This window comes from Oncorhynchus keta, chromosome 27 (assembly GCF_023373465.1).
Source record: "Oncorhynchus keta strain PuntledgeMale-10-30-2019 chromosome 27, Oket_V2, whole genome shotgun sequence".
NCBI lineage: Eukaryota > Metazoa > Chordata > Actinopteri > Salmoniformes > Salmonidae > Oncorhynchus > Oncorhynchus keta.
This window is the reverse complement of record NC_068447.1, coordinates 19,090,289-19,161,885: the sequence shown is the minus strand read 5'-3', so window position 1 is coordinate 19,161,885 and position 71,597 is coordinate 19,090,289. Positions and strand designations below refer to the sequence as shown.

The window sequence follows — 71,597 nt, the reverse complement described above, 5'->3', positions numbered from 1 at the left end:
TATTTTTACTATTTTGTACATTGCAGAATAATAGTGAAGACGTAATAAAATATAATTAAAAAACACATGAAATCATGCAGTAACAAAAAAGGTGTTAAACAAACAAAAATATACTTTAGAATTTAGATTCTTCAAAGTAGCCACCCTTTGCCTTGATGAAAGCTTTGCACACTCTTGGAATTCTCTCAACCAGCTTCATGAGGTAGTCAGCTAGAATGCATTTCAATTAACAGTCTTGACGACACAGTCAGTGATTTATTTAAAATTCAAGGCACATTTAACCAGCATGGATATCGCATCATTCTGCAGCGATATGCCATTTCATCTGGTTTGCACTTAGTGGGACTATCATTTGTTTTTGAAGAGGACAATGACCCAAAATACACCTCCAGGCTGTGTAAGGGCTTTTTGACCAAGAAGGAGGGTGATGGAGTGCTGCATCAGATGACCTGGCCTCCACAATCACCCAACCTCAAACCAATGAGATGGTTTGGGATGGGTTGGACTGCAGAGTGAAGGAAAAGCAGCCAACAAATGCTCAGCATATGTGGGAACTCCTTCAAGCCTGTTGGAAAAGCATTCATGAAGATGGTTGAGAGAATGCTAAGAGTGTGCAATGTTGCCATCAAGGCAACGGGTGGCTACTTTGAAGAATCTCAAATATGAAATATATTTTGATTTGTTTAACACTTTTTTGGTTATAGGACTAACACTTCAAAACCTTGTTTCTTATGTCACGAACCGGCTCTTATCCCATAATCACAAGGGAGACAACACAAAGATAAAGGAATAACAAAACATTTTATATATTAATTAAAGTAAACTGTATACAATTAACAATGGTGTGTTGTCAGTAATCAGTAGTGTAACTGAGTGGTTGTGTGCATAGATTGTGATAATGAGGGGTGTTGAGAGGTGCCAAAACAAACAAGCCACAAAATGCCACAACCAAAAACAACAGTGTGTCTACATGGAGAGAGTCTCCTCAATATATGGGGGAAAGGTGTATTTATCCTCGGGACACCCAAGCCTAGGTGTGTCCCATTTGGCTGACAACCCTTTCGGCTCCACCAATACCCTATTAAGAAAAACAAGAGCAAAGAGAAAGAATTTGGCAAACAGAGTGGGAGGGTCGTTTTTGCCATCACTCATGCACTGGACTCGTGTGAACAAGAACACACATGAACAAACATGCATTACTGTAACGTACACACACACACACACACACACACACACACACACACACACACACACACACACACACACACACACACACACACACACACACACACACACACACACACACACACACACACACACACACACACACACACACACACACACACACACACACATACACACACACACACAGGACCTGTTTCAAGAGGTGACAGTTTGGACATCCTGTCCTGTAAAGAGTTCAACCAATCTATCTTTAACTGTCCAGTAAATAATGAATCAGATGGAACATCATGTGCTGAGATCATCAGTGTCTGGTCCAAACTGTTACCCCAGTGTGTCTCTCCACAAGATGGTGAACTGCATCCTGTAACTAGTTTAGTTTCCAGACCGGTAGCTTGGCAGGCAGGGCTATCCTGTGAGCTAACTAACAGACGACAGATTAAACTTTCATCATGTCTTGTTCAGTCATATGGCCGGCCATCGTCATGCCAACACATCTCTGCTCCGTTACCCTGACAACGTCAAACCCTACCAAGGGAGAGAGTGGGGATCACCCGCGGCAAGAACAGGCATAGTGAGGTCATTGATAAGACAGTTGTGTCTCTCTTCCAACGATGGTGGCAAGTAGCCTGGTCACAGTTCTTTTTGTGCTTTAGCCAATTCCTCAGTTGTGCTTTTTTTCATACTTATCTGGCGACCAGGCTAAGTGGAACGGTGAATTAGAGGAGAGGAGAAAGGAGGAGTGTTGAGGAGAAGAGAGAGGAGATACTTGCCTTGTCTGATCTCAGTTTCAGGAAAGACTGTGTTTTCCTTAATTCCACACACAGAGCCCAAACCCTCTCCTTAAAGAGTTGTGCTCTCAGTCTCTATGTATTCAGGGAGTGCAGCGGAAGATGACAGAACACATTTGAGAGATATATTCCTATACCCCACACTCTCCTACTGTGTGTGTGTGTGTGTGTGTGTGTGTGTGTGTGTGTGTGTGTGTGTGTGTGTGTGTGTGTGTGTGTGTGTGTGTGTGTGTGTGTGTGTGTGTGTGTGTGTGTGTGTGTGTGTGTGTGTGTGTGTGTGTACGTGCGTGCGTGTGTCATTCACATTCCACTCACACCCCGGTCCCAAGCCTTACTCTTATGCAAATTCTTAGGCTTAACAGGCGGCGAATTCGCTATTTTCTCCACGCACGCACGCACACACACACATACGCACACACACTATCTCTCTGTATCTGTCATGATTCATTTCAGTGGACAAAGCCGAGGAATTGTGCTCCCCCTATAGCGAAAGCTCCTCTCCTGCACGGTAAAGGCCTGTCTAGCCATGGAGAGAGAAGCCAAGGCATTCTGACAACACTACCTTTGATTCCGCCGATAACATGAAGAGTGATGCAATATTTCAGAGATAGTGTAGCAGGAATACCACATATCTCTCTCTGTAAGGTCGCAGTGATAATAAACAGTAACCCGTGCAGCAGAACAGAACAGTTCAAACACTACATAAAGACTACAATAGATATGTACATACAGTGCATTCGCAAAGTATTCAAACCCCTTGACTTTTTCCACATTTTTTTACATTACAACCTTATTCTAAAATAGTTTTTCCCTCATCAATGTACGCACAATACCCCCTAATGACAAAGCTAACACTAGATTTGAGACATTTTTGCAAAAAAAAAGAAAAATGCAATATCACATTTACATAAGTATTCTGACCCTTTACTCAGTACTTTGATAAAGCACCTTTTGCAGAGATTACAGAAGTATTCTTAGATGGGGAGTGTCCCTGCACAACTATTTTCAGGACTCTCCAGAGATGTTTGTCTCAATGCTTATGTAAATAAATTATTTCTGTTTCTTATTTTAAATATATGTGCAAAAATGTAGAAAAATCTGTTTTCGCTTTGTTGTTATGGGGTATTGTGTGTAGATTGATGAGTATTTATTTTTATTCAATCAATTTATGGAATAAGGCTGTAACATTAAAAAAAATGAAAAAGTCCAGGGGCCTTAATACTTTCCAAATGCACTGTATACTCTAAAATACAATTTCATTGGATAATTCTGTTTCGTTGTTTTCGTTCAAATACTTGAATCTGTCTGTTTTCATGTTAATCTTATGGACAGCAGAGCTAGACATCCCATTCTCCCATTCTGGTCCCATTCTCCCTGTGACATCCAACAAAGATATGGCTGTAAATCAAATTCTACACATCTACAGTATTATTGAAACTGGGATGGGGGTACTAATCAGAGAGAGAGAGGGAGAGAGAAAATGAGAGCGCAAAAGAGAGAGAGAGAGAGAGAGAGAGAGAGAGAGAGAGAGAGAGAGAGAGAGAGAGAGAGAGAGAGAGAGAGAGAGAGAGAGAAAGAGGGAGGGAGGAAGACAGATGGCAGACAACTGCAGTGTCTTATTCATCCCTCTTTTAAAGTAGAAAATGAGCTATTTCATTGTGTCCTGCTCCTCCTCAGGGATGAAGTCTGCTTGCTCAGTACAGAGGGATGACATTTCAATCTTTCTATCTCTTTCACTCTCTCAGAATCTCTCCATCTTACCAACTCTCATCCTCAACCACTCCCTCCCTCCCTCTCATTCTCCCTCCTTCTCGCTCTTTTTCCTCCTCTCTCCCTTTCTCCACCTCTCTCTTATGCCCCTCTCTTCTTCCTTCTCTCTCCCGTCTGTCCAGTTAGGGCCAGTGTTGTGCCGTACCTGTCACAATTCATCAGAAGCAGGAAGTATTCTCCTCTTCACTCTCCACTTCTCCCCACTGAGGAAAATAAGAATACAGACTCCATCTTCACCAGATCCATCCCCTCAGAATAATTCTGGCCAGCACTGGGCTCCTGTAGACTCCTCAGTACAAGATAACCACTTCCAGTCAATAAACTCTATCTGCTTGGTTGTCTCCCTGAATAAAAAGCAGAGGAGGAAAAATAAACTTAATCTTGGAAGTAAATTAGTTTTGAAACTTAGAATCCATTATATAACCTTTATATAACCTTATATAAGTGTTACAAAGTCCAATGGTTGAATGTACTGAGGAGATGCTGTGTAAATTATTACACATCTTACATTCCACCTCAAGTTAACAGTAAAGTATGTACAGTGTCATGATGTAGGAAAGTCATATTTGTCCAAACAGTCAAGGTGACCTAGTACCAACAGAGACACAAAGAGAAAAAGAGAGAGAGAGACAGACAGAGAGGAGAGAGAGAGAGAGAGAGAGAGAGAGAGAGAGAGAGAGAGAGAGAGAGAGAGAGAGAGAGAGAGAGAGAGAGAGATGGACACAGAGAGGAGAGAGGAGAGAGATGGACACAGAGAAGGAGAGAGAGAGAGAGAGAGAGAGAGAGAGAGAGAGAGAGAGAGAGAGAGAGAGACGGACAGAGAGAAGGAGAGAGAGTGAGATGGACAGAGAGAAGGAGAGAGAGATGGACAGAGAGAGAGAGAGAGAGAGAGAGAGAGAGAGAGAGAGAGAGACGGACAGAGAGAAGGAGAGAGAGTGAGATGGACAGAGAGAGAGAGAGAGAGAGAGAGAGAGAGAGAGAGAGAGAGAGAGAGAAGATGACGTGCTTGGAGTAAAGTCCTAGTGTAGGCAGGCAGTGCAATTAGCAATATGAATGATGTTCAATATTGACCCTTTTATATCCCTGTCATGTAAGATAACATATTGGCATTGAAAACAGAAGATCGATTACCCCTTTCTCCTCTGTCGCGTTTCAATGTCATACAGACAAATTATTAGTGTCCTTACTGAAAGCTTTGTTATCGCACCAAGCTCAGTGGATCAATGAAGCTGACGTTCCCTGGCTATTTGTTACCTTAGTAGACTCTCCCTGACTATCCTAATTAGGAAGACGCTAACAGAAGAGAGAAGTGTTATGTCTTCCAAGGACACTCTTTGTTTCAGAATTACACTCGCTAATCATTGCTAAATAAATCATTTATCCTCACAGGACTTCCTTTGTGTGTGTTTGCGTGTGTGTTTGTGTGTGAGAGTGTGTGTGCACGTGCGCGTGTGAGCGTGCGTGTGTGCATGAGTGGGTGTGTCTGTAATCTTTATGGAAGGGCACGCACAGAGACCACGTTGAACTGAGAGACCATAATTGAGTTCAGCGTGTGTGGATAAAATAAAAAAATGATGATGTCCATGGCCTATTTTGAGACTTTTTCTTTCCTTGCACTGTTACGTCACTAACTTCAGTCATTCATTTGTACATGAAATGAAATGGACAAAATGAGTTCACAATAAGGTTCACACTGAAGCATGAAAACACACATCAAAAAAACTATTAACTCTGTATGTCTCTACAGTACATACTGTACCAATATGTGTATACAGTATGTTTGTGAATTCTTGTGTTTGTGTACAGATGTAGGATCTTAATTTGACCACCTTTGATCAGGAGAACTTTCCCGCAATGCAGGACCTTTCTTACTTTTAGTGTATTTGAGGTCTAAAAAGGCATCTGAAGTTGGCAATTTCCACTTTGAAATGTCAGACTTGATTTTCCCTGATGAAAAATGTATCAACCCCTATAAAAATGTCCATTAATTATACTCCACTTTATAATTCCTATTTCCTGTTGCTGCAGGATTATTAAGACCCTGTAGCTGTATGTGGGTGTGCATTCATGTATGTACTTGTGAGGGTGCATGTGTGTATGTGTGTCTGCCTGCATGTGTGTGTTTGTGTGATCCATGAAATGGATCTGATTTGTGTGACCCATTTGTAATGCGGAACATTGCATTGGCCGTTCCTCTCTCTCATGCCCTCTGCTTGTGTATAGACTATAGAGTGTACCGACAGCACTCTCAATCAATAAATCTTAAATTGAATACGTGATTGGTTTGGGACTGAGTGGCCATCTTTTTCCTTAACCTTCCACAGTGAGTCCCACACACCACATTCACCCAACAACAGACACAGTCTGCATCTCAAATGAAGTGAACCCTATTCCCTATCTAGAGTGGCCTACGTCTGACCAGGGCCCTACGTAGCTGGAGCCCAAGACAGTCCATAGTCCACCCACCTAGGAATAGGTTTTTACATTGTGATCTTCTCTGACCGTGTGAAAAAGTGTCTAGTGCGGGTTTGATTGAATTGCACTTCTCAGTTCATTGTGCCAGTAGAGAGGGCAGATTGTGTGATGAACCAGAGGACTGTGGGACTTTTCATTCCTGAACATACTGTAAGTGTTAATAAATAGGTCAAAAGCACTCATGCACTGGACTCGTGAGAACAAGAACACACATGAATGGACATGCATTACTGTAACATGCACACACACACACACACACACACACACACACACACACACACACACACACACACACACACACACACACACACACACACACACACACACACACACACACACACACACACACACACACACACACACATACACTATAACGCTGTCCGTTGTTATCATTCTTCATTTTTCTACACTATCATTTCCTACTATGTTTTCTAATAAGTAAGTAATCAGAAACGTCAGACAGAAACTCCTGAAAGTTATAGCAGGATTTGTTGTCATCTTTATTGAAATAAGTACAAATCAACATAATGCCTCATGAAGATTACCTAGAAAATGACACTCCTCCTCGAGTGTGTTTACATATATTGCTTGATAAGTATCAATCTCCTAACAGAAGATGCTTCCGGGTGATGACCTCTCTGCTGTACGTTGCTAAATATAAAACATCAGCCAGAAAATGTCCACTGAAAATCAGTTTGTGTGTGTGTGTGTGTGTGTGTGTGTGTGTGTGTGTGTGTGTGTGTGTGTGTGTGTGTGTGTGTGTGTGTGTGTGTGTGTGTGTGTGTGTGTGTGTGTGTGTGTGTGCGTGTTTGTGTGTGTGTGTGTGTGTGTGTGTGTGTGTGTGTGTGTGAGTTGCCTTGTCTCGACTAAACTCTGCACCATCGAAACAACATCAGAGATCATCCACTTGCCTAAACCTCTGTGTTTTGACGCTCAAGTCATTCCAGGTTAAAGGTTTACATAATCTATGAGACAACAAACTACTGTCTCTCCTTCTGTCTCTCTCTCTCTTTTTCTCTCTCTCTCGCTCTCTCTTTCTCTCTCTCTGATCTTAATGTTTTTCCTCATAATCCTGGACTTTCGGAACACCATTTTATTACGTTTGCAATCGCAACAAATAATCTGCTCAGACCCCAACCAAGGAGCATCAAAAGTCGTGCTATAAATTCTCAGACAACACAAAGATTCCTTGATGCCCTTCCAGACTCCCTCTGCCTACCCAAGGACGTCAAAGGACAAAAATCAGTTAACCACCTAACTGAGGAACTCAATTTAACCTTGCGCTATACCCTAGATGCAGTTGTACCCCAAAAACTAAAAATATTTGTCATAAGAAACTAGCTCCCTGGTATACAGAAAATACCCGAGCTCTGAAGCAAGCTTCCAGAAAATTGGAATGGAAATGGCTCCACACCAAACTGGAAGTCTTCCGACTAGCTTGCAAAGACAGGGCAGATTGTGTGATTGTCAACAAAGTTCCGGGTTGGAGCGAGTGGTCGCATCCGCACTTCGGTCCGCAGGTAGTATAACTTTTCATTACATTTCATTACATTTCATTATAGTACAACGGTTTGATTTGTCTAATCTTAGCAATTTCTTGTTAGCTAGCTACATAGCCGTCTTTGTATCAAAGATAATTGCGTAATTATCGTATTTCGTCGTCCTAACATAGTCTACACTGCTATCTGCCCAGCAGCTAGCCAGCTAGCAAACGTCCACCGTCTACCGAATAGCAGCACTGTAGAAACTATTACACTCAACTGAACGACTTGATTAGTGTAGTGTTAGCTAGCTACATAGTTGTCTTTGCTGTCTTCGTATCCAAGATAATTGTGTAGTTTAGAGTGTGTAGTCTTAGAGTGATTATCTTAATTTACCGAGGTTAGCTAGCCAGCTATTTGTCGTCCTTAACGTAGGAGACACTGCTAGCTAGCCAACAGCTAGCCAACGTCTACCGAATAGAACTTCCGCACTCAACAACCCGGTCGCATTCCGCTTCGCTCCACAGGTAGTATCACATTTTCATTTCATTTCATTACAGCACAACGGTTTGATTTGTTTGATCGTAGCTAGCTACATAGCTAGCTACATAGCCGTCTTTGTATCAAAGATAATTGTGTAGTCTAGAGCGATTTTCTAGGTTAGCTAGCCAGCTATTGTCGTTCTTTTAACGCAACGTAACGTAATCAACACTGCTAGCTAGCCAGCTAGCCCCGAATAGCAGCACTGTAGAAACTATTACACTCAACGGAACGACTTGATTAGTGTAGTGTCAACAACGCAGCCACTGCCAGCTAGCCTACAAAGTCAACAACGCAGCCACTGCCAGCTAGCCTACTTCAGCAGTACTGTATCATTTTAATCATTTTAGTCAATAAGATTCTTGCTACGTAAGCTTAACTTTCTGAACATTCGAGACGTGTAGTCCACTTGTCATTCCAATCTCCTTGCATTAGCGTAGCCTCTTCTGTAGCCTGTCAACTATGTGTCTGTCCATCCCTGTTCTCTCCTCTCTGCACAGACCATACAAACGCTCCACACCGCGTGGCCGCGGCCACCCTAATCTGGTGGTCCCAGCGCGCACGACCCACGTGGAGTTCCAGGTCTCCGGTAGCCTCTGGAACTGCCGATCTGCGGCCAACAAGGCAGAGTTCATCTCAGCCTATGCCTCCCTCCAGTCCCTCGACTTCTTGGCACTGACGGAAACATGGATCACCACAGATCAACACTGCTACTCCTACTGCTCTCTCTTCGTCCGCCCACGTGTTCTCGCACACCCCGAGAGCTTCTGGTCAGCGGGGTGGTGGCACCGGGATCCTCATCTCTCCCAAGTGGTCATTCTCTCTTTCTCCCCTTACCCATCTGTCTATCGCCTCCTTTGAATTCCATGCTGTCACAGTTACCAGCCCTTTCAAGCTTAACATCCTTATCATTTATCGCCCTCCAGGTTCCTCGGAGAGTTCATCAATGAGCTTGATGCCTTGATAAGCTCCTTTGCTGAGGACGGCTCACCTCTCACAGTTCTGGGCGACTTTAACCTCCCCACGTCTACCTTTGACTCATTCCTCTCTGCCTCCTTCTTTCCACTCCTCTCCTCTTTTGACCTCACCCTCTCACCTTCCCCCTATTCACAAGGCAGGCAATACGCTCGACCTCATCTTTACTAGATGCTGTTCTTCCACTAACCTCATTGCAACTCCCCTCCAAGTCTCCGACCACTACCTTGTATCCTTTTCCCTCTCGCTCTCATCCAACACTTCCCACACTGCCCCTACTCGGATGGTATCGCGCCGTCCCAACCTTCGCTCTCTCTCCCCCGCTACTCTCTCCTCTTCCATCCTATCATCTCTTCCCTCTGCTCAAACCTTCTCCAACCAATCTCCTGATTCTGCCTCCTCAACCCTCCTCTCCTCCCTTTCTGCATCCTTTGACTCTCTATGTCCCCTATCCTCCAGGCCGGCTCGGTCCTCCCCTCCCGCTCCGTGGCTCGACGACTCATTGCGAGCTCACAGAACAGGGCTCCGGGCAGCCGAGCGGAAATGGAGGAAAACTCGCCTCCCTGCGGACCTGGCATCCTTTCACTCCCTCCTCTCTACATTTTTCTCCTCTGTCTCTGCTGCTAAAATCACTTTCTACCACTCTAAATTCCAAGCATCTGCCTCTAACCCTAGGAAGCTCTTTGCCACCTTTTCCTCCCTCCTGAATCCTCCTCCCCCCTCCTCCCTCTCTGCAGATGACTTCGTCAACCATTTTGAAAAGAAGGTCGACGACATCCGATCCTCGTTTGCTAAGTCAAACGACACCGCTGGTTCTGCTCACACTGCCCTACCCTGTGCTCTGACCTCTTTCTCCCCTCTCTCTCCAGATGAAATCTCGCGTCTTGTGACGGCCGGCCGCCCAACAACCTGCCCGCTCGACCCTATCCCCTCCTCTCTTCTCCAGACCATTTCCGGAGACCTTCTCCCTTACCTCACCTCGCTCATCAACTCATCCCTGACCGCTGGCTACGTCCCTTCCGTCTTCAAGAGAGCGAGAGTTGCACCCCTTCTGAAAAAACCTACACTCGATCCCTCCGATGTCAACAACTACAGACCAGTATCCCTTCTTTCTTTGCTCTCCAAAACTCTTGAACGTGCCGTCCTTGGCCAGCTCTCCCGCTATCTCTCTCAGAATGACCTTCTTGATCCAAATCAGTCAGGTTTCAAGACTAGTCATTCAACTGAGACTGCTCTTCTCTGTATCACGGAGGCGCTCCGCACTGCTAAAGCTAACTCTCTCTCCTCTGCTCTCATCCTTCTAGACCTATCGGCTGCCTTCAATACTGTGAACCATCAGATCCTCCTCTCCACCCTCTCCGAGCTGGGCATCTCCGGCGCGGCCCACGCTTGGATTGCGTCCTACCTGACAGGTCGCTCCTACCAGGTGGAGTGGCGAGAATCTGTCTCCTCACCACGCGCTCTCACCACTGGTGTCCCCCAGGGCTCTGTTCTAGGCCCTCTCCTATTCTCGCTATACACCAAGTCACTTGGCTCTGTCATAACCTCATATGGTCTCTCCTATCATTGCTATGCAGACGACACACAATTAATCTTCTCCTTTCCCCCTTCTGATGACCAGGTGGCGAATCGCATCTCTGCATGACTGGCAGACATATCAGTGTGGATGACGGATCACCACCTCAAGCTGAACCTCGGCAAGACGGAGCTGCTCTTCCTCCCGGGGAAGGACTGCCCGTTCCATGATCTCGCCATCACGGTTGACAACTCCATTGTGTCCTCCTCCCAGAGCGCTAAGAACCTTGGCGTGATCCTGGACAACACCCTGTCGTTCTCAACTAACATCAAGGCGGTGGCCCGTTCCTGTAGGTTCATGCTCTACAACATCCGCAGAGTACGACCCTGCCTCACACAGGAAGCGGCGCAGGTCCTAATCCAGGCACTTGTCATCTCCCGTCTGGATTACTGCAACTCGCTGTTGGCTGGGCTCCCTGCCTGTGCCATTAAACCCCTACAACTCATCCAGAACGCCGCAGCCCGTCTGGTGTTCAACCTTCCCAAGTTCTCTCACGTCACCCCGCTCCTCCGCTCTCTCCACTGGCTTCCAGTTGAAGCTCGCATCCGCTACAAGACCATGGTGCTTGCCTACGGAGCTGTGAGGGGAACGGCACCTCAGTACCTCCAGGCTCTGATCAGGCCCTACACCCAAACAAGGGCACTGCGTTCATCCACCTCTGGCCTGCTCGCCTCCCTACCACTGAGGAAGTACAGTTCCCGCTCAGCCCAGTCAAAACTGTTCGCTGCTCTGGCCCCCAATGGTGGAACAAACTCCCTCAAGATGCCAGGACAGCGGAGTCAATCACCACCTTCCGGAGACACCTGAAACCCCACCTCTTTAAGGAATACCTAGGATAGGATAAAGTAATCCTTCTCACCCCCCTCCTTAAAAGATTTAGATGCACTATTGTAAAGTGGCTGTTCCACTGGATGTCATAAGGTGAATGCACCAATTTGTAAGTCGCTCTGGATAAGAGCGTCTTCTAAATGACTTAAATGTCAGTATCGAAAAGCCCTCACTGCTGCTCGATGATCCTATTTTTCCAACTTAATTGAGGAAAATAAGAACAATCTGAAATGTATTTGTGATACTGTCGCAAAGCTAACTAAAAAGCAACACTCCCCAAGAGAGGATGGCTTTCACTTAATTTCACTTCATGAAATCACTTCATCAAATACATTAACTGAATTGAGGAAAAGATCATGATCATTAGAAAGCAAATTACGGACTCCTCTTTAAATCTGCGTATTCCTCCAAAGTTAAGCTGTCCTGAGACTGCACAACTCTGCCAGGACCTAGGATCAAGAGAGACACTCAAGTGTTTTAGTACTATATCTCTTGACACAATGATGAAAATTATCATGGCCTATTAACCTTCAAGCTGCATACTGGACCCTATTCCAACTAAACTACTGAAAGAGCTGCTTCCTGTGCTTGGCCCTCATATGTTGAACATAATAAACATCTATCTATGCACTGGATGTGAACCAAACTCACTAAAATTGGCAGTAATAAAGCCTCTCTTGAAAAAGCCAAACCTTGACCCAGAAAATATTTTTAAAACTATCGGCCTATATCGAATCTTCCATTCCTCTCAAAAATGTTTGAAAAAGCTGTTGCGCAGCAACTCACTGCCTTTCTGAAGACAAACAATGTATACGAAATGATTCAGTCTGGTTTTAAACCCCATCATAGCACTGAGACTGCACTTGTGAAGGTGGTAAATTACCTTTTAATGGCGTCAGATCGAGGCTCTGCATCTGTCCTCGTGCTTCTAGACCTTAGTGCTGCTTTTGATACCATGGATCACCACATTCTTTTGGAGAGATTGGAAACTAAAATTGGTCTACACGGACAAGTTAGATCTTATCTGTCGGAAAGATATCAGTTTGTCTCTGTGAATGGTTTGTCCTCTGATTGTTGTGACTTAGATGAAGATAACATTTGATGACCAATTTACGCAGAAATCCAGGTAATTCGAAAAGGTTCACATACTTTTTCTCTTATCCAGAGCGACTTACAAATTGGTACCAGATCAATGTGCAGCTATATACAGGGAGCACCAGTACCAGATCAATGTGCAGAGGTACTATTTTATTTTACCTTTATTTACAAAAGTATTTAAGCTAGATATTGTAACATCCAGTTGTTTAGATTGATTCTGTTTATTAGAACTGAGGTCGGGCATTTGTATACTTTAATTTAACTTTACTCAGAAGTATGCTGGCATTACATAGTTCACATGGCATACCCTTCCTGCTGTCTGGCTTCTGTAAAACATGGAACTGGAATCCCACACTAGCAATACACGGACTGGATTATGGCATAATGTTCACTACATTACAGATATGTACATAATGGCAGGGTAAGGTGAATAGTCATCTGGATAGATAATAATAGGAGTAAAAAACTAAAAGAAACAGTATAGAAGCAGCACATGTGTGTTTATGTATGTATGTGTGTGTATGTGTGTGTGTGTGTGTGTGTGTGTGTGTGTGTGTGTGTGTGTGTGTGTGTGTGTGTGTGTGTGTGTGTGTGTGTGTGTGTGTGTGTGTGTGTGTGTGTGTGTGTGTGTGAGTGTATGTGGGCGCGTGTCGGTTTGCGTGTCTGTGTGAAAAAAGGATTCCAAAAGGGTTCTTCGGTTGTCCCATTGGAGAACTCTTTTTGGTTACAGGTAGAACCATTTTTGGTCCAGGTAGAACTCTTTTGGGTTCTGTGTAGAACCCTCAGCGGAAAGGGTTTTTACATAGAACTCAAAGGGTTTAACCTGGAACCAAAAAGCCTGTTGGTCCGAGAGCCAATGCCCTGGTACCGTTTGCCGGATGGTAGCAGAGTGAACAGTCTATGGCTTGGTCAGCTGGAGACTTTGGCAATTTTTTGGGCCTTCCTCTGACACTAACTGATATAGAGGTCCTGGATGGCAGGGAGCTCGGCCCCAGTGATGTACTGGTCTGTCCGCACTACCTTCTGTTGGCATTTTGCCATACCAAGGCGCATGTGACAAATAACAATTGATTGGATTTTATTAGACTTGAAGGCTATCTCATCGCTGTGGTGATCAGGCCGAACACCGTTGTGTCGTCAGCAAACTTGATGATGGTGTTGGAGTCCCTCGTGGCCACGCAGTCGTGGGTGAAGAGGGAGTACAGTCAGGGACGAATCCCCTTGGGGCCCCCGTGTTGATGGTCAGCAAGCAGGTGTTGTTGCTTACCTTCACCACATGGGGTCGGGCCCGGCCAGGAAGTCGCAGAGGGAGGTGTTCAGTCCCAGGGTCCCCAGCTTGGTGATGAGCTTGGAGGAGACTATTATGTAGAACACTGAGCTGTAGTCTATGAACAGAATTCTCACATAGTTATCTCCCCTCCTGTCCAGGTGGGAGAAGGCAGTGTGGAGTGCAATTGAGATTACAGCATCTTTGGATTTGTTGGGATGGTTTGTGAATTAGAGTGGGTCCAGAATGTCTGGGATGATGGTCTTGATGTGTGTCATGACCAGCCTTTCACTTAATAATTACAGATGTGAATGTTACAAGGCAATAGTCAGCGGGACAATGGTGGTCAGGTTGAAACATGTTGGGATTACAGACTGGGACAAGGAGAGATTGAAGATGTCTGTGAAGCCACCTGCCAGCTGGTCTGCGCATATATTGAGAACGCATCCTGGTATTCCATCTGGCCAGGTGGCCCGTTCGACTGTTAACCTGGGTGAGTCAGTGTTAAGACTGTGTGATCACTGAGATCCCACAGTCATCTGGAACAAAGGGGCTTTCACGCAAGACTCAGTGTTGTATTCCTCGAAGCAAGCATAAAAGGCATTTAGTTTGTTTGGAAGTTATGCATCACTGGGCATTTTATGGCTAGGTTTCCCTCCGTAATACATTGTCGTCTGCAAGCCCTGCCACAGGCGTCGAGCGTCAGAGCCGGTGTAATAGGTTTCCACCATTCTCCTACACTGACTGTACAAAACATTAGGAACACCTGCTCTTTCCATGACAAACTGAACAGGTATGGTAGTAGGTACCAGGTGCACCGGTTTGTGTCAAGAACTACACCGCTGGTGGTTTTCCACGCTCAACAGTTTCCTGTGTGTATCAAGAAGGGTTCACCACCCAAACATTGTAGTTAACATGAGCCAGCATCCCTTTTGAACACTTTGGACACCTTGTAGACTCCATGCCCCAGTAAATTGAGGCTGTTCTGAGGGCAAAAGAGGGTGCAACTCAATATTAGGAAGGTGTTCCTAATGTTTTGTCAACTCAGTGTATATTGTCATTTTGCGTGTTTGATGTCTTGTCGGAGGTCGTACAGGCTTTCTTTCGTCCATGTCACTGTCCTGTTCCTTGTAAGCGGTAGGTTTACCATTTAGCCCAGTGTGAATATTGCCTGTAATCCATCAAAGGGAGACAACATCCATTAACTCTGCTGGCTACCAGGACCACCGCCATGCTAGCTAGACTCTCTGTGTGTGTGAGACAGACATGGTGTTCTCGTCCCCCATGCATGTTTGTGTCTGTGCGTGTCAACTGAGAGATGTAGCTTGTTCACCACAAATACCCTGCAACACGAATAGAGAAAACAAGGTGTTGCAAGTTCCAAAAATACCTTTTATTGCGACTCACTGCTCATCCACTGATTTCTTCTGGTATTGACCCATATCTGTATCTGCCAAGGCTGACCTCAAACAAAGGTGATTGAATGTATTACATTTACATTTAAGTCATTTAGCAGATATTCAGAACAGTAACCAGGGGATTAGACGTGGACATGGGTTTGACATGCAGGGTTTTCTTGATCATTAACCTCAATCAGCATTACTGATGGGTGGTTTCCCTCTAATGACACGGACCCGGATCGCTGGATCACAGACAGACAGACAGACAGACAGACAGACAGACAGACAGACAGACAGACAAAGTTTGGACACACCTACTCATTCAAGGATTTTTCTTTATTTTTACTATTTTCTACATTGTAGAATAATAGTGAAGACATCAAAACTATGAAATAAGTTAAACATGTTCAGTTAGTGGCACAGCGGTCAAAGTCACTGCATCTCAGTGCTAGAGACTACAGACACCGTGGTACAAATCCAGGCTGTATCACAATCGGCCATGATTGGGAGTCCCATAGGGCGGCGCACAAGTGGCCCGGATTTGGCCGGTGTAGGCTGTCATTGTAAGTAAGAATTTGCTCTTAACTGACTTTTCTAGTTAAAACAAAGGTTCAATACAAAAATGAAACAAGGTCTGTGAATATTTGCAGCTCTTTGGATCTATGAAATGGTTCTGGGCTGTTAAACCATACATCCTCTAATGCAGCTGACAGGACATTTTCCTCACAGTGAAATAATGTCTGCCCTGGAGGCAAATTAAATGAAGAGAAATTAACATGCTGAGGCCTTGGCTGTAGATGGCTAAAGTTAAAGGTGATGGAATCAAATTGATGCATAGGCGGAGGTACTTCATCACAAGACAGAGAGCACAGAAACGTCATATTAGGTTGTAATTACATTTATCGCAGTGAGCCCATCCTGTGATTGACAATGGACCGCCCAAGAAGGCTTTAGTGTCCATGTTAGACTGGTTTGATATATATTAGATAATGCATCGCTGTCAAAATGTATGCCAATTAATTTTAAAACACTTTTAAAAATGTGTCGGCCAATAAGCTGTGTTTTTAAATTGGTTCTCTCAAGAAATAGGACAGTGTCGACTTTCATTACGTCAATAATGGTGAAATGCAGACTCAAAATGACCTGGCTGTCAAACCAGATAGGCTGAGGTAGCCTAATGAGCTTCTGTTGATGAGGGCTAGCAGATTCACTCAACTATGTGCTGATCAAATACATGACCCGAAACCAATGCATATTTATTCCCTATAGTTACAGGTAGACTTAATAAACCATTTTGACTCCAAATTCCAGTTGCCATGTCTGGGATATGTGCAATGGGCCTAAAGTTGGCTATTCTCCTAGCCTGCACATTTTCCTGTAGTCTGCTGCACTCTGCTGGTAGAGTATGGCAGTAGTTGTTGGGGAGCGCCACAGGGGGCGCTGTTGCAGACCAATGCCATGATTGTAAAAGGAAGTGCGTATGTTATTATTTCCAAAAGTTACAGTCTGCCGGAAGCTCATACGAAGAAGATTATTCCGGAAGTGAACCCGTTCTTATTATACCTTATTGAGTGAACCGCGTTGTCGGTATAACTAGCCACGATGTCTGGCAGAGATGGAAACTATAACAACAGAAATCAAAATGATGGTAGAGGCTCTAGGGGCGGTGGACAGAATTTCGGTCGAGGCTCCGGTGGCCGCGGGCAGAATGATGGTAGAGGCTTTGGGGGCGGCGGGCAGAATTCTGGTAGAGGCTCTGGAGGTGGCCGGGGTGGCGGGCGTAATGCCGAGCCCCCGCCAATGCCCATGTCCTCCCCGCTCATGGGCAAGAAGAAAAAGCCCTTCCTAGGGATGGCCGCGCCGCTAGGCTATGTGCCTGGACTCGGCAGAGGGTAAGCAGGCATGATGTTAGCTTAGCCACATAGCTAGCTACAGTCACTAAGCCACCTTTGTCTGGAAAACAATCTTGAATTTGGCTGGCAATCAAGTACTTGTACCTAAATCTTGCTAATAGTGTTAGGATGCAATACGTCTAAAAAATTCATTCTTTCTTGTTATTAAGTAACGTAGTAACTACTTGTGTACCAATGCAATTTTTGGCTCGCTATCTACCTATGTAAACACTCCAGAACCAGACTGAAACAAAAACTAGAGGCTGTAGTCTCCAGGAGCAGGATTGAAGATAGCCAGCAGATCTGACCAGCTTGCTAACAACTGCACTAGAGTCAGACAGACTTCCAGTGTAGATTAAGACACCGCTGAGCCAACCCGAGATATGGCTTGGAATATGTATCTCGATACAGGGATGAGAAATGAGTTATACTCCGAATTACCCCATTATCCCAACTTAACTGTTACAACAACTTAGTTTTCTTGCTAGTTTTTTAGCAGTCCTTTGATCTTCTTGGTGTACCAGTTGGGATAATGGGACAATTTGAAGAACACCACATTTCTCATCCCTGGATTGAGGTATGTTTTCCAAGCCATCTCTCGCGCTTGCTCTGCTGTGTAATAATCTACACAGGAAGCCTGTCTGACCCTAGTGCAGCTGTAAGCAAGTTGGTTGGATCTGCTGGCTAGATTGAAGAATAATGTTCTCGTCTGTTGTTGAATCTCTCCATCTAACTCCACCTCTTCTGTCTCCAGAGCCACAGGTTTCACCACCCGTTCTGATATCGGACCCGCTCGAGATGCCAACGACCCGGTGGATGACCGCCATGCTCCCCCGGGCCAGAGGACGGTGGGGGACAAGATGAAGAAGAACCAGGAAGACGACGAAGAGGATCTGAATGACACCAACTATGATGAGGTGCTTGTTTACACATGACACCCAAGAACAAGTTCAGGCAAAGCTCAGCTCACAACATATTGTAACACCTACCTCTGTCCACTTTGTCTCAGTTTAACGGCTATGCTGGCAGTCTGTTCTCCAGTGGACCCTATGAGAAAGACGACGAGGAGGCAGATGCCATCTACGCAGCTCTGGACAAGAGGATGGACGAACGACGCAAGGAGAGGAGGTGAGAGAAGATAATTCCATGTGTTTATTGGTGTGGGTTACTGCTCCTAAGGGTGTGTGTGTGTGTTACTGCTCTGTTGTGTTAACCCAGTCTGTCCTGTGTGGTCCCCAGGGAGCTGAGGGAGAAGGATGAGATAGAGAAGTACCGTATGGAGCGCCCCAAGATCCAGCAGCAGTTCTCTGACCTCAAGGTTGGTCACTGTTCTCATGGCAACAGAGTCAACTCTCATGTACTGTCTCCAAGCAGTTCTACCTTTAAATCTGCCAAAGACACAATTTCCATCTCTTAATGGATAATGACACTGAAAGCAATACATCTATTCTACTCTTCATTCTCTCTCCCTTTCTCTCTCTCTGGCTCTTGGTCTCTGTGTGTAGAGGAAGCTGTCAGGAATGTCAGATGAGGAGTGGCTGAGTATCCCGGAGGTTGGCGATGCCAGGAACAAGCGTCAGAGGAACCCGCGCTATGAGAAACTCACCCCTGTACCAGACAGCTTCTTCTCCAAACACCTGACCACAGGAGACAAGCACACCACTGTGGACCCATTGCAGGGGGTTAGTAACGTTACATGCACAGAAGCAGACACACACTTAAGCATACTCACCAACTTCTAAGGGTCATGCATTGCCATACTCTCATACCACACTCTCTGTTTTGTCACATGTTGCAGTTTCATTATGTGCCTGTAGGAGTCAACTTCTGCCACTGAAACATTCTCCAAATCCTACCTAGGGCTGTTGGATTGACTGTATTACCGCTACACCGGCAGTCATGAGTCATGACTGCAGTAAAATTCCATGTGACTGTTGAGTCGCGGTAATCTCCTCTTATGCGTTGGACATACTTTGAGAGTACCCAATTTGTTAACGATCATCTAGTCCTGGTGGCCTGGGTCTCAGGGCTCTATTGTCCCTCCAACAGGTCCTAACGGCCTGGTGCTCAGGGCTCTATTGTCCCTCCATCAGGTCCTAACGGCCTGGTGCTCAGGGCTCTACTGTCCCTCCAACAGGTCCTATAATGGCCTGGTGCTCAGGGCTCTATTGTCCCTCTATCAGGTCCTAACGGCCTGGTGCTCAGGGCTCTATTGTCCCTCCATTAGGTCCTAACGGCCTGGTGCTCAGGGCTCTATTGTCCCTCCATCAGGTCCTAACGGCCTGGTGCTCAGGGCTCTATTGTCCCTCCATCAGGTCCTAACGGCCTGGTGCTCAGGGCTCTATTGTCCCTCCATCAGGTCCTAACGACCTGGTGCTCAGGGCTCTATTGTCCCTCCATCAGGTGCATAGTCACTTCACCCCCCACATGTACAAATGACCTCAACTAACCTGTAGCCCCGCACACTGACTGTGTTGTTGCCCCTGTATATAGCCTCGTTATTCTTATTGTGTTGCTTTTTGTTACTACTTTTTATTTTAGTCGACTTGGTAAATATTTTCTTAACTCTTCTTGAACTGCGCTGTTGGTTAAGGGCTTGTAAGTAAGCATTTCACGGTAAAGTCTACATGTGACACAAAGTTTGATTTGAAATCCACAGATGAAACAATAACAAAACGGTTGCCCCGCCTCTGTTTTGGTAAAAAGCAAAGGGATGGGCTTGGAAAAATGTAACCACTCTCAGATTAATAGACAGAACTATGGATGCAAGGACTGACCATCCATGATATCAAAATGATTGTTTTAACCATGTTATGAGGCTATACAGTGTTTGTTTATATTTACAATGTTTACAAACATTGGTGTAAAACAAGCTTCTCTTTTGGGTTCTCATGGAGTGTGACAATTGATCTATGCTCATGAGACATAAGTTATATTCTTCAGCAATCAATGGATATATACATATATATATAAGTCCCAAAAGTGATATAGCAACTACAGATTGACCCTTTTTAGTCTATCAAAAGTGTGCCAGTTTGTCCATTAGGCTTATGGACTTTTTATCAGCATGAATTAGATTTGAGCAATAAAAGCCCCACGCTTATTCCATAGGCTGGGATCCGTACTATGCAGCTCTTGCAAAAGGGCATTTTTCACTGGCTGTCCACTGGTTTCAAAATTGATGCTTGATAGGCAGCTTACATTTCTTGAATTAAACCATTATTGAGTTTGAGAACACATTTAGATTTGTGAACATTCATCCACAGCAACCACAATCCGTGAGGCGCAAATAGCTAAATGAGAGCGCAGCATTGTGAATCACAGAGGCTTTCGACTCAATCACTGCATTCTTATCGGCAGACTCAAAAGCCTTGGTTTCTCAAATGACAGCCTCACCTGGTTCACCAACGACTTCTCAGATAGAGTTCAGTCTGTCAAATCGGAGGGCCTGTTGTCTGGACCTCTGGCAGTCTCTATGGGGGTGCCGCAGGGTTCAATTCTCGGCCAACTCGCTGCTCTGTATATATCAATGATGTTGCTCTTGCTGCTGGTGATTCTCTGATCCACCTCTACTCAGACGACACCATTCTGTATACTTCTTGCCCTTCTTTGGACACTGTGTTAACAAACTTCCAGACGAGCCTCAATGCCATACAACACTCCTTCCATGGCCTCCAACTGCTCTTAAATGCTAGTGAAACTAAATGCATGCTTTTCAACCAATCACTGCCTGCACCCGCCCGACTAGCTTCACAACTCTGGACGGTTGACTTAGAATATGTGGACAACTACAAAAACCTAGGTGTCTGGTTAGACTGCAAACTCTCCTTCCAGACTCCCATGAAGCATCTCCAATCCAAAATTACATCTAGAATCAGCTTCCTATTTTGCAACAAAGCCTCTTTCACTCATGCTGCTAAACACCCTCGTAAAACTGATTATCCTGCCGATCCTTGACTTGTCATTTACAAAATAGCCTCCAACACTCTACTCTGCAAATTAGATGTAGTCTTATCACAGTGTCATCCGTTTTGATGCCAAAGCCCCATATACTACCCACCACTGTGACTTATATGGTCTCGTTGACTGGCCCTTGCTTCATATCTATCTCCAGGTCATCTATAAGTCTTTTCTAGGTAAAGCCCCCCCCTTATCTCAACTTACTCGTCACCATAGCAACACCCACCCGTAGCACGTGCTCCAGCAGGTTTATTTCACTGGTCATCCCCAAAGCCAACTCCTTTGGCCGCCTTTCCTTCCAGTTGCTAGCTGCCAAAGACTGGAACGAATTGCAAAAATCGCTGGAGACTTATCTCCCTCACAAACTTTAAGTATCAGCTGTCAGACCACTGCACCTGTACATAGCCCATCTGTACATAGCCCACCCAACTACCTCATCCCCATATTGTTATTTATTTTTGCTCTTTTGCACCCCATTATCTCTACTTGCACATCTTTCACTCCAGTGTTAATGCTAAAATGTAATTATTTCGCCACTATGGCCATTTTATTGCCTTACCTCTCCAATCTTACTACATTTGCACACACTGTGTATACATTTTTCTATTTTTCTATTGTGTTATTTTCTATTTTTCTATTGTGTTATTGACTACGTTTGTTAATCCTTCTGGTCCTTCTGTAGCTCAGTTGGTAGAGCATCGCTTTAACGCCAGGGTAGTGGGTTCGATTGGGACCACCCATTAGAATGTATGCACACATGACTGTAAGTCTTTGGATAAAAGCGTTGCTAAATGGCATATATTATTATTTATTAATCCCATGTGGTTGTTTGTGACGCTCTGCTTACCTTGGCCAGGTCGCAGTTGTAAATGAGAACTTGTTCTCAACTGGCCTACCTGGTTAAATAAAGGTGTTCTCAACTGGCCTACCTGGTTAAATAAAGGTGTTCTCAACTGGCCTACCTGGTTAAATAAAGGTGTTCTCAACTGGCCTACCTGGTTAAATAAAGGTGTTCTCAACTGGCCTACCTGGTTAAATAAAGGTGTTCTCAACTGGCCTAACTGGTTAAATAAAGGTGTTCTCAACTGGCCTAACTGGTTAAATAAAGGTGTTCTCAACTGGCCTAACTGGTTAAATAAAGGTGTTCTCAACTGGCCTACCTGGTTTAATAAAGGTGTTCTCAACTGGCCTACCTGGTTAAATAAAGGTGTTCTCAACTGGCCTAACTGGTTAAATAAAGGTGTTCTCAACTGGCCTACCTGGTTAAATAAAGGTGTTCTCAACTGGCCTACACTATTGCGAAACTTGTTTGTTAATTAAAGGTCAGTTACCTTGAGACCGGCAGTCTTCTGCATGACAATAACCAGCTGACAAAATGTCATGACTGCCACAGACCTAATCCTACCCATGCCAAAATGTCATGACTGCCACAGACCTAATCCTACCCATGCCAAAATGTCATGACTGCCACAGACCTAATCCTACCCATGCCAAAATGTCATGACTGCCACAGACCTAATCCTACCCATGCCAAAATGTAATGACTGCCACAGACCTAATCCTACCCATGCCAAAATGTCATGACTGCCACAGACCTAATCCTACCCATGCCAAAATGTCATGACTGCCACAGACCTAATCCTACCCATGCCAAAATGTCATGACTGCCACAGACCTAATCCTACCCATGCCAAAATGTCATGACTGCCACAGACCTAATCCTACCCATGCCAAAATGTCATGACTGCCACAGACCTAATCCTACCCATGCCAAAATGTCATGACTGCCACAGACCTAATCCTACCCATGCCAAAATGTCATGACTGCCACAGACCTAATCCTACCCATGCCAAAATGTCATGACTGCCACAGACCTAATCCTACCCATGCCAAAATGTCATGACTGCCACAGACCTAATCCTACCCATGCCAAAATATCATGACTGCCACAGACCTAATCCTACCCATGACAAAATGTCATGACTGCCACAGACCTAATCCTACCCTTGCCAAAATGTCATGACTGCCACAGACCTAATCCTACCCATGCCAAAATGTCATGACTGCCACAGACCTAATCCTACCCATGCCAAAATGTCATGACTGCCACAGACCTAATCCTACCCATGCCAAAATGTCATGACTGCCACAGACCTAATCCTACCCATGCCAAAATGTCATGACTGCCACAGACCTAATCCTACCCATGCCAAAATGTCATGACTGCCACAGACCTAATCCTACCCATGCCAAAATGTCATGACTGCCACAGACCTAATCCTACCCATGCCAAAATGACTCATGAAAATGTCATGACTGCCACAGACCTAATCCTACCCATGCCAAAATGTCATGACTGCCACAGACCTAATCCTACCCATGCCAAAATGTCATGACTGCCACAGACCTAATCCTACCCATGCCAAAATGTCATGACTGCCACAGACCTAATCCTACCCATGCCAAAATGTCATGACTGCCACAGACCTAATCCTACCCATGCCAAAATGTCATGACTGCCACAGACCTAATCCTACCCATGCCAAAATGTATTTCTAGGCTGCTGGTTCTCATCCAGACTCTTATTTGTTGTGTTGGTTCCGTCTCCAGTTGAACCTCCCCGGTGGTCTGGAAAGCCCGTACCCTGGGGGGATGACCCCTGGCCTGATGACCCCTGGGACAGGAGAGCTGGACATGAGGAAAATCGGCCAGGCCAGGAACACACTGATGGACATGAGGCTCAGCCAGGTAATGCATCATTTTATTCCTACTGACTTAAAGCTTGTGTCTCATTTGACTGTTATTCCCCAACCTACAGTGAGCTCAAAGTATTAGGACAGATATTATCATACTTTTCTTTTTGTCCCTGTACTCCAGCACTTTGGATTTGAAATGATACAATGATTATGAGGTTAAAGTGCAGACTGTCAGCTTTCATTTTAGGGTGTTTTCATCTATATCAGGTTTCAGGTAGCCTAGTGGTTAAGAGCGTTGGGCCAGTAACCGAAAGGTCGCTGGTTCGGATACCTGTGCAGACTAGGTGAAAAATCAGTCTGTGCCCTTGAGGAAGGCTCTTAACTCTAATTACTCCTGTAAGTCTCTCTGGATAAGAGCGTCTGGTAAATGACTATAATGTTCATGTAAAATATAATGTGAACATAGTACAAAAGTATTGGGTCATGGTATTGTAATGATGAGGGGTTAACATGTCTAGGGGGTATCATATAAAATGCTACTCTCCCATGTTATTGTAATGGTGAGAGGTTAACATGTTTTGGGGGTATGATATTTGTGCATCTAACATTCTCACTGATCATTATTCATGATTCATTCAGGACTATCTGTAATCATGGTAGCATCCACATTAATGTAGTGTCTAGAAACATATTATATTCTTATTTACAATAAGTGTCACAATGCATGATTTGCTATACATTTCTATTGGACACAATTATCTGAAACGCAAACAGCAAATGCATCCAACAAATGTGTAGAGCCACAAGCTTGATGTAGTCATTGTGTGCTATGAATATGGGACCAAATACAAAAATGTTGTTCTGTAATATACATATCAATGTATTTGTCAGAATACTTTTGATCCCCCAAAATGGGGGGGCTATTTATTTTTTATTTTATCCTTATTTAACAAGGCAAGTCAGTTAAGACAAATTCTTATTTACAATCACGGCCTTGGGCTAAGTGCCTTTTTCAGTGGCAGAATGCCTTGTTCAGTGGCAGAATGCCTTGTTCAGTGGCAGAATGCCTTGTTCAGGGGCAGAATGCCTTGTTCAGGGGCAGAATGACAGATTTTTATCTTGTCCGCTCGGGGATTCGATCTAGCAACCTTTCGGTTATTGGCCCAACGCTCTAACCACTAGGCTACCTGCCGCCCCAAAACTATGTGCATAAAGTGCTGTAATTCCTAAACGGTTCACCCGATATGGATGAAAATACCCTGAAATTAAAGCTGACAGTCTGCACTAACCTCATATTCATTGTATCATTTCAAATCTAATGTGCTGGAGTACAGAGCCAAAACAACAAAAAATGTCTCTGTCCCAATTTAGTTTTAGTCACTGTATATGTTATGGAAGTGACTGGTCAGATGGTATCAAAAGTCTCCAGTAAGCATGTGATCAGTATAACTTCCTGTTTTGTATATCTGTGCCGATCTCTATCTCTCTCCTCTCAGGTGTCTGACTCTGTGAGTGGACAGACGGTGGTGGACCCTAAAGGTTATCTCACTGACCTAAACTCTATGATCCCCACGCATGGAGGAGACATCAGGTGAGTGGCCCAGAGAATAAACTTAGCTACGAACACACATTTTGTTGCTGATCTATATCTCTGTCTGTATTGTTGACTGTCTTCTTGTGAATGTGCAGTGACATTAAGAAGGCCCGTCTGCTGCTGAAGTCAGTGAGGGAGACCAACCCCCACCACCCCCCTGCCTGGATTGCTTCGGCCAGGCTAGAGGAGGTGACAGGGAAACTACAGGTGGCCCGCAACCTCATCATGAAGGGCACTGAGATGTGTCCCAAGGTAACGTACACAAACTGTAAAGTATCTTTTCAAAGTGCACTTCTTGCTTCCCATGATGCTTATCTGTGTATTTGTGTGCTCACTTTTTAGGTTTTAAATGAGGCATTCAATTTCTCCACCAGTCAGTGTCTGTGATGGCCTGGTTAGATTTCCAGACGTTAAAAATGGGCTGGCCTAATTACCCTGTATTAGATGATAGATAGGTCTAGTCTAGAGGTGCCTCTGGCTGTAATTTGCACATTACTGCAGACTAATGATAGTGCTCAAAATCTTCACCTCATTGGTGATAATGATTGATGGATGTGACTGCTAGTCTACAGACTGGTGACTCAGCCAAGACACTGGTGACCCAGGCAATGTGTGTGAGATGAATGGGTGTGTTTTGTCCCCAGAGTGAGGATGTGTGGCTGGAGGCCGCCAGACTGCAGCCAGGGGACACAGCCAAGGCAGTGGTGGCCCAGGCGGTGCGTCACCTCCCCGGGTCTGTCCGTATCTACATCAGAGCAGCCGAGCTGGAGACTGACGTCAGGGCCAAGAAACGCGTCCTCAGGAAGGGTGAGATGTTTGTGCCCTGTCAAAGCTACAATGGTGCAAACCAGTTCTTGTTGAGACCTATAAAGCCTTGTTCACATTGACAGTTTGAAGTGACTCAAATCAAGTTGTTTTGCATATCCAATTCGAATCTGTTATTTTTCTTGGAGTCTGAACAGCCAATGGTAGGCATTGTTGTCACCTTAGGTTGCTACCTAACTTTTGAATGATAGGAAGTTATCTGTCTACACCACTGTGCCACACAAGTTATTACTATGACAACTAGTGTGGTATTGTCAGCAGATGACTTCTGCCTGAACACACACACACCCCATTTGTTCACTTTTAACCTGTTCTTTGGACAGTAGAGCCCGACCTATTTATCGGTTCACCAATATTATTGTCTGAAATTTCGTACCGTTGTTAAATCCATTGAAATGGACCAATATAAGATGCAAAGATAACGCTTGTCATAAAAACCGTTCTTGATAGAATTGGACTTTTTGTACATTTCGTTATTTGTCCCCTATGGCTATAAGCCTATCTTGCCTTGGCGCGCTACACTAAGACTGGACACGACCACCGGGCCAATGCATCCACACCAGTCGGAGAGGAGAGTGAACTAACTCTTCGTCTTACTGCTTCTACCCTGAGTGCTGAGTGGATAGACGCTTGCCAGCTCAATAAAATGCGCACAGGCCATTTACGTAAAGTGTCATGGGTGTCGTGACAAACAATGGATGCAATGCCCAAATGTAAAGTATGTGCTGTGCTAAGAAGTTCAAAGTTGTGGTAATGTTATAGCTTTTTAGTGAAGCCAGTGAAATCTGTTGTTATTTTTGCTCTTTAGTAAGGGTAGTCCATTCAACTGTTTTCAGAGACACCAAAAAACATGTAACTTGGTAGGGACTGGTCCTTATTCACATTTCGCCAATCGCCATTTCTGTGATGAGTGCAAGCTGTCCAGCTAACTTGCTGTGTGAGAGGACTTGACGATGTCCCCTGAGGGATGATTCTATCAGGGATCCTTGGGATGTCCCTATGCTAAACCCCAACCACAGATGGAACAATGAGCAAGATATTTCACCGGATGTATAAATGTGAAGCATCCGGTAGGCGTTTCCACGCACTACCAAATATGGTGATGAGAGGGAGCCCAGTGGCTGGCAGTAGGAGAAGATGGATTTTTGCCAACATTCTGCTAATTTTCTCATCGATTAAACATTTGATCTCAATACAGTTTTCTGTTTCCAAAACTAGAATCTGTTACGAAGAGAGTAGACTAAGTTTGTGGACTTTGCCAAAGCTTTAAAAAAAGCATTCTTTAGGAGTGCAAAGGGCGAATTTAGTTATTGCACACTTTACCGGGTAGTGTTCCCTAACAGAAATATCCAAATACATGATACAATGCGGCAATATGACCTCGATTGCTCAGTTTTGCTGAGCGGCCTGCTCTAGGAAGAGTCTGGGTGGTTCCAAACGTCTTCCATTTAAGAATGATGGAGGCCACTGTGTTCTTGGACCTTCAATGCTGCAGAATTCTTTGGGTACCCTTCCCCAGATCTGTGCCTCGACACAATTCTGTCTCGGAGCTCTACGGTAAGTTCCTTCCACCTCATGGCTCTGTTATGCACTGACGAGTGTGTGCCTTTCCAAATCATGTCCGATAAATTGAATTTACCACAGGTGGACTCCAGTCCAGTTGTAGAAACGTCTCAAGGATGATCAATGGACACAGGATGCACCTGAGCTCAATTTTGAGTCTCGTAACAAAGGGTCTGAATACTTATGTAAATTAGGCATTTGTTTTTTTATATATTTTTTTACATTTGCTAAGATAATTTAAAAAATCTGTGTTCACCTTGTCTTTATGGGGTATTGTGTGTAGATTGATGAGTAATCAGTTTTATGTAATACATTTTAGAACGAGGCTGTAACGTAACACAGTGGAAAAGGTCAAGGGGTCTGAATACTTTCCAAATGCACTGTATATCATTGGAATTGGATCCAAAAATCCCATATCGGCTCTATTGGACAGTCAGTATTTAAATACGAATTTGAAAAACAAAACGAATGTAATCATTAAGGCCTGCAGTGTGAACAAGGCTTACGTGTCTGCTATTGAGACTATTGAGCTTGGACTAGTAATGAAAGGAAAGACTGAGAGAAGAGGGCAATAAAAAGTTCAACAGGCCATCACTCCATTTGAACCCAACCTTGAACCTTGTTTCTTATCCCAATTGACACTTCTAGCCATGACACACCCTCTATTTACACTCTGTCATGGTGGGAGCACTGCTCCATTACACACACAGTGCTGTTCCCAGCAGCATACTTCTTTGAGAAGTCTTCAGCCCTTACATATCTGGGCTGCCCCTGTCTGTATTTCACAATAGAAAGAAAATAAAAACCTTCTCTATTTATCCATCACAGTGTACCTAGAAGATTGAGGGAATGTGTTGATATAAAAATAATTGCCATGATTACATTATGAAATGTTTTTGCTGGGATTTTTGTGTTTTAGGGTTGGACAATATCCATATTTTCATATCGTCATGTCGTCCGGATTTACGTTATTACCGTCTTCGTACACAAGGGGGCACTAAAAATGCAACAAAAAAACTATTGGGTGTCCATCACCAGAATGCTAACAAAATTACCACAGGTAATGGCGTATAGTGGCTGCTAGCTAAATATGCTAACTAGCACAAATTAAAATAAACTAATTGCGAAGACAGGCAATCCAGCTCATAAAGTTATACAAGTATAGGTTGTAGCTACCAAGTGTAATTTAGTGAGTTTGGACATTTGTAAGTGAATGTTAATAAGATAAAAACATTTTGACAGACTTGTCTGGAGGAAGAAGAGCTCTGGCTCTGGAGCAGCAGGTGTGGAGTCGCTGGGAGAAGCCTCAGGAGCCGACAACGGAGAGGAGGAAAAAACACAAGGAAATGGAGATGGCAGCAGTGATATCTGTACAGATAATTCATCCAAAGTGCTTTGACTTCTCAATCACGGCAGAAAGCTACACACCTGGACTCTTTCTCCCATTGTGCTATTTACAAAGAAACACGTGATTAGCTCAACTGTTCTGGGGAACTAAGGTGGTTCCTAATGTGAAATCGTGACAGACCAAATCAAGAACTCAATCTGCTTCATCTAATGTTTTGCACAAGTTGACTACAGGTATTTACTTAAGTAACTACAAAAATGACAGTTTGTTGAAAAAATGAAGGCTGTAACTTAAATCCCATGTGGGATCGCCGGATTTGAAAATGACAGGGGAAGAACATAATCTGTAGTTGGGTTTCCATCCAACTGGCAACACATTTTCATGCGAATCTTTAAAGAATCTGCATTAAAGAAAATATGCATTTTCCCACCACCAAAACAGACTTGTTGCAGATAGAAGTCACGTTATGACAATCCACACAAAATGTACCTTTTCACTTACGTTTTCATGTACCAAATAAAAATTGAATGTTCAATGTGTTCAATCTATCGCATTTTCAACTCTACTGATCGTTTTGTCACAATAACTGTTGCGTTAAATGGCCTTTGTGCCTACTCTGGTCATACCATGGGCTTTCACCACCCTGTGAAGTTTCCTGGGTTGCAGTGGGAGGACCTAATGCACCATGTCATCCCATGACTCCCAATTTGACTTTCATACGATGGCTATTATATCAATATTAGCATATAAAGGCGTTGCCACCGTCGTTTCACCCATAATTAATTTTACAGACAAAAAGATCCCACCATGTCGAACGAACAAACGATCAGTCATTTATACAATTCGGCACGAGCCAAAAAAGTTTGGGAACCCCAGGTGTAACTCCTCTCTCTGTGTGTCCCACAGCGCTGGAGAATGTGTCTAAGTCAGTTCGTCTGTGGAAAACTGCTGTAGAACTGGAGGAGCCAGAGGATGCCAGGATCATGCTGAGCAGAGCTGTGGAGTGCTGTCCCACTAGCGTGGAGGTACACACATTGATATTGTGCAATGTTCTCATAAGGACCTAGTCTCATACAACTTTACTTTCTGCATTCTGACCCAGACTGCTCATCCCAAAATATCTACTTTTTATTTTATTTTGTTACACCCCCTTCCCTCACCTTCCTGCTCCCTCTACCTGTGTAGTTGTGGCTGGCACTGGCGCGGTTGGAGACCTATGAGAATGCCAGGCGTGTCCTGAACAAGGCCCGTGAGAACATCCCTACGGACCGACACATCTGGATCACCGCCGCCAAGCTGGAGGAGGCCAATGGGAATACGCAAATGGTGGAGAAGATAGTTGACAGAGCCATCACATCACTCGGGGCCAATGGGGTCGAGATCAACAGAGAACAGTGGATACAGGTGAGAGGGAGAAAGTGTGTGTGAGAGATAGGTGAGGGTTTAGAGCTGGAAACACCACTGTGCTGCAAAGCACAAAGTGATGTGAGCCACTTCCAGCTCCTGTTATTTTCCTGTGACCCACTGAATAAACAACAGTCTTCATCCATGATCCAAAAGCCTTCCACTTCACCCCAGCATTTGGAAAACGTCTAATGTTGAAAAGTCCCTTCATCCTTTACTCAAATCATGCTGGTGTTGCCCTTGACTCCACTCTGTAAAAGGATACTATAGTCACTTCCTCTCTTCAGAGGTGCTGGCGTGCCAGAGTCATTTGGAACAACTGTCGTCCATGTTATTTAATCACTGCAGCACAAAACAAGTGGAGCACTCAAACACTTTGCACAGTGTGTGTGTGTCACTTCCTGCAGGTAGGTGACTGATGTCTTTCTGACCTCTGTGCATTTCACCTCTGTTCAACTTACACTTATTGTTGTGCAACCAAGCTTTGGATTGCAATTATCTGTCGGATTTATTTCTTTGCTTTCTTTCCCCTTGTTTTTACTTTTTTCTTGGCTCTAAAGTGAAGTGGTCCATCAACAGTTATCTGGAACAGGCATGGGAGGTATATTGGAGTACACAGGGGTAATATTAAGCATATGGGTTTGGCACTACAGAGCCAGATCAAACACTGGATTGATTCAACTCAAAAGAAAGAGATCATGTTTTTCCCCAGTACAGTTTGAATCCCTGGCCGCCCATAAATCCGTCTATAAATGGTTGAGGATCCCTGGTTGTTTTTTTTTTAGAGCATTTGGGGACATGTTTTCACATAATTCACTCTGTTGTTGCTCCAGCATTCCACTGGCTTGCCTGTGGTTCTCTCTCGCTCTCTCCTGCCTCTCCCGCCTGTCCTTCCTTTCAACTCCCCCTCTCCCTTTCAAACTTTTCTCACGATTCTTCTTCTCTTCCCTCCCTCGTCTTTTCATTTTCCCTCCCATCCGTACCACTCTCTGTCCTCTCCTCGCTCAACCTATTCTTTCTGCCTCTCCCCCCTCGTCTCCAGGATGCAGAGGAATGTGATAAAGCTGGCAGCGTGGCAACGTGCCAGGCGGTGATCCGGGCGGTTATTGGCATCGGCATCGAGGAGGAGGACTGTAAACACACCTGGATGGAGGATGCAGAGAGTGTAAGCATGACGACCTTTCACCCATTCCTTATCCTCTAATATTGCGATCCCCCTGGATCTATTATCGAGATACTCAGTTTATATTAGACACATATGGCATGTCCTTAGTTTGATACATTATCTGTAATGATTTTTTATTTCAGTGTGTGTCCCATGGGGCTCTGGAGTGTGCCCGTGCCATCTATGCCCACGCCCTGCAGATGTTCCCTAGCAAGAAGAGTGTGTGGCTCCGCGCAGCCTACTTCGAGAAGAACCACGGCACTAGGTGTGTGTTGAAAGTTGAATTAAATGCCTGTACCTATTGATTGTAATTGTATCAAAGTAGATATCATCACTATGGCACGTTGTCATTGGCAAATGATTCAATAGAAGCCAATCAATTTCATTAGTTGCTTTTCATTCATTTAACCAGGGATCCTCAACTCTGTGGAACTAACCTTCCACAGAGTTGCAATATTTTCCAGAGAACGCATAGAGCCCCAAGTTGATTATCCGATTTATACCATGGCAGTAATTTAACAAATTTACTGCTAGAAATGTGTTCATTTGCAGGGAGAAATGTGTTTAACATCCACTGAAGTAGCTAGCTTGTTTACTAGATAGCGACAATAGTTGCCTTGGTAACAAACAGACTTGCTAGTTTAGCTAACCAAACCCACACGGTTAGTTATGAACAATCACTGTTTCAAAGCCTGCCTGTCCTCACACTTTCTCACCATTACTTATTCAATCTCTTTCCTTTCTCCTCCCTCTGTCTTTACCCACATCTCTCTCTCACTCCCTAATTTTCTTCTCATCTGACCCCCTTTCTATCTCTCCACGATGCACCCTTTTACTTCTCACTGTCCACTATTCACCCCCCCTCCTTCCCAGGGAGTCTCTGGAGGCACTGCTGCAGAGGGCAGTGGCTCACTGTCCCAAGGCTGAGGTGCTATGGCTGATGGGGGCCAAGTCTAAGTGGCTGGCTGAGGATGTGCCTGCTGCTCGCAGCATCCTGGCTCTGGCCTTCCAGGTGAGTGTGGAGCAATGAGCTTGCTAGCCGGAGTAAACATGCTTATTCCAACAGTATCTTTCTTTAAAACAACAGGGTACACAGCAAAGTAAACCAACATTTGGTGGAAGTAAAACACCCTTCCTCCTATCTGTCTGTGTCCAGGCTAACCCTAACAGTGAGGAGATCTGGCTGGCTGCTGTGAAGTTGGAGTCTGAGAATAATGAATATGAGAGAGCACGTCGACTACTGGCCAAGGCCCGCAGCAGTGCTCCTACTGCCAGGGTGAGTGTGGGGTGGTGTGTCAGGGTTTCCGTTAGCCGGCAACTGCCTGCTTTCGGCCAATAGATCCAAATGAAAAGCTGATAACTTTTGTCGGCCCAAAAAAAATCCCAAAGCAAAATAATGCTTTTTATTAATTGATGGAAATATCAGTCGATGGAAATAGATTTGACCGTCAAGCTTATCGGTATATAGGTTAATGTGCATAATGTGGTGGAATGAAATTGGCCTATTTTCGTTAGTCATTATGTATCTTATTCATCCCACACAACTGTCATACACGCCCAGAGTACAGAGCCTATTTTCGTTAGTCATTATGTATCTTATTCATCCCACACAACTGTCATACACGCCCAGAGTACAGAGCCTATTTTCGTTGGTCATTATGTATCTTATTCATCCCACACAACTGTCATACACGCCCAGAGTACAGAGCCTATTTTCGTTAGTCATTATGTATCTTATTCATCCCACACAACTGTCATACATGTCCAGAGCCTATTTTCGTTAGTCATTATGTATCTTATTCATCCCACACAACTGTCATACACGCCCAGAGTACAGAGCCTATTTTCATTAGTCATTATGTATCTTATTCATCCCACACAACTGTCATACACGCCCAGAGTACAGAGCCTATTTTCGTTGGTCATTATGTATCTTATTCATCCCACACAACTGTCATACATGCCCAGAGTACAGAGCCTATTTTCATTAGTCATTATGTATCTTATTCATCCCACACAACTGTCATCACACGCCCAGAGTACAGAGCCTATTTTCATTGGTCATTATGTATCTTATTCATCCCACACAACTGTCATACATGTCCAGAGCCTATTTTCGTTAGTCATTATGTATCTTATTCATCCCACACAACTGTCATACACGCCCAGAGTACAGAGCCTATTTTCATTAGTCATTATGTATCTTATTCATCCCACACAACTGTCATACACGCCCAGAGTACAGAGCCTATTTTCGTTGGTCATTATGTATCTTATTCATCCCACACAACTGTCATACACGCCCAGAGTACAGAGCCTATTTTCGTTGGTCATTATGTATCTTATTCATCCCACACAACTGTCATACACGCCCAGAGTACAGAGCCTATTTTCGTTGGTCATTATGTATCTTATTCATCCCACACAACTGTCATACACGCCCAGAGTACAGAGCCTATTTTCGTTGGTCATTATGTATCTTATTCATCCCACACAACTGTCATACATGCCCAGAGCCTATTTTGAGTGGGATTTCTCCTGATGGAGGAAAATATGCACTTTTATATAAGCCCATTCATTGCGCAACAATTCTAAATGCAATCGCATGTTAAACCATTTGGTGCCAGGTAAGATTATCATTATGTGCATTTTCATTTCAATAATAACTGTTTAGTTTCTATGCTTAATGTTTTTCACTGACAGCTGCTGCTCAATAATCAGATAGGCCTATTGCCACGCGCACTGCAGGCTTCCCAAATAGACATAGATCTATAAGCATGTGATTTAAAACGATAAACAGTAAAAAAAAAAAATAAAGAAACTAATGATCCTCGAATTCCTCTGGCCAAGTCATGCTTTCTGATGAAGTATTTTCAATGATTTTATTTTATAATCTGGAAAATGTATTTCCATTTACTTCTTTACTAGACCCACCACTATGTCATCTCTCTCCTGTTCTATTAGACCCACCACTATGTCATCTCTCTCCTGTTCTATTGGACCCACCACTATGTCATCTCTCTCCTGTTCTATTAGACCCACCACTATGTCATCTCTCTCCTGTTCTATTGGACCCACCACTATGTCATCTCTCTCCTGTTCTATTGGACCCACCACTATGTCATTTCTCTCCTGTTCTATTGGACCCACCACTATGTCATCTCTCTCCTGTTCTATTGGACCCACCACTATGTCATCTCTCTCCTGTTCTATTGGACCCACCACTATGTCATCTTCTCCTGTTCTATTGGACCCACCACTATGTCATCTCTCTCCTGTTCTATTGGACCCACCACTATGTCATCTCTCTCCTGTTCTATTGGACCCACCACTATGTCATCTCTCTCCTGTTCTATTGGACCCACCACTATGTCATCTCTCTCCTGTTCTATTGGACCCACCACTATGTCATCTCTCTCCTGTTCTATTGGACCCACCACTATGTCATCTCTCTCCTGTTCTATTGGACCCACCACTATGTCATCTCTCTCCTGTTCTATTGGACCCACCACTATGTCATCTCTCTCCTGTTCTATTGGACCCACCACTATGTCATCTCTCTCCTGTTCTATTGGACCCACCACTATGTCATCTCTCTCCTGTTCTATTGGACCCACCACTATGTCATCTCTCTCCTGTTCTATTGGACCCACCACTATGTCATCTCTCTCCTGTTCTATTGGACCCACCACTATGTCATCTCTCTCCTGTTCTATTGGACCCACCACTATGTCATCTCTCTCCTGTTCTATTGGACCCACCACTATGTCATCTCTCTCCTGTTCTATTAGACCCACCACTATGTCATCTCTCTCCTGTTCTATTGGACCCACCACTATGTCATCTCTCTCCTGTTCTATTGGACCCACCACTATGTCATCTCTCTCCTGTTCTATTGGACCCACCACTATGTCATCTTCTCTCCTGTTCTATTGGACCCACCACTATGTCATCTCTCTCCTGTTCTATTGGACCCACCACTATGTCATCTCTCTCCTGTTCTATTGGACCCACCACTATGTCATCTCTCTCCTGTTCTATTGGACCCACCACTATGTCATCTCTCTCCTGTTCTATTGGACCCACCACTATGTCATCTCTCTCCTGTTCTATTGGACCCACCACTATGTCATCTCTCTCCTGTTCTATTGGACCCACCACTATGTCATCTCTCTCCTGTTCTATTGGACCCACCACTATGTCATCTCTCTCCTGTTCTATTGGACCCACCACTATGTCATCTCTCTCCTGTTCTATTGGACCCACCACTATGTCATCTCTCTCCTGTTCTATTGGACCCACCACTATGTCATCTCTCTCCTGTTCTATTGGACCCACCACTATGTCATCTCTCTCCTGTTCTATTGGACCCACCACTATGTCATCTCTCTCCTGTTCTATTGGACCCACCACTATGTCATCTCTCTCCTGTTCTATTGGACCCACCACTATGTCATCTCTCTCCTGTTCTATTGGACCCACCACTATGTCATCTCTCTCCTGTTCTATTGGACCCACCACTATGTCATCTCTCTCCTGTTCTATTGGACCCACCACTATGTCATCTCTCTCCTGTTCTATTGGACCCACCACTATGTCATTCTCTCCTGTTCTATTGGACCCACCACTGTTGTCATCTCTCTCCTGTTCTATTGGACCCACCACTATGTCATCTCTCTCCTGTTCTATTGGGACCCACCACTATGTCATCTCTCTCCTGTTCTATTGGACCCACCACTATGTCATCTCTCTCCTGTTCTATTGGACCCACCACTATGTCATCTCGCTCCTGTTCTATTGGACCCACCACTATGTCATCTCGCTCCTGTTCTATTGGACCCACCACTATGTCATCTCGCTCCTGTTCTATTGGACCCACCACTATGTCATCTCGCTCCTGTTCTATTGGACCCACCACTATGTCATCTCTCTCCTGTTCTATTGGACCCACCACTGTCATCTCTCTCCTGTTCTATTGGACCCACCACTATGTCATCTCTCTCCTGTTCTATTGGACCCACCACTATGTCATCTCTCTCCTGTTCTATTGGATCCACCACTATGTCATCTCTCTCCTGTTCTATTGGACCCACAACTATGTCATTTCTCTCCTGTTCTATTGGACCCACCACAATGTCATTTCTCTCCTGTTCTATTGGGCCCACCACTATGTCATTTCTCTCCTGTTCTATTGGACCCACCACTATGTCATCTCTCTCCTGTTCTATTGGACCCACCACTATGTCATCTCTCTCCTGTTCTATTGGACCCACCACTATGTCATCTCTCTCCTGTTCTATTGGACCCACCACTATGTCATCTCTCTCCTGTTCTATTGGACCCACCACTATGTCATTTCTCTCCTGTTCTATTGGACCCACCACTATGTCATTTCTCTCCTGTTCTATTGGACCCACCACTATGTCATTTCTCTCCTGTTCTATTGGACCCACCACTATGTCATTTCTCTCCTGTTCTATTGGACCCACCACTATGTCATTTCTCTCCTGTTCTATTGGACCCACCACTATGTCATTTCTCTCCTGTTCTATTGGACCCACCACTATGTCATCTCTCTCCTGTTCTATTGGACCCACCACAATGTCATCTCTCTCCTGTTCTATTGGACCCACCACTATGTCATCTTCTCTCCTGTTCTATTGGACCCACAACTATGTCATTTCTCTCCTGTTCTATTGGACCCACCACAATGTCATTTCTCTCCTGTTCTATTGGACCCACCACTATGTCATTTCTCTCCTGTTCTATTGGACCCACCACTATGTCATTTCTCTCCTGTTCTATTGGACCCACCACTATGTCATTTCTCTCCTGTTCTATTGGACCCACCACTATGTCATTTCTCTCCTGTTCTATTGGACCCACCACTATGTCATTTCTCTCCTGTTCTATTGGACCCACCACTATGTCATTTCTCTCCTGTTCTATTGGACCCACCACTATGTCATCTCTCCTGTTCTATTGGACCCACCACTATGTCATCTCTCTCCTGTTCTATTGGACCCACCACTATGTCATCTCTCTCCTGTTCTATTGGACCCACCACTATGTCATTTCTCTCCTGTTCTATTGGACCCACCACTATGTAATTTCTCTCCTGTTCTATTGGACCCACCACTATGTCATCTCTCTCCTGTTCTATTGGACCCACCACTATGTCATTTCTCTCCTGTTCTATTGGACCCACCACTATGTCATTTCTCTCCTGTTCTATTGGACCCACCACTATGTCATCTCTCTCCTGTTCTATTGGACCCACCACTATGTCATTTCTCTCCTGTTCTATTGGACCCACCACTATGTCATTTCTCTCCTGTTCTATTGGACCCACCACTATGTCATCTCTCTCAAACTATGCTGTTCTATTGGACCCACCACTATGTCATCTCTCTCCTGTTCTATTGGACCCACCACTATGTCATCTCTCTCCTGTTCTATTGGACCCACCACTATGCCATTTCTCTCCTGTTCTATTGGACCCACCACTATGTCATCTCTCTCCTGTTCTATTAGACCCACCACTATGTCATCTCTCTCCTGTTCTATTGGTTTTCATATCAACTTTCTTTAATTGTCCTCAAGCCAAAGGCACACTCCTAGTCAGATTAGCAACCCATTGTAGTTGTTGACCCCTCTATGGATACAAAGAGCTGAATCAGAGTGAGTCCTACAGTCAGCCAAGACTCCTCTATGGATACAAAGAGCTGAATCAGAGTGAGTCCTACAGTCAGCCAAGACTCCTCTATGGATACAAAGACCTGAATCAGAGTGAGTCCTACAGTCAGCCAAGACTCCTCTATGGATACAAAGAGCTGAATCAGAGTGAGTCCTACAGTCAGCCAAGACTCCTCTATGGATACAAAGAGCTGAATCAGAGTAAGTCCTACAGTCAGCTGAATCAAGACTCCAGTCTATGGATACAAAGAGCTGAATCAGAGTGAGTCCTACAGTCAGCCAAGACTCCTCTATGGATACAAAGAGCTGAATCAGAGTGAGTCCTACAGTCAGCCAAGACCTATGGATACAAAGAGCTGAATCAGAGTGAAGTCAGCCAAGACTCCTCTATGGATACAAAGAGCTGAATCAGAGTGAGTCCTACAGTCAGCCAAGACTCCTCTATGGATACAAAGAGCTGAATCAGAGTGAGTCCTACAGTCAGCCAAGACCCCTCTATGGATACAAAGAGCTGAATCAGAGTGAGTCCTACAGTCAGCCAAGACTCCTCTATGGATACAAAGAGCTGAATCAGAGTGAGTCCTACAGTCAGCCAAGACTCCTCTATGGATACAAAGAGCTGAATCAGAGTGAGTCCTACAGTCAGCCAAGACTCCTCTATGGATACAAAGAGCTGAATCAGAGTGAGTCCTACAGTCAGCCAAGACTCCTCTATGGATACAAAGAGCTGAATCAGAGTGAGTCCTACAGTCAGCCAAGACCCCTCTATGGATACAAAGAGCTGAATCAGAGTGAGTCCTACAGTCAGCCAAGACTCCTCTATGGATACAAAGAGCTGAATCAGAGTGAGTCCTACAGTCAGCCAAGACTCCTCTATGGATACAAAGAGCTGAATCAGAGTGAGTCCTACAGTCAGCCAAGACCCCTCTATGGATACAAAGAGCTGAATCAGAGCTGAATCAGAGACTCCTCTATGGATACAAAGAGCTCAGAGTGAGTCCTACAGTCAGCCAAGACTCCTCTATGGATACAAAGAGCTGAATCAGAGTGAGTCCTACAGTCAGCCAAGACTCCTCTATGGATACAAAGAGCTGAATCAGAGTGAGTCCTACAGTCAGCCAAGACTCCTCTATGGATACAAAGAGCTGAATCAGTGAGTCCTACAGTCAGCCAAGACTCCTCTATGGATACAAAGAGCTGAATCAGTCAGTCCAAGACTCCTCTATGGATACAAAGAGCTGAATCAGAGTGAGTCCTACAGTCAGCCAAGACCCCTCTATGGATACAAAGACCTGAATCAGAGTGAGTCCTACAGTCAGCCAAGACTCCTCTATGGATACAAAGAGCTGAATCAGAGTGAGTCCTACAGTCAGCCAAGACTCCTCTATGGATACAAAGACCTGAATCAGAGTGAGTCCTACAGTCAGCCAAGACTCCTCTATGGATACAAAGAGCTGAATCAGAGTGAGTCCTACAGTCAGCCAAGACTCTATGGATATGAATAGTCCTAAGTCAGCCAAGACCCCTCTATGGATACAAAGAGCTGAATCAGAGTGAGTCCTACAGTCAGCCAAGACTCCTCTATGGATACAAAGAGCTGAATCAGAGTGAGTCCTACAGTCAGCCAAGACTCCTCTATGGATACAAAGAGCTGAATCAGAGTGAGTCCTACAGTCAGCCAAGACTCCTCTATGGATACAAAGAGCTGAATCAGAGTGAGTCCTACAGTCAGCCAAGACTCCTCTATGGATACAAAGAGCTGAATCAGAGTGAGTCCTACAGTCAGCCAAGACTCCTCTATGGATACAAAGAGCTGAATCAGAGTGAGTCCTACAGTCAGCCAAGACTCCTCTATGGATACAAAGAGCTGAATCAGAGTGAGTCCTACAGTCAGCCAAGACTCCTCTATGGATACAAAGAGCTGAATCAGAGTGAGTCCTATACAGTCAGCCAAGACTCCTCTATGGATACAAAGAGCTGAATCAGAGTGAGTCCTACAGTCAGCCAAGACTCCTCTATGGATACAAAGAGCTGAATCAGAGTGAGTCCTACAGTCAGCCAAGACTCCTCTATGGATACAAAGAGCTGAATCAGAGTGAGTCCTACAGTCAGCCAAGACCCTCTATGGATACAAAGAGCTGAATCAGAGTGAGTCCTACAGTCAGCCAAGACTCCTCTATGGATACAAAGAGCTGAATCAGAGTGAGTCCTACAGTCAGCCAAGACCCTCCTCTATGGATACAAAGAGCTGAATCAGAGTGAGTCCTACAGTCAGCCAAGACTCCTCTATGGATACAAAGAGCTGAATCAGAGTGAGTCCTACAGTCAGCCAAGACTCCTCTATGGATACAAAGAGCTGAATCAGAGTGAGTCCTACAGTCAGCCAAGACCCTCTATGGATACAAAGAGCTGAATCAGAGTGAGTCCTACAGTCAGCCAAGACTCCTCTATGGATACAAAGAGCTGAATCAGAGTGAGTCCTACAGTCAGTCAGACCAAGTCCTATGGATACAAAGAGCTGAATCAGAGTGAGTCCTACAGTCAGCCAAGACCCCTCTATGGATACAAAGAGCTGAATCAGAGTGAGTCCTACAGTCAGCCAAGACCCTCTATGGATACAAAGAGCTGAATCAGAGTGAGTCCTACAGTCAGCCAAGACTCCTCTATGGATACAAAGAGCTGAATCAGAGTGAGTCCTACAGTCAGCCAAGACTCCTCTATGGATACAAAGAGCTGAATCAGAGTGAGTCCTACAGTCAGCCAAGACCCCTCTATGGATACAAAGAGCTGAATCAGAGTGAGTCCTACAGTCAGCCAAGACTCCTCTATGGATACAAAGAGCTGAATCAGAGTGAGTCCTACAGTCAGCCAAGACCCCTCTATGGATACAAAGAGCTGAATCAGAGTGAGTCCTACAGTCAGCCAAGACTCCTCTATGGATACAAAGAGCTGAATCAGAGTGAGTCCTACAGTCAGCCAAGACCCCTCTATGGATACAAAGAGCTGAATCAGAGTGAGTCCTACAGTCAGCCAAGACTCCTCTATGGATACAAAGAGCTGAATCAGAGTAAGTCCTACAGTCAGCCAAGACTCCTCTATGGATACAAAGAGCTGAATCAGAGTGAGTCCTACAGTCAGCCAAGACTCCTCTATGGATACAAAGAGCTGAATCAGAGTCAGCCAGACCCTACAGTCAGCCAAGACTCCTCTATGGATACAAAGAGCTGAATCAGAGTGAGTCCTACAGTCAGCCAAGACCCCTCTATGGATACAAAGAGCTGAATCAGAGTGAGTCCTACAGTCAGCCAAGACCAAGACCCTCTATGGATACAAAGAGCTGAATCAGAGTGAGTCCTACAGTCAGCCAAGACTCCTCTATGGATACAAAGAGCTGAATCAGAGTGAGTCCTACAGTCAGCCAAGACCCTCTATGGATACAAAGAGCTGAATCAGAGTGAGTCCTACAGTCAGCCAAGACTCCTCTATGGATACAAAGAGCTGAATCAGAGTGAGAGTCCTACAGTCAGCCAAGACTACAGTCAGCCAAGACCCCCTCTATGGATACAAAGAGCTGAATCAGAGTGAGTCCTACAGTCAGCCAAGACTCCTCTATGGATACAAAGAGCTGAATCATCAGAGTGAGTCCTACAGTCAGCCAAGACCCTCTATGGATACAAAGAGCTGAATCAGAGTGAGTCCTACAGTCAGCCAAGACCCTCTATGGATACAAAGAGCTGAATCAGAGTGAGTCCTACAGTCAGCCAAGACTCCTCTATGGATACAAAGAGCTGAATCAGAGTGAGTCCTACAGTCAGCCAAGACTCCTCTATGGATACAAAGAGCTGAATCAGAGTGAGTCCTACAGTCAGCCAAGACCCTCTATGGATACAAAGAGCTGAATCAGAGCGAGTCCTACAGTCAGCCAAGACTCCTCTATGGATACAAAGAGCTGAATCAGAGTGAGTCCTACAGTCAGCCAAGACCCTCTATGGATACAAAGAGCTGAATCAGAGTGAATACAGTCAGCCAAGACCCCTCTATGGAGAGAGCTGAATCAGAGTGAGTCCTACAGTCAAAGAGCTGAATCAGAGTGAGACTCCTCTATGGATACAAAGAGCTGAATCAGAGTGAGTCCTACAGTCAGCCAAGACTCCTCTATGGATACAAAGAGCTGAATCAGAGTGAGTCCTACAGTCAGCCAAGACTCCTCTATGGATACAAAGAGCTGAATCAGAGTGAGTCCTACAGTCAGCCAAGACTCCTCTATGGATACAAAGAGCTGAATCAGAGTGAGTCCTACAGTCAGCCAAGACTCCTCTATGGATACAAAGAGCTGAATCAGAGTGAGTCCTACAGTCAGCCAAGACCCCTCTATGGATACAAAGAGCTGAATCAGAGTGAGTCCTACAGTCAGCCAAGACTCCTCTATGGATACAAAGAGCTGAATCAGTGAGTCCTACAGTCAGCCAAGACCCTCTATGGATACAAAGAGCTGAATCAGAGTGAGTCCTACAGTCAGCCAAGACTCCTCTATGGATACAAAGAGCTGAATCAGAGTGAGTCCTACAGTCAGCCAAGACCCCTCTATGGATACAAAGAGCTGAATCAGAGTGAGTCCTACAGTCAGCCAAGACTCCTCTATGGATACAAAGAGCTGAATCAGAGTGAGTCCTACAGTCAGCCAAGACTCCTCTATGGATACAAAGAGCTGAATCAGAGTGAGTCCTACAGTCAGCCAAGACTCCTCTATGGATACAAAGAGCTGAATCAGAGTGAGTCCTACAGTCAGCCAAGACTCCTCTATGGATACAAAGAGCTGAATCAGAGTGAGTCCTACAGTCAGCCAAGACTCCTCTATGGATACAAAGAGCTGAATCAGAGTGAGTCCTACAGTCAGCCAAGACCCCTCTATGGATACAAAGAGCTGAATCAGAGCTGAATCAGAGAGTCCTACAGTCAGCCAAGACTGAATCTGAGTGGATACAAAGAGCTGAATCAGAGTGAGTCCTACAGTCAGCCAAGACTCCTCTATGGATACAAAGAGCTGAATCAGAGTGAGTCCTACAGTCAGCCAAGACTCCTCTATGGATACAAAGAGCTGAATCAGAGTGAGTCCTACAGTCAGCCAAGACCCCTCTATGGATACAAAGAGCTGAATCAGAGTGAGTCCTACAGTCAGCCAAGACTCCTCTATGGATACAAAGAGCTGAATCAGAGTGAGTCCTACAGTCAGCCAAGACTCCTCTATGGATACAAAGAGCTGAATCAGAGTGAGTCCTACAGTCAGCCAAGACTCCTCTATGGATACAAAGAGCTGAATCAGAGTGAGTCCTACAGTCAGCCAAGACTCCTCTATGGATACAAAGAGAGCTGAATCAGGAGTGAATCAGTCCTACAGTCAGCCAAGACTCTATGGATACAAAGAGCTGAATCTATGGATACAAAGAGCTGAATCAGAGTGAGTCCTACAGTCAGCCAAGACTCCTCTATGGATACAAAGAGCTGAATCAGAGTGAGTCCTACAGTCAGCCAAGACTCCTCTATGGATACAAAGAGCTGAATCAGAGTGAGTCCTACAGTCAGCCAAGACTCCTCTATGGATACAAAGAGCTGAATCAGAGTGAGTCCTCCTAGTCAGCCAAGACTCCTCTATGGATACAAAGAGCTGAATCAGAGTGAGTCCTACAGTCAGCCAAGACTCCTCTATGGATACAAAGAGCTGAATCAGAGTGAGTCCTACAGTCAGCCAAGACTCCTCTATGGATACAAAGAGCTGAATCAGAGTGAGTCCTACAGTCAGCCAAGACTCCTCTATGGATACAAAGAGCTGAATCAGAGTGAGTCCTACAGTCAAAGACCCTCTATGGATACAAAGAGCTGAATCAGAGTGAGTCCTACAGTCAGCCAAGACCCCTCTATGGATACAAAGAGCTGAATCAGAGTGAGTCCTACAGTCAGCCAAGACTCCTCTATGGATACAAAGAGCTGAATCAGAGTGAGTCCTACAGTCAGCCAAGACCCCTCTATGGATACAAAGAGCTGAATCAGAGTGAGTCCTACAGTCAGCCAAGACTCCTCTATGGATACAAAGAGCTGAATCAGAGTGAGTCCTACAGTCAGCCAAGACTCCTCTATGGATACAAAGAGAATGAATCAGTGAGTCCTACAGTCAGTCCCTCTATGGATACAAAGAGCTGAATCAGAGTGAGTCCAGCCAGACCCCTCTATGGATACAAAGAGCTGAATCAGAGCGAGTCCTACAGTCAGCCAAGACCCCTCTATGGATACAAAGAGCTGAATCAGAGTGAGTCCTACAGTCAGCCAAGACCCCTCTATGGATACAAAGACCTGAATCAGAGTGAGTCCTACAGTCAGCCAAGACCCCTCTATGGATACAAAGAGCTGAATCAGAGCGAGTCCTACAGTCATCCATCTTCTAGTTTGCCCAACCTCATCAGTGTCGGGTGAAAGAGAACGAAAGCCCCAGGGGGATATTTCAAAACTCATTTGTCTTGTCAGAGTGGCCCAGTGGGATATATAGATAACATAGTGTGTACACGCACGCACGCACACACGCACACACACACAGTTTCCTCAGTCATTTACTAACAGGGGAAATGTGCTAGGTGTGTAGGGGTTGCTTCTCGGTCAGGTAGAACAGCAGCAATTGGTGAGATGGACCTGACCTCAGACTTGTTTTGGGAGGAAGTATTATATGAAGGTAATGGTGTGTTGTCCATGTGTCCATGCCCAGGCTTGCTAGATTCACAACTGGATGGGAAACTGCCAAAGTGCTGTCTGTCTCCAGGAGATCATTGCATTGCCTTGCCAGATAAAGTAACAATGTGGTGTTGTTGAAGGTAGAAACACCCAGGCTAGGCTTGAGGATGTTGCACCCGGCATCATTAACATGATATTAGTTACATTTGAAATGGTTGTCTGATGTCTTGCCACCAAAAATGTATTTGTTCAATGCTATTTCTTCAAGATTTTATTCAGAATGAAATGCTGCTGAGAATATAAGTGTTCTAATGTACTGACTAAGATGAAAAATGTAATGACTAAGATGAAAAATGTATATACAGAGTGTGTGTTTGTCCCATTGCAGGTGTTTATGAAGTCAGTAAAGCTGGAGTGGGTTTTGGGGAACATCGAAGCGGCCCACGAGCTGTGTACCGAAGCTCTTAAACACTATGAGGACTTCCCCAAGCTCTGGATGATGAGGGGACAGATAGAGGAGCAGTCTGAGCACAACGAGAAGGCCAGGGAGGCCTACAACCAGGGGGTGAGGAAGGGGAGAGAGAAGGCCAGGGAGGCCTACAACCAGTGAGGGGACAGATAGAGGAGCAGTCTGAGCACAGAGAGAAGGCCAGGGAGGCCTACAACCAGGGGGTGAGGAAGGGGAGAGAGAAGGCCAGGGAGGCCTACAACCAGGGGGTGAGGAAGGGGAGAGAGAAGGCCAGGGGGCCTACAACCAGGGGGTGAGGAGGGAGAGAGAAGGCCAGGGAGGCCTACAACCAGGGGGTGAGGAGGGAGAGAGAAGGCCAGGGGGCCTACACCCAGGGGGTGAGGAGGGAGAGAGAAGGCCAGGGGGGCCTACAACCAGGGGGTGAGGAAGGGGAGAGAGAAGGCCAGGGGGCCTACAACCAGGGGGTGAGGAAGGGGAGAGAGAAGGCCAGGGGGCCTACAACCAGGGGGAGGAGGGAGAGAGAAGGCCAGGGGGCCTGAGGAAGGGGAGAGAGAAGGCCAGGGGGCCTAGGCCTACAACCAGGGGGAGGAAGGGGGAGAGAAAGGCCAGGGGCCTAGGAGGAGGGAGAGAGAAGGCCAGGGAGGCCTACAACCAGGGGGTGAGGAGGGAGAGAGAAGGCCAGGGAGGCCTACAACCAGGGGGTGAGGAGGGAGGAGAGAAGGCCAGGGAGGCCCAGGGGGGCCTACAACCAGGGGTGAGGAGGGAGAGAGAGGCCAGGGGGCCACAACCAGGGGTGAGGGGTGAGTGAGGAGGGAGAGAGAAGGCCAGGGGGGCCTACAACCAGGGGGTGAGGAAGGGGAGAGAGAAGGCCAGGGGGGCCTACAACCAGGGGGTGAGGAAGGGGAGAGAGAAGGCCAGGGAGGCCTACAACCAGGGGGTGAGAGAAGTGGAAGGGAGATGGACGTGAAGACAGGAGCGGGCATTCTGGATGATGAGAGATATCTGAATACATTCATATAGTTCGAGCGACAGTAGTTCAATGTTGCTCAGTTATGTGTGTTTAACACTGATTCATCTTAACTGTGTGTGTGTGTGTGTGTGTGTGTGTGTGTGTGTGTGTGTGTGTGTGTAGCTGAAGAAGTGTCCCCACTCCATGTCCCTGTGGCTGCTGCTGTCTCGTCTGGAGGAGAGGGTAGGCCAGTTGACCAGGGCCAGATCCATTCTGGAGAAATCACGCCTCAAGAATCCACAGAGCCCAGACCTATGGTGAGATATACAGACGCATTACGCTTACACACAGACACACACTCTTAAAACACACAAACTGGTTGATGCATACACAGTACCTTGTTTGTGTGTGTTGTCAGGTTGGAGTCGGTGAGATTGGAGTTCAGGGCAGGGCTGAAGAACATCGCCAACACACTGATGGCTAAAGCCCTACAAGAGTGCCCCAACTCAGGTAAGACAGTCTGTCACAATGTGTGTGTGATGGAAAGCAATTCTCAGTCTTTTTAGTCTACTAGATCCAAGTGGTGATTGTCCCAGTTAGCTTGGTCTCACTGTTGAGAATATGAGATGTATTTACTCACATAAACCAGGTTTCCATCTAACATTTTTACATGAGTAAAGTACACGTCGGATAGATAATGTCCCGACAGACCTGATGGAAACAGCAAATGTGTCGTTAAACTTTCCAAATGTGGACAAAACAATACTCTAGACAAGGTGGGATCTTTTTGTGAAATGGCGGTAGAAATTCCTTTATGCACAAATATGGATATAATAACCATTTTGACATAAACTTGGAGTCACGCGATGATATTGTGTGTGGTCTTTCCACTACGACTCGTCAGGAAAGCATGCTGTTTATTAGGCTGCAGATGACATCAATTATAAACTTCACAGGGTGGTGAAAGTGCAAGATGGTGACATGATGATCGATGCTTGACTGCCGTTTGACAAAACAAAATCATAATGATCTCATCATGTGGTATGCTGTATCTTCAAGCTGCTGGGCACATTTGCTCTTTAACGCAAAAATATATTTTTTTACAAACCCATCGGTAGATTTGAAAATGCAATGGAAACCCATTTACATTAGATTTGTTTATTCAGTACATAGGAATTTACCTGCACAAGTCATTTGTATGTGCATTACGTCATCACACACAGCCTTTTATCCTCAACAAGTCAATTTGATGATGTAAACATCTCCGATGGGAAATGTTGTTTTTTTGTATTTATGTGGATTTTAGAATATTTACAATGAAATCTGTCGCCAACTGGTTGGAAACCTAGCTAGTGAAGTGTAAATAAAACAGAATTCTGATGTGTTTACTCAATTGACATGATTTAGTCCTCAGACATCAGAAGGTTAAAGTTGTTTGTGTTTTAACTGTGTCTATATTTAATCATGATCATCAGTTCAACATGAAACAGTTCAGGATGGAGAAAATGCTCTTACATATTGCATTTACATATATCTCTGTCTTTCTGTAGGTATCCTGTGGGCTGAGGCAGTGTTTCTGGAGGCACGGCCCCAGAGGAAGACTAAGAGTGTTGATGCTCTGAAGAAGTGTGAACACGACCCACACGTCCTGCTAGCCGTGGCCAAGTACGACACACACTACCAAACTACAGAACTTTATTCTTTCACTCTTTCTCTCACAAACCCCCCACCCCCTTATCTGTGCTATGACCACCTTCCCCTTTGTACTGTCTGAGTAGGACAAACTCTCCCTGGCTCTGCTTTCATTCCTTCAGTAGGTTAAACTCTCCCTCGCTCTGCTTTCATTCCTTCAGTAGGACAAACTCTACCTCGCTCTGCTTTCATTCCTTCAGTAGGACAAACTCTACCTTCCTTCAGTAGGACAAACTCTCTGCTTTCATTCCTTCAGTAGGACAAACTCTCCCTCGCTCTGCTTTCATTCCTTCAGTAGGACAAACTCTCCCTCATCTGCTTTCATTCCTTCAGTAGGACAAACTCTCCTCGCTTTGCTTTCATTCCTTCAGTAGGACAAACTCTCCCTCGCTCTGCTTTCATTCCTTCAGTAGGTTAAACTCTCCCTCGCTCTGCTTTCATTCCTTCAGTAGGACAAACTCTCCCTCGCTCTGCTTTCATTCCTTCAGTAGGACAAACTCTCCCTCGCTCTGCTTTCATTCCTTCAGTAGGTTAAACTCTCCCTCGCTCTGCTTTCATTCCTTCAGTAGATTAAACTCCCTCGCTCTGCTTTCATTCCTTCAGTAGGTTAAAATCTCCCTCGCTCTGCTTTCATTCCTTCAGTAGGCTAAACTCTCCCTCTCTCTGCTTTCATTCCTTCAGTAGGACAAACTCTCCCTCGCTCTGCTTTCATTCCTTCAGTAGGACAAACTCTCCCTCGCTCTGCTTTCATTCCTTCAGTAGGACAAACTCTCCCTCGCTCTGCTTTCATTCCTTCAGTAGGTTAAACTCTCCCTCGCTCTGCTTTCATTCCTTCAGTAGGACAAACTCTCCCTCGCTCTGCTTTCATTCCTTCAGTAGGACAAACTCTCCTCTGCTTTCATTCCTTCTGCTTTCATTCCTTCAGTAGGACAAACTCTCCCATTCCTTCAGTAGGTTAAACTCTGCTTTCATTCCTTCAGTAGGACAAACTCTCCCTCGCTCTGCTTTCATTCCTTCAGTAGGTTAAACTCTCCCTCGCTCTGCTTTCATTCCTTCAGTAGGTTAAACTCTCCTCGCTCTGCTTTCATTCCTTCAGTAGGATTAAACTCCCTCGCTCTGCTTTCATTCCTTCAGTAGGTTAAACTCTCCCTCGCTCTGCTTTCATTCCTTCAGTAGGACAAACTCTCCCTCGCTCTGCTTTCATTCCTTCAGTAGGACAAACTCTCCCTCGCTCTGCTTTCATTCCTTCAGTAGGACAAACTCTCCCTCGCTCTGCTTTCATTCCTTCAGTAGGACAAACTCTCCCTCGCTCTGCTTTCATTCCTTCAGTAGGTTAAACTCTCCCTCGCTCTGCTTTCATTCCTTCAGTAGGACAAACTCTCCCTCGCTCTGCTTTCATTCCTTCAGTAGGACTCTGCTTTCATTCCTTCAGTAGGACAAACTCTCCCTCGCTCTGCTTTCATTCCTTCAGTAGGTTAAACTCATTCCTTCAGTAGCTCTGCTTTCATTCCTTCAGTAGGAAAACTCTAAACTCAGTAGGCTAAACCTCGCTCTGCTTTCATTCCTTCAGTAGGTTAAACTCTCCCTCGCTCTGCTTTCATTCCTTCAGTAGGACAAACTCTCCCTCGCTCTGCTTTCATTCCTTCAGTAGGACAAACTCTCCTCGCTCTGCTTTCATTCCTTCAGTAGGTTAAACTCCCTCGCCTGCTTTCATTCCTTCAGCTTTCATTCCTTCAGTAGATTAAACTCTCCTCGCTCTGCTTTCATTCCTTCAGTAGGTTAAACTCTTCCTTCAGTAGGTTAAAATCTCCCATTCGCTCTGCTTTCATTCCTTCAGTAGGACAAACTCTCCCTCGCTCTGCTTTCATTCCTTCAGTAGGTTAAACTCTCCCTCGCTCTGCTTTCATTCCTTCAGTAGGACAAACTCTCCCTCGCTCTGCTTTCATTCCTTCAGTAGGTTAAACTCTCCCTGCTTTCATTCCTTCAGCTCTGCTTTCATTCCTTCAGTAGGTTAAAACTCTCCCTCGCTCTGCTTTCAAACTCTCCCTCTGCTCTGCTTTCATTCCTTCAGTAGGACAAACTCTCCCTCGCTCTGCTTTCATTCCTTCAGTAGGACAAACTCTCCCTCGCTCTGCTTTCATTCCTTCAGTAGGTTAAACTCTCCCTCGCTCTGCTTTCATTCCTTCAGTAGGAAAAACTCCCTCGCTCTGCTTTCATTCCTTCAGTAGGACAAACTCTCCCTCGCTCTGCTTTCATTCCTTCAGTAGGTTAAACTCTCCCTCGCTCTGCTTTCATTCCTTCAGTAGATTAAACTCCCTCGCTCTGCTTTCATTCCTTCAGTAGGTTAAACTCTCCCTCGCTCTGCTTTCATTCCTTCAGTAGGACAAACTCTCCCTCGCTCTGCTTTCATTCCTTCAGTAGGACAAACTCTCCCTCGCTCTGCTTTCATTCCTTCAGTAGGTTAAACTCCCTCGCTCTGCTTTCATTCCTTCAGTAGATTAAACTCCCTCGCTCTGCTTTCATTCCTTCAGTAGGTTAAAATCTCCCTCGCTCTGCTTTCATTCCTTCAGTAGGACAAACTCTCCCTCGCTCTGCTTTCATTCCTTCAGTAGGTTAAACTCTCCCTCGCTCTGCTTTCATTCCTTCAGTAGGACAAACTCTCCCTCGCTCTGCTTTCATTCCTTCAGTAGGACAAACTCTCCCTCGCTCTGCTTTCATTCCTTCAGTAGGACAAACTCTCCTCGCTCTGCTTTCATTCCTTCAGTAGGTTAAACTCTCCCTCGCTCTGCTTTCATTCCTTCAGTAGGACAAACTCTCCCTCGCTCTGCTTTCATTCCTTCAGTAGGTTAAACTCTCCCTCGCTCTGCTTTCATTCCTTCAGTAGGTTAAACTCTCCATCTGTCTGCTTTCATTCCTTCAGTAGGTTAAACTCCCTCGCTCTGCTTTCATTCCTTCAGTAGGTTAAACTCTCCCTCGCTCTGCTTTCATTCCTTCAGTAGGTTAAACTCTCCCTCGCTCTGCTTTCATTCCTTCAGTATTAAACTCTCTGCTTTCATTCCTTCAGTAGGACAAACTCTCCCTCTGCTCTGCTTTCATTCCTTCAGTAGGTTAAACTCTCCCCTTCTAGCTCTGCTTTCATTCCTTCAGTAGGTTAAACTCTCCCTCGCTCTGCTTTCATTACTTCAGTAGGTTAAACTCTCCCTCGCTCTGCTTTCATTCCTTCAGTAGGTTAAACTCTCCCTCGCTCTGCTTTCATTCCTTCAGTAGGTTAAACTCCCCTCGCTCTGCTTTCATTCCTTCAGTAGGTTAAACTCTCCCTCGCTCTGCTTTCATTCCTTCAGTAGGTTAAACTCTCCTCGCTCTGCTTTCATTCCTTCAGTAGGTTAAACTCTCCCTCGCTCTGCTTTCATTCCTTCAGTAGGTTAAACTCTCCTCGCTCTGCTTTCATTCCTTCAGTTGGTTAAACTCTCCCTCGCTCTGCTTTCATTACTTCAGTAGGTTAAACTCTCCCTCTCTCTGCTTTCATTCCTTCAGTAGGTTAAACTCTCCCTCTCTCTGCTTTCATTCCTTCAGTAGGTTAAACTCTCCCCCGCTCTGCTCTCGAAACTACAATATTCTTTGATTTTCTGAAACATGGCTCTCGGACAAGACACCCCCCATGACTATCCAACTCAATGGATTCTCCATTCACCAGGCGGACAGGACAGTGGAGTCAGGGAAATCAATGGGGAGGGGTTTGCCTCTAACTCCAGCACGATGGAAGTGTCGACCCACTGTTCACCCTTCTTGGAATTCCTGATGGTTAAATGGTGACCCTTCTTTCTCTTGAGGGACTTTTCAGCTGTTATCATGAATGTTGTATACATTTCACCTCAGGATAATAAAAATAACACGCCGGCCCTTAACGAACTGTACAAGGAAACCTATATCCAGGGGGTGCTTTTCTGGTTGTCAGTGATATTAATTCCCATCACGAAAACACGTGATGCCCAACTTCCATCAACACAACTCCAACGACACTCGGGGTGATAAAGTCCTAGAACACTGTTATTCTACCCACAAGCAAGCATGTAAGGCCCTTCCTCATCCGCCATTCGACAAATCCGATCATGACTCCGTTCTCCTGTTTCCTGTTTACTCGCATAAACTCAAAACAGGAAGTACCCATGACACGCTCAATTAAGAAATGGTCACCAGAATCAAAGATTATGCTACATGTCTGCTTTGCTAGCGCTGATTGGAATGTGTTTAGAGACTCCGCCGACAACATTGACGACCTAACCACCTCTGGCACCCTTCTTCATTAGAAAATGTATCGGTGATGTTGCCCCACGGTGAGGGTTCGCGGCTTCCCCAATCAAAAGCCCTGGATTAACACTGAGGTCGGCGCTAAAATAAAAGGCGAAGGCTACCGCACACAGCGCTATCGTAGACAACCCTGAGGCTACGGCCAAGGACAGGAACGACTAAGAAGTCCCGCTATGCCCTCCTCAGTCGTCAAACGAGCCAAAAGACAATCATACTACACGGGCTCCGACGCCCGCCGCATGTGACAGGGACTACAGTCCATTACGGATTGCAAAGGATGACCTTACCGTGATCTGCCCAACGATGCCTTTCTACTAGACTAACTCAATGCATTTTATGCACGCTTTGACAACAACAACATTGTGTCGGGTGTGAGGGCTGTCACCAACCCAGAGGATTGGGTGATCTCGCACATTGACTACTGCCCTGTAGCAATCACTTGTGTAATCATGAAGTGCTTTGAGAGGCTGGTCATGGTACACATTAACTCCACCGTCCCAGACACCCTAGACACTCCAATTTGCATACCACCCCAACAGATCCATATGTGACACTATCTCAATTTTTCTCCACACTGCCCTGAACGCCTCCCTCTGCAACTGGTTCCTGGCCTTCCTGACGGGCCGAGCCCAGGTGGTGAGGGTAGGCAACATCACCTCTGCCAAGCTGACCCTCAACACAGGGGCCCCACTTGGGTGTGTGCTTAGTCCCCTCCTGTACTCCCTGTTCACCCACGACTGCGTGGCCACGCACGACTCCAACACCATCATCAAGTTTGCTGACAACATGACAGTGGTAGGCCTGATCACCGGTGACAATGAGTCAGCCTACAGGGAGGAGGTCAGTAACCTGGCAGTGTGGTGCCAGAACAACAACCTCTCCCTCAACGTCAGTAAGGCCAAGGAGCTGATTGGGTACAACGGGAAAGGCTGTAGGAGGTTAAAATAGTTTGGCCCTTGTATCCTCAAAGTTCTACAGCTGCATCATTGAGAGCATTTTAACTGGCTGCATCACTGCCTGGTATGGAAATAATACTCCCCTCGATCGCATGGCGCTACAGAGGGTGGTGCAGACAGCTCAGTACATCACTGCCTGGTATGGAAATATTACTCCCCTCGATCGCATGGCGCTACAGAGGGTGGTGCAGACAGCTCAGTACATCACTGCCTGGTATGGAAATAATACTCCCCTCGATCGCATGGTGCTACAGAGGGTGGTGCAGACAGCTCAGTACATCACTGCCTGGTATGGAAATATTACTCCCATCGATCGCATGGCGCCAGAGAGGCGGTGCAGACAGCTCAGTACATCACTGCCTGGTATGGAAATATTACTCCCTCGATCGCATGGCGCTACAGAGGGTGGTGCAGACAGCTCAGTACATCACTGCCTGGTATGGAAATAATACTCCCCTCGATCGCATGGTGCTACAGAGGGTGGTGCAGACAGCTCAGTACATCACTGCCTGGTATGGAAATAATACTCCCCTCGATCGCATGGTGCTACAGAGGGTGGTGCAGACAGCTCAGTACATCACTGCCTGGTATGGAAATAATACTGCCATCGATTGCATGGCGCTACAGAGGGTGGTGCAGACAGCTCAGTACATCACTGCCTGGTATGGAAATAATACTCCCCTCGATCGCATGGCGCTACAGAGGGTGGTGCAGACAGCTCAGTACATCACTGCCTGGTATGGAAATAATACTCCCCTCGATCGCATGGCGCTACAGAGGGTGGTGCAGACAGCTCAGTACATCACTGCCTGGTATGGAAATAATACTCCCCTCGATCGCATGGTGCTACAGAGGGTGGTGCAGACAGCTCAGTACATCACTGCCTGGTATGGAAATATTACTCCCCTCGATCGCATGGCGCTACAGAGGGTGGTGCAGACAGCTCAGTACATCACTGCCTGGTATGGAAATATTACTCCCCTCGATCGCATGGTGCTACAGAGGGTGGTGCAGACAGCTCAGTACATCACTGCCTGGTATGGAAATAATACTCCCCTCGATCGCATGGCGCTACAGAGGGTGGTGCAGACAGCTCAGTACATCACTGCCTGGTATGGAAATATTACTCCCCTCGATCGCATGGCGCTACAGAGGGTGGTGCAGACAGCTCAGTACATCACTGCCTGGTATGGAAATAATACTCCCCTCGATCGCATGGTGCTACAGAGGGCGGTGCAGACAGCTCAGTACATCACTGCCTGGTATGGAAATAATACTGCCATCGATTGCATGGCGCTACAGAGGGTGGTGCAGACAGCTCAGTACATCACTGCCTGGTATGGAAATAATACTGCCATCGATTGCATGGCACTACAGAGGGTGGTGCAGACAGCTCAGTACATCACTGGGGCCGAGATCCCTGCCATCCAGGACATCTATATCAGGCGGTGTGTTAGGAATGTCCTGAAAGTTGTTAGACTCCACCCACCCAAGCCATAGACTATCCTCTCTGCTTCCACACGGCAAGTGGTACCGGTGCAGTGTTCAAAGCTGTCATCAAGACAACGGGAGGCTACTTTTGAACAATCTCAAATATCAAATATATTTTGATTTGTTTAACACTTTTTTGGGGGTTACTGCATGATTCAATATGTGTTATTTCATAGTTTTGATGTCTTCACTATTATTCTACAATGTAGACAATAGTAAAAAATGTAAACACTTGAATGAGTAGGTGTGTCCAAATGCCGTCACTCCAGTATCCCAGCACATTGTAAATATGGTATTGGACCTGAGCCTGTATATGGTATGCTTGCTTGCTTGCTTGCTTACTTCATATTTCTTATTTCTTGTGTTTTTGTTCTAGTATTATGTTGTTATTAATTATTGCATTGTTGGGTTTTCAGTTTGCAAGAAAGGCTTGTGCATGTGACATTACAACATGAAACTTAAAACTTTCATTCCTTCAGTAGGTTAAACTCTCCCTCGCTCTCTCTTACTTTCACTCTGTAAACATATTAGTCGTAATCTGGCGGTAACCAGCTCGTGTGTGTGTGTGTGTTGCAGGCTGTTCTGGAGCGAGCGTAAGATCACTAAGGCCAGAGAGTGGTTCCTGAGGACAGTGAAGATTGAGCCAGACCTGGGAGATGCCTGGGCCCTCTTCTACAAGTTTGAGATGCAACACGGCACTGAGGTGTGTGTGTGTGTGTATGAGCTTGTATGTGTGTGGGAGGCTCTGTGTTGTTCTATGGTGTCTTACATTCTCTCTCTCTCTGTCCCCTGTAGGAGCAGCAGGAAGAGGTGCGTAAGCGGTGTGAGAACGCTGAGCCGCGTCACGGGGAGCTGTGGTGTGCCGAGTCCAAACATGTCCTCTACTGGCAGAAGAAGATAGGAGAGATCCTCACACAGGTCGCTTCCAAGATAAAAAACACCTTCTAAAGTTGGACAGACAGACTGTGTGTGTTATGGATCTGTTTCTATGACTCCGTGCCCTTCTGTCCATTAACCAGTGACACACACCTCAAGTTCTCTCCTTTCAAAGCCTGTGGTAGGGAGTAGCAGCATAATTGCAGTCTTCGGGGACACAATTGTCTGGTCTGAGGAGTGGACTATGGTTCACTATTAGTAGAGAATATTTGCATATTTACAGTGTTATACAATGTATGCAGAGTTTTTTTTAAAGCACATTGCTGTTGGGAAAATGAAAACAGGATATTTTGTTGAACTTCATTTTTTATGGAATTGTGAAATAAAATGTCCTTCAATTGAATCTGCAAGGGTATTCTTGGAGCAGACCAAGTTACCTGATACCAGCTCTGTAAAGAAGTTAATGCGACCATTCATTTGACCATGGTATAGTTTTTTTTACTCTACTGTATTTTGTTTGATCGAGATATACACCGTAAATAGTTAGTCATGATTCATTGCTTGTGTATGTCTTACAACTGTTTAAAATCGCTCAGGAGGATTCCTCAATAAAAAAACAACTGAAAATCAACCATTTCATTGCCTTGGATATGAGACCTCTTCTTAAGAAAACAAGCATCTTCCAAGATCTGTATGTGGCATGACAATATTGGTGAGATGAGTCGGCTCAAGATCACACATTTTATTTGTCACATGCTTCATAAACAACCGGTGTAGACTAACGAGGAAATGCTTCATAAACAACCGTTGTAGACTAACGATGAAATGCTTCATAAACAACCGGTGTAGACTAACGATGAAATGCTTCATAAACAACCGGTGTAGACTAACGATGAAATGTTTCATAAACAACCGGTGTAGACTAACGATGAAATGTTTCATAAACAACCGGTGTAGACTAACGATGAAATGTTTCATAAACAACCGGTGTAGACTAACGATGAAATGTTTCATAAACAACCGTTGTAGACTAACGATGAAATGCTTCATAAACAACCGGTGTAGACTAACGATGAAATGCTTCATAAACAACCGGTGTAGACTAACGATGAAATGCTTCATAAACAACCGGTGTAGACTAACGATGAAATGCTTCATAAACAACCGGTGTAGACTAACGATGAAATGCTTCATAAACAACCAGTGTAGACTAACGATGGAATGCTTACTTACGGGTCCTTGTCCAACAATGCAAAGTTAATTTAAGTCTATTGATGCACCTGCGTCAATCTAAGTAACATAATAGAAAATGGCCATAAATCCATTAGTTTAAAGATATAGTTTAGAGATATGAGTTTTTGCATGTGCAGTGTCTCAATCCACCGCATCAGTGTCATCCTTTTGCATGTGCAGTGTCTCAATCCACCGCATCAGTGTCATCCTTTTGCATGTGCAGTGTCTCAATCCACCGCATCAGTGTCATCCTTTTGCATGTGCAGTGTCTCAATCCACCGCATCAGTGTCATCCTTTTGCATGTGCAGTGTCTCAATCCACCGCATCAGTGTCATCCTTTTGCATGTGCAGTGTCTCAATCCACCGCATCAGTGTCATCCTTTTGCATGTGCAGTGTCTCAATCCACCGCATCAGTGTCATCCTTTTGCATGTGCAGTGTCTCAATCCACCGCATCAGTGTCATCCTTTTGCATGTGCAGTGGAAAGTGGCCGAGCTGCAGCAGTGTTTGTCAGACCATAAGACATCCAAAAAATTGGTATTCTCACAAATGTTTGGCTTACAAACTATTATGACCACTCCATTGAAAGGGGAGACACCCATTAACACAATGGCCTTCTCTGTTTTAGTCTACGACCTCCACAAGTGTCACAGGACTTGTGTGAAGGGGAAGGGAACCCATACAAACCACCTAGTATGGAGGTAGTTTTGTGGCAACAAAAGGGGTTAAATGTGTCATATTTCTTAGATATGACACTCTTCAAAACCGTATTCCTTATCATACATTTTTGGCTGTCCTTTGCCATTTCTGAATGTGTTATTTAGAATTATTTTGATACCTAAAGGGGCCCTAAACTTCAAAATCAAATAGCTAAATGATCCATGGTATGGCCATCTAAAAACAATTCCATGTGTTAGCTTAGTAACCCCCCTTTAAAGCATGGGTTTGAGGTAGCTATGTACAAATAGGTAGGCTAAAGTGACTAGGCAACAGGATAGATAGAAAGTAGCAGCAGCATCTGTGATGTGTGTGTGTGGTCCATATTCGTGTGTGGGTAGAGTTAGTACAAAAAGGGTCAACGCAGCTATCTTTTGGCTTGGGGGTAGAAGCTGTTCAGGGTCCGGTTGGTTCCAAACTAAGTGCACTGGTACTGTTTGCTGTGCGGTAGCAGAGAGAATGGTCTATGGCTTGGTTGGCTGGAGTCTTTGACCATTTTTGGGGCCTCCCTCTGACATCGCATCCCTCCAATAGAAACATCCACATAGTCTGTAAATAGGGCATTGGGTCACCACGAGACAGAACAGCTTCAATGCACCTTGGCATAGATTCTACAACTGTCTGGAACTCTATTGGAGGGATGCGACACTATTCTTCAAGAGAAATTATCCAGGTGAATGCCTGCCTCAGACCACTTGGAGAACATAAACTCCTCCCAAGTCACTTTATACACACAAGATCTCTGCTAAACATAGAATCACATGGTGGTCCATGTCTCTGGGACCTCCAATATCTTCAGAACGAAGTTGACAACAAATACAAAGTTGCCAGTGTCTTTGCAATTGATACAAACAAGCGACATACCGAGATGACTGCATCAATCCAATTAACATAATACAAGCATCCCCATCAAAATCCATCTGTTGAAGCTAGAGATGTTTTTTGTATGGCCTCCGTCTCAATCGACCGCGTTCGCCTATGTCGGTCTTTCGCATCTGCGGTGGAAAGTGGTAGAGCTACAGTAGTAATGTTTGTCAGAGCAGGAGACAAAGACCTCTGTAGTGTCCGAACGGTTTGGGCTAAAAACTAATATGACCCCAAACGGAAAGGGAGACTCAAACACCATGATATTCTCCGTTTTACTCTATGATCCCACAAGTGTTACAGGACTCATACGAAGGTAACCCCGTACCGGTTAAAACATTTTATGGAAGGGGTTAAATGTGTGTTAAAAAAATATTTACTGACCTTATATCTCCTATAAGAAAGACACTTCAAACATGTATGATTTGTTTTTGGACTGTTTTGACATTTCTGAATAGAACCCTCCCAAAGGTTAAGACAGTTTACAATATAAACAGTAGGCTATAGGCCTGTTTCAATCATATGGAAATACATTTCATGTTCAATCAAGTTCTATTCATCTACTTGTAGGCTACTGTCTGTCATTTGTCTCAATACATGATTGTCGCTGTATAGTCTGTAATGTGCATCACTGCAGCTCTCAACTCACACAGCGGTGTCGCTTCTGTCAAAGTCATTCAAAGTTTATACTTTATCACTCAGGATGGAACTTTCTAGTGCTACTATTGTTGCCATGTGTTGTTAGTATAACAAAATCTGATCACCCAAAAATAGAATAGTTTACCTATTTACCTATATGGCTTGTGGTTGTGTGTTTTATGCAAGATCAATATTCCTCTCAAGGCACATTGAAGTTGCTAGATTCATGGAAGGGAAACATTCTGACCCTGCAGTCAATGCTCTACAATTCTTCATGTATTTGGAAAGCTGGGGATGCCAGTTTTCCATTGCTACCACATTTATCTCTCTACTCCTTCAATTGCGCATGTGGCTTTATTTACAATTGCATTTTTACATCCAGTGTTTCCAGCATTGTTGAGGCACAGCTGCTCACCAGAACTCTTAAAGGGGCAACGTTTTCTTAAAAGGGCAATGACATACTTTGTAATAAAAAAAAGTATTCATATTTATAATAAATAATAATAACAAATCAGGATGTTGTGTCCAATGGTGTAAATGCATATGGATACGTTTTAGTGGTGTGCGGGTCAGCTGTTTGTTCATCCACCCGCATTTGCTTATAACCTATCCGCAACCACCTGACATCGGACAAAGTGAAAATCTGAGGCCCGCACCAACTAATCCTGCTTATTTAGAAAATGCTCTGTAGGCTGCATTTAAAAAAAAAAAAAACATTTTGGTAGGCTATTTGTTAGTCAACTTGTCAACACACATAGCTTAAATTCTGTCATTATATGTTGCCCTAGACTGGGGAGAAAATGCACAAAAAAAATTGAATGTCCAAATGACATCAATAGAAAGCTGTGAAAACGACCCAACAGGTTTCCTGGAAAGATTTCAGCTTGGATACATATTTTATGTGGTTGAAATACTATCCACTTTTATGTTGCTGATAAAGATAGCACCTCTACAGACGGTAGGCCTATCTAACTGCTCATTCTCATAAGATGCTGAAAGAAAGGAATTACATTTCTCCACTCCTGTTCCTGAGTCAAAATTTGGCCTACATTTGGTGTATCATTTAACTACAAGAAATAGTTAATTGTTCAGTGGTCATTGGTAGCTCAGTTGGTAGAGCATGGTGCTTGCAATGCCAGGGTAGTGGTTTCAATTGCCGGGACCACCCATCTGTAAAATGTATGCACACATGACTAAGTCTCTTTTGTCTGCTAAATGGCATTGAATTAGAGTTTGATGCCTCTGGAATTTATACACTGATTGAGTAGGTGATGTTATGGAGATCGTACTCTTATTAGAGAGATGGTGAGAGAGACAGTTCCTCAGTTTAGGGCTCTATAATGTTGATTCAATATTAACAATGTTTGCAATTCTGTGCCATGTCACTCAGCTGTGAATATCCAATTAACTGTCCATTTATCCATACAAGATGTGGTCTTACAGTTCTGGTATTCACCCACATTGATGAATCCATCTGGTTAGAATGTCGTGGCAGACATTTGGGCGGCTATGTAAGAAAGCCTGTCTCTTTAATAACTCAGTGATGTCGTTACATATATCACAAACAGGCAGAGTGTTTAGTTTATTACCATGTGCAGCTTGCCACCGACAAATCTCAATTTCAGACATTATTTCCTTTCTGACCAATTTAAAGTCTGTTCTAGGTGACAGGTTCTTCTGCATCATCATCAAGGATGGCTGGGAGCTGCACCAGCTGCACCAGCTGGGCCATTGGTAAGTCTGACCCTTGACCAGGATAGCAGCAGTCGTAATGCATCCATCAGGTAAGTCTGAGTCATCTTCCCAACAGGCCGTGCAATGAAGTGTCTTAGAGACATCAGGAAGGCATTGGCATCCAGGCTCTGCTGGAGGTCAGGTGGGTGCAGTGGCTGGGCATTTCATTTGTAGACGATGCCCCATCACATTTCCCTGCAACGTCCAATTTTTATGTTGAATAGTCCGAAATAATCCACTACGGGAGAGTAGAAGGATGACTTGTACAGACGCAGAAGAGCCGGAGGTAGGTCTGCCATCTTTGGAACGTCAGGTTTGATGCGCCATCTTTGGGATTGCAAACAGGTGTGCTGAAGCTTCCGGATAGCTTCCCTTCCCGCTGAATCCAGTATCTACGACCCTGTTCCGCCACAACCCTCTCTGGGTCGGGATGGAGGAGCGTCTAGTTGAAATCTTGAATGAGTCACTCGATCAGCGGATGATGCAGATCCAAGACGATGGGGTTCATAGCATCCATCTCCAGGTGCTCTTCTCTTCGCAATCTACCGCCAACTCTAAGGAGTCCTGAATCCTTATCATACTCAGGAGACGAGGGACCCAGATGGCTGTTAGATGGAATAGACCGGTTTTACATGACAGCCTTGACCTCTTCACGAAATGATTCCATCTAAGCTTGCTTCAGGAGGAGGATCTCTGTGGCTATGTAGTCTGCTGCTTCGCTGGTTGAACTGGAGAGTGGATCGGCCTCCCCGTGTAGGGAACTAGTTGTTAGGAGCTGAAGACTGGAACTAACAGACACATGTCCGCAGAAGGCATTGAAGGCCACCGATCTTCTAAGTGCTGGAGGAACTCAGGGCCTTGGTGCATCGATGTGGTTGGGCCAGCTCTTTCAAGGTATTGCCCCAAGTGATGTCATCCGCAGTGTTGTTCGCGGTATCTACATGCGGTACCTCCAGTTGACTACATCCGTAAGGTTCTAAATCTCTGCAACACAAGTTCCCATGAAGACCTTGTACAGTATCTACAAGATTCTGACTTGTGCCAATGAAGGACTGTAGTTGAATCGGACCAGAGGATGACTTGTTCGATGGGCAGGGTGAGTTCTGCTTGGAGGACACTGGCCAGCTGAGCCCCAGTAAGTGCAGCACTCAGCCCAAAGCGTGGCGTTGACAGCTGCTTCTTTGGTGCAACGCGAGACCTGGCCAGAATGAAAGAAATGTGCATCTGTTTCTGGTCATCCACAGTCTGCATTTAGGCAACAGAGCCATATGATCTCTATGACGCATCACAGAATATGTGGAGGTCTCTGGTTGACTTTGGATTGTCAGCATACGGTGGTGCGTAAGTTCTGGTGAGTTCCATCTGGACAAGGTCAGGAATCTCTTGTTCCCAGAAAAGCCATCTGTCCAGCAGGCTCTGAAGTTGAATGGGCTCATCCCAAACTATCCCTTCTTTCCAAAGGTCCTGGGCGAGTACCTTGGCTCGGGTTGTGAAAGGCACGATGTAGCCTAGTGGGTGGTATTGACGGGCAAGCATGCTGGAGATATTCCTCATTGTAGGTTTTGAGAGCTACACAATGTGGTGCTTATATCTCAAGGAGTCTCTGAGGCAGTTTCAACAATGCCAAAGGGGATGGTTCCTGGAGGTCCGTGCTACTTTGGGAAAGCTACAGTCCACTGCTTTCTGATCTAGCCTTGGGCATTATGTGCTCGATGACAGCCGGCACATTGCTGGCCCAATGGTGTATCTAAAAGCCTATAGTATGGAGCAACTGCCGCAGTACATTAACAAGGTTTCTTGCTTCATCGGCAGAAGGGATGTCACTACTTACAGCTACGGCATGTTGACAGAATCTGAGGAGGACAGGGATGGTCCCAAGGTTGGTCCAGGGAGGAGAAGGTCATTGAGTGACTGTCCTTTATGCTGGAACGAACAGTTAAACACAATCCTATCTTTTCCATTGTGATGTACAATATGGTAGGTATAAACCAGGACTCAGTAGATCGTTCAGCTACCTCAGGTGGCACCAGTGACACGTAGTCTACTGTCTGAAGCTTCTTTATCTCCTGGCAGTACACCTCTGCGCGTTTTGGGTCTCTGGCGAGTATGTGGAAAGCTGCTTGTTGAGCATCTCATTCCAAAATCATGGACATTAATATGGAGTTGGTCCCCCCTTTGCTGCTATAGCAGCCTACATTAGGTTTGGGGAAGGCTTTTGACTAGATTTTAGAACATTGCTGCGGGGACTTTCTTCCATTCAGCCACTAGAGCATTAGTCAGGTCGGGCACTGATGTTGGATGATTAGGCCTGGCTCACAGTCGGCGTTCGAATTTATCCCAAAGGTGTTTGATGGGGTTGAGGTCAGGGCTCTGTGTAGGCCAGTCAAGTTCTTCCACACCAATCTCAACAAACCTTTTCTGTTTGGACCTCGCTTTGAGCACAGGGGCAGTGTCATGCTGAAACAGGAAAGGGCCTTCCCCAAACTGTTGCCACAAAGTTGGAAGCACAGAATAGTCTAGAATGTCATTGTATGCTGTAGCGTTAATATTTCCATTCCCTGGAACTAACTAAGGTGCATAGCCAGAACCATGAAAAACCACCCCAGACCATTATTCCTTCTCCACCAATCTTTATAGTTGGCACTGTACATTGGGGCAGATAGCATCCTCCTGGCATCCACCAAACCCAGATACATCTGTTGGACTGCCAGATGCTGAAGCATGATTCATCACTCCAGAGAACATGTTTCCACTGCTCCAGAGTCCAATGGTGGCGAGCTTTACACCACTCCAGCCGACGCTTGGCATTGCGCATGGTGATCTTAGGCTTGTGTGCGGCTGCTCGGCCATGCAAACCCATTTCATGAAGCTCCCGATGAACAACTCTTGTGCTCACGTTGCTTCCAGAGGTAGACCATTTTTACGTGCTACGTGTTTCAGCACTCAGCGGTCCTATTCTGTGATCCTATGTGGCCTACCACTTCACGGCTGAGCCGATGTTGCTCCTAGACGTTTCCACTCCACAATAACAGCATTTACAGTTGATCGGGGTGGCCCTGGCAGTGCTGAAATTTGATGTACTGACTTGTTGGAAAGGTGGCATCCTATGACGGCCATTCTACCGCCAATGTTTGTCTATGGAGACTCGGTTGTGTGCTTGATTTTATACACCTGTCAGCAACGGGTGTGGCTGAAATAGCCGAATCCACTAATTCGAAGGGGTGTCGACATACTTTTGTATATATAATATAGTGTCTTCTTTTTCCTCCAAATGAAAATGTGGATTTTAAAAAATCCAAAGAATATCTCTTTAAAATTACATTTTTGTGGGAATCACCTAAAAAACAAAAACCTGTTTGCCTCCGCCAAGTGAATCAAGTGGATCTTCCAGCAAGACAATAACCCCAAGCACACATTAAATCCACAAAGAAATGGTTCATTCACCACAAAATCAACATTTTGCAAGGCCACCTCAGTCTCCGGACTTGACTCCCATTTAAAAACCTGTGGTTTGAGTATAATTTTTCAGTCCATAAGCACAGACGAAGGATATCAATGATCTGGAAAGATTCTGTATATAGAAATTGAGAGATCCCTCCCACGTGTTCTCCATTCTCATCAAGCATTTTAGAAAAATACTCGTATCATTATCCTCGAGCTTGCAAGGTGAGGGTACTTTAAAAAATATATATGTTTTACTTACTTGTTAAACAAAATCTCTTTCTCTGATTAATTGTGTAAAATAACATCATTTGTCAGTTTTTTTTAACATACAATATAGCTCAGTACTTGTATTATTTATTTTTTGTATTTTTTGCTAATCTTTATCAAGGGATCAAATCATTTGGGACCCCACTGTATATAATAATAATAATAATAATAATAATAATAATAATAATAATAATAAATGCCATTTAGTAGACGCTTTTTTGCATTAATTTGACATTCCTTTGTATATAGACTTGAATGTAACAGTTTGAATGGAACAGTTTGAATGCAACGGTTAGTAATGTAACAGTTTGAAAGCAACAGTTTCAGCATAATTATACTATTACGCACGACAGTTTTCCAGAACTATTTTAAGGTCTCCAAAGTGTACATAGCCTTGCACGCTGATTGGGGAGTATCTAACCTAAACCTGTCAACGTTGCTCCCCTGCTCCTATAATCTCTCCAACGAAACCGAAAGACACCAAAACGGTGATTGATTGATCGTGGAAATTGTCCTCGACTTGATGGGACTGGAGTTTGCTGAAATCCTAAACCCACCGCTAGCAACCCATGACAGAGAGGGAAACTAGAGACGCCAGTAGGATTTCGGCGATGTTGGGTAAACACGGAACTTCGGAAAAATCACTGCACATCCTGGGTCCGCTTGCCAACACGTTGACTTGACCCATGAAAGCGTTTTTAAACACCCAAATAGGCTACTAACCTTTCGGATACAATGTACACAGCCCGATCACGAATAACTCCCGCAGCTCCTGCTGGCTCCCGAGGACACGGATTTGCTTGTCTGAAGATCATCCTATAGAAAATGATAAATGGTAGGTGACATGTGATGCATACTTGCGTAACGATTGGTGCTGTCCTAGATCAATGGAAAGCTTGGAGACGGGGTTCATTCATGTAGATAAAACCAACTCATGTTATAGTGTTTTCTCTCTGTTCTGAACTGTTGCATGTTGAATAGTTTGATCATGATTAAATATAGACATATACTTACAGTTTATGTCGTGCCCCCAAAAATACTCTTTCAATTACGCGCATTGCGCGTAGGACGCATTCCATATTAAATCTACAAATAATGAATGTTAAATAAAACAAGCTGACTGGCAGGTATGTGTTAACTCACACACTATTTGATTTTTCAGTATGTGAACGGGCCTGTGCTCCGTAGCGTCGTGGTGTTTCTGCTGTTGGGTGTCTCCTACAGTAAGCGCAGGTGCAACTACACGGATATACTCAGCACGTACAGAGAACTAATCTTCGTTGAACTTCAGAATTTGGTATGTGGGCCATCAGATCGTTGAAAGTGTGTTACTGTTGTTCACAAGATCAAAGTGGCTTTATCTCAAACATAACTATTAGTTGTGTCTTTATTAATTTATTCTACCTGTTATATTGACTATGGAAAATGGCAGATGCAAAATTCACACTTCAGAAAAACGTATTCCATAAATCTGGCACTAGCTTGAGCCTACACAAATATTATGCAAGGCAAGTCTGTACAGTGGAATACTTGTTTTTTACTGCCTTCACTGATTTGTTATAAATACTATATCCTTTAAAAACATGTATATCCCTTTATTGTCTAACAGACATGTATGTTTTCTTGGAACAGAATCTGACAGGCACTTTTGACACACCCAAAGAGAGGGACCATTGTCCCTCAGGAAAGGTAGTGTGTGTGTGTGTGTTTGTGTGTGTGTGTGTGTGTGTGTGTGTGTGTGTGTGTGTGTGTGTGTGTGTGTGTGTGTGTGTGTGTGTGTGTGTGTGTGTGTGTGTGTGTGTGTGTGTTTGGTTTTACTATCCTTATGGGGACTAGGAGTCCTCACAAGGATAGTAAAACAATGACAATTGTCAGTGTCATTTTGCAGGTCCCCACAAGGAAAAATGATATTTTAGGCTTAAATTAGTTTTAGATTTGGGGTTATAGTTAAGGTTAGGGTTAGTTTAAGGGTTAGGGAAAATGGGATGTTGAATGGAAATCAATTTTTTGCTCCCCACAAGGATAGTAAAACAAATGTGTGTGTGTGTGTTTGTTTGTGTGTGTGTCAGTTTCAGCACCATGGACAGGGGATGTAGCTAATATGCCCCTTTGTGAAAACAATTACCCCTTGCCTTATACTCCAATTACAACTTTGTTTGTTTGTTTGTTTGAGTGATTGATTGAATGAATGATTGATTTCTTGAATGTATGAAATAAAAATGTGAATTGCAGATGACAACACAATCATTGTACAAAATGTATTTCCAACGTGTATCTCTTATTTGACAGTATGCCTGATAATTCACTCTTTTCCCATGCTTCATTATGGCAGCTGCAGCACGTGTTGCGCTCCATCCATGGTATGACGGAGCAATTCCTGTGTCAGGGCTGGGATCAGGAACACGGGCGCGGCAGCAGAGAGCAGCGGGCCATGAAGAAGCCAGTGGAGATGATGGCAGTGCTGATCAGACAGAACTGCAGGCACACTGACCTGGTGAGGCTGCTTTAAAGACAGGGCTAGGTTTCACTATGGTTCTGGCGAATGCTTTTTGTTACTTACGATTCATTTTTTAATAATGATAGTTAATGTGTATAAATTATGTATATCAGTCAACGACGATGTAATGAGATGAGACGGATCCTCAATGTTTTCCCTTTGCTTTCTTTAAGGTGAGGAAACAGAAGAGAACAGTGCTGTGTGTGACTGCCCAGAGGACGAAGGGAAAGAACAGGAAGAGGATGAGACTCATCAGGGCACTGATAAACTGTTGGCAGAAGCTGCAGAGTTTGTACACACCCACAACATAATTTGAAATATGTTTTTATTTTTTATCAAAATTGTTTCAAAAAAGCTTATTTGTAGAGTAGAATGACAGTTTGTATGTCAGGCATAGGCCTCTGTTTATGACCTTTTACTTATTGTCTGTACAGTCCCACATGTATAAGCTATAGGTCACCATAGATCAGGGATGGGCCACTTTGATGTGGGCGGGGGCCACAAAAAAAACTAACTGATCATACTTACTATAAGTTTAGATAGCTAGCCGCTAGACTAACTTGCCAATCTAAAAAGGTTTCCTGACTTGTGCTGATGCACAACCACATGTTGAAATTGCACCTTGTGTATTCTATTATTCTAACTCTCAACAGTAAGTTGAGACCCGACTGAGTTCCCTTCATTAATTATAGTTGTTAGAGGATGGTTTTACAATGCAGTGAAGATATTTACTTGTAATACCTTGGTGCACACACATTTTATAACTCTTAGCTATCTCACAATCCAGATATTGTTTTTGTGAAACCGATAGATACATTTGTTGTTCTATGAAATGTATTCAAGATGCCCACTGATAAAGGTTTCTTAAACTGCATCATTATTCATTCCTGTAATGATCGAAACATGGGCCATTACTAAAGACCTATTGTTTAGTTCTCTTGTTCTCAAAATGGACAAGAAACTCCCCAAGTTGCATAACTTCCAGAACGTTTCTCATTTGAGGTTTTTGTTTCTGTGGGGAAAGATATTCCACATGCACAGTCATGTTGACATGAACTCTGTAGCACTGTTAGTGCTATCCTGGATCCTTGGGACATCCATACCATAAACTTAACCCTAACCATTTTAAATGTCTACTTCAATATGGTCATACCAAGGATCATTTAGCTATTTGATTTACGATTTTAGAACCCCTTAAGGTATCGAACCATTGTTGTTTGATGAAACATTGAATTTGGCTTTACTGCTATTAGCCCATAGAAACATGTTGACTAACAGCTTCATACATAGATTAGCAGTAAGAAAATACATTCTAAAGGAATGTCTGTCCTATATCTGAGACATATAAGAATGATCAGGACACAAATATATATATATATTTGTACATGTATTTAACCTCTTATTTTGGGCACTAAACAATCTCCATATATTTCCATTCATTTTGTTCACTGGTACCCATACAAAAAACTGATATCGCTAATTTAACGGGCCACAGATTTTGATGGGGATTTTACTATTACGCTAAATCACGCTAAAATCGACTCTAGGGGGTTTTGAGCACTGGATACAAATCACTATTCGACTTCCATCCGTCAGTTCACATACATGAAAGCTGGTCACTAGGGGGCAATAGTGACAGTTTTTACCTTCAATTAGGTTTTGATTTTGCTAGAGCTGAGTGGACAGGGATGGCAGGTGTATGTAGCTATCTGTGTCTTAGTTCAAAGGTTGCAAGTACGAATCCAGCAATAGAAGGTTACTTTTGAGAGTTTTGTTTTACGCCTATCACAAACCTTTACTCTTACGTGGATCATTCGGTGTTAATGCCTAACATAATCATCTGCCTTTGTTTCCAAAGGTTGTAAATTCGAATCCAGCAATATAAAGTTGTTTTTGAGATTTTTGTTTAAAGCCTATCCCAAACCTTAACCCTTACCTTACCATTCAGAGTTAATGTCTAAACTTAACCCTTACAATTTCAGAGATAATGGCTAAACCTAACCTTAAACACTTAGAAACTTGACATTTGCAACATCTTCAAAATTTGACGTTTGAGAAACATGGATGAATGATAAATCCTGAGGTGGCATGGGGGTTGTTTGAGGAGGGGGCAACCCTGGTTGTTATGGAGCGTTCTTGAGGGCACAGAGCTTGGTATCAACTGCAAGAGCTGGCAGGTCGGGTCTTGCTTCCAGGGGGTGAAGATGATCCCACCAGGCCTCCACTTCCTCCACTACTGTTCTTCCAACGCACCAGACCATGGGGGTGAAACATGCCCTAAAAAAGGCCTCTGAAAGAGCGAGATCTGTCTGGCCAACTGGGACCCCAAAGAGGAGGATCTGGACATCTCTGCCTCCCAGAATGAAGAAGAGGTGGGCTGGGTCTGGGTGGGCCTACAAGACCTGGACCCTTTCCTGGGCCCCTACCAATACGAGCTGATGTACAAATGTGTCTCCCGAACTGCCTGGGTGAACCAGGAGCTAGCCACAAGGTTGCAGCTTCTCCTGGGTTGTATGTGTGCCGTCAACAACCTAATCCCATAACTTTAGCTCAAACACCAAGACCCGTGAGGAACAGAACCTGCCTAGGAATGATAAAGTGTCAGACCATGAAGGAGGAGCTGGACAGGCTGCACAGGATGAAGCCGAGAGATGGGACTGAGTTGAGGTTCTCCCCCATCCCCAGGCAGACCTACCCTCCTGGAGTCACCCCAGCCCAGATCACTCAGTATAGCCCAGACCTGAGCTGCAGTGGCAAGAAAAAGTATGTGAACCCTTTGGAATTACCTGGATTTCTGCATACATTGGTCATCGAATTTGATCTGATCTTCATATAAGTCACAATAATAGGCAAACATAGTGTGCTTAAACTAATAACACACAAATGATTGTATTTTTCTTCTATATTGAATACATCCTTTAAACTTTCACAGTGTAGGTTGGAAAAAGTATGTGAACCCCTAGGCCAATGACTCCAAAAGCTACAGTGCCTTGCAAAAGTATTCATCCCTGTCAGAGTGTGCGCAACTGGTAGGAAGTTAGGTGCAGGAGAGCAGAGATGAGTGAACAGGCACACTTTATTCAGGCAGAGGAAAACAGACGGACGCAAACTGCTTCACAACACTCCGGCCCAAGGGAAAAAGCGATAGCGCACAAATACACAAATAGGTACAAATAACAAAACCACAGGTTACAACAATACCCGGCACAAAACCAGCCTGAAGCGTCACACACGTAACGAATGAACAATACCACACACAGACATGGGGGGGAACAGAGGATAATATACACGTAGAGTAATGAGGGGATGTAACCAGGTTTGCGGGAAAACAAGACAAAACAAAACAAAACAGGAACACACACAAAACACCAGCGGAACCCATCCAACTTGAAGGAGCTGGAGCAGTTTTGCCTTGAAGAATGGGCAAAACTCCCAGTGGCTAGATGTGCCAAGCTTACAGAGACACACCCCAAGAGACTTGCAGCTGTAATTGCTACAAAAGGTGAGTCACCTTACAGTATATTGACTTTTTGCATCTTCAATGTGGTAGGCATGTTGTGTAAATCAAATAATACAAACCTCCCCCAAAATCTATTTTAATTCCAGGTTGTAAGGCAAAATAGGAAAAATGCCAAGGGTGTGAATACTTTCGCAAGCCACTGTAATTAGAGTCAGGAGTCAGCGTTTCTGGAGTCCAATTAATGAGACGAGATTGGAGATGTTGGTTAGAGCTGCCTTACCCTATTAAAAAACACAAAACAAATTTGACTTTGCTATTCACAAGAAGTATTGCCTGATGTGAACCATGCCTTGAACAAAAGAGATCTCAGAAGACCTAAGATAAAGAATTGTTGACTTGCATAAAGTTGGAAAGGGTTACACAAGTATCTCTAAAAGCCTTGATGTTCATCAGTCCACGGTGACAAATTGTCTATAAATGGAGAAAGTTCAGCACTATTGTTGCTCTTCCAGGAGTGGCCGTCCTGCAAAAAGCACAGTGTAGAATGCTGAAGTGTCAGATAAAGACTTCCAGAAATCTCTGGAACATGTTAACATCTCTGTTGATGAGTCTACGATATGTAAAACACTAAACAAGAATGATGTTCATGGGAGGACACCACGGGAGATGCCACTGCTGTCCAAAACAAACCATTGCTGCACGTCTGAAGTTTGCAAAAGTGCACCTGGATGTTCCACAGCGCTACTGGCAAAA

At 44.7% G+C, this 71,597-nt stretch overlaps 2 protein-coding genes, 2 long non-coding RNA genes and 1 pseudogene across 8 annotated transcripts; 3 read left to right on the top strand and 2 right to left on the bottom strand.

The window, feature by feature from the left end:
• Positions 1-16,893: 16,893 nt before the first annotated feature.
• Positions 16,894-56,619, top strand: prpf6 (PRP6 pre-mRNA processing factor 6 homolog (S. cerevisiae)). Its single transcript, XM_052481874.1, has 21 exons — positions 16,894-17,275; positions 18,030-18,192; positions 18,285-18,403; positions 18,515-18,593; positions 18,781-18,957; positions 23,847-23,984; positions 25,429-25,523; positions 25,622-25,778; positions 26,171-26,333; positions 30,169-30,287; positions 30,448-30,666; positions 31,709-31,831; positions 31,975-32,096; positions 32,705-32,843; positions 32,988-33,107; positions 45,636-45,812; positions 46,849-46,982; positions 47,084-47,175; positions 48,216-48,330; positions 55,689-55,815; positions 55,908-56,619. Exons 1-21 carry the CDS (start codon positions 16,986-16,988, stop codon positions 56,058-56,060), a joined length of 3,021 nt encoding a protein of 1,006 aa, XP_052337834.1. The 5' UTR covers positions 16,894-16,985; the 3' UTR covers positions 56,061-56,619.
• Positions 22,615-23,767, bottom strand: LOC127912478 (uncharacterized). Its single transcript, XR_008082865.1, has 4 exons — positions 23,564-23,767; positions 23,271-23,510; positions 22,791-23,150; positions 22,615-22,750 (listed from the first exon to the last, which is right to left on the bottom strand). It is a non-coding gene; the product is annotated as an uncharacterized LOC127912478 (long non-coding RNA).
• On the bottom strand, positions 38,348-45,629 carry LOC127912476 (uncharacterized). 3 transcript variants are annotated; one of them, XM_052481875.1, is made up of 5 exons: positions 44,876-45,629; positions 44,386-44,620; positions 42,404-42,511; positions 39,820-40,016; positions 38,348-38,664 (listed from the first exon to the last, which is right to left on the bottom strand). In XM_052481875.1, the coding sequence occupies exons 1-5, from the start codon at positions 45,032-45,034 to the stop codon at positions 38,458-38,460; spliced, it is 906 nt and encodes a 301-aa protein (XP_052337835.1). In that variant the 5' UTR covers positions 45,035-45,629; the 3' UTR covers positions 38,348-38,457. The 3 variants fall into 3 exon arrangements, 1 of the variants encoding a protein (XP_052337835.1); XR_008082861.1 differs by lacking the exons at positions 38,348-38,664; positions 42,404-42,511; positions 44,386-44,620 and adding an exon at positions 38,905-39,362 and having other exon boundaries at positions 39,820-39,927; XR_008082859.1 differs by lacking the exons at positions 38,348-38,664; positions 39,820-40,016; positions 42,404-42,511; positions 44,386-44,620 and adding an exon at positions 38,905-39,362.
• On the top strand, positions 48,725-51,090 carry LOC127912477 (uncharacterized). 3 transcript variants are annotated; one of them, XR_008082864.1, is made up of 3 exons: positions 48,725-48,887; positions 49,495-49,689; positions 50,625-51,090. It is a non-coding gene; the product is annotated as an uncharacterized LOC127912477 (long non-coding RNA). The 3 variants fall into 3 exon arrangements; XR_008082863.1 differs by having other exon boundaries at positions 48,725-48,963; positions 49,612-49,689; XR_008082862.1 differs by having other exon boundaries at positions 48,725-48,963.
• A 12,833-nt stretch (positions 56,620-69,452) lies between the features above and the next one.
• Positions 69,453-71,597, top strand: part of LOC118370583 (protein AAR2 homolog) — a 5,414-nt pseudogene continuing 3,269 nt past the window's right edge.

What these genes read in the sequence shown, in the direction of transcription:
- prpf6 (XM_052481874.1), top strand. Translation starts at nt 16,986, where the DNA reads ATGTCTGGCAGAGATGGAAACTATAACAACAGAAATCAAAATGATGGT. An exon ending in GAGAAGAACCACGGCACTAG is followed by an intron (nt 32,097 to 32,704) that starts GTGTGTGTTGAA and finishes CCTCCTTCCCAG; the next exon opens with GGAGTCTCTGGAGGCACTGC. An exon ending in TCCTGGCTCTGGCCTTCCAG is followed by an intron (nt 32,844 to 32,987) that starts GTGAGTGTGGAG and finishes GTCTGTGTCCAG; the next exon opens with GCTAACCCTAACAGTGAGGA.
- LOC127912476 (XM_052481875.1), bottom strand. Translation starts at nt 45,034, where the DNA reads ATGAGTTTTGAAATATCCCCCTGGGGCTTTCGTTCTCTTTCACCCGAC. An exon ending in TAGGACTCACTCTGATTCAG is followed by an intron (nt 44,621 to 44,875) that starts GTCTTTGTATCC and finishes ACTCTGATTCAG; the next exon opens with CTCTTTGTATCCATAGAGGA. An exon ending in GCTCTTTGTATCCATAGAGG is followed by an intron (nt 42,512 to 44,385) that starts GTCTTTGACTGT and finishes GTATCCATAGAG; the next exon opens with GGTCTTGGCTGACTGTAGGA.